Below are 52,148 nucleotides of genomic sequence, written 5' to 3'. Positions count from 1 at the left end.
GCCCAATGCGACGGAGGTTTCCGACCTTTCGTCGCTCCGATGGATATATGACTTTCTTTGGGCTCTCGTCGCATGCCATACTGTATATGGGTTGGGGGATGGGATACATGTATATGTGGGGAATGGGAAGGGAAACATGTTTCATTGCCACCTGGTCGGGGCGTTATCATCCCGGACGCGGGATGCCGGACGCGGGATTTATGGGCGAGCCAACGTATTTCGGCGCTATGTGGGTGAGCCGGCTTGTTCGGGCGCTATGATGCCACTATGACCAAACAAGCATGCATGGCATCCGCCCCCAGGGGCACTCATATGCACGGCCGTTTTACGTGATATGTTCCATATGTACGAGTCACACATGATATGTTCCGCGTGTACGATTAAACATGACCTTACGCATGATATGTCCTATATGTACAAAGTTACAGTTCTATATGTACAACTTACTCCCCTTACACATGATATGTCTTATATGTACGGATACTCCGGCTACATGATATGTTCTACACCTCATACCGTTATTACACATGATTATATCCCCTGCGAGTTGCTTTCCATACCTTACATACTCGGTACATTGCTACGTACGACGCCCCTTTTTGTGGGCGGCGTTTCATGCCGCGCGGTACACAGGTACGGTAGAAGCCAATACGGGAGACGTTCCCGGACTGGCGAGCTCCACTTCATTCCGGAGTGTTACCGAGTCGGAGTATCTACGGCTACAAAGCATACGGAATAAAGTTAGAGACTTTGCGAACAGTCGTGAGTGCGGGTGACGGTTTGAAAACGGCCCCACTAGCCGATGTGTTTTATTATACATTATGTTACGGGGTCCTTACGCTTACAGGATCGTGTTTAGTTTGAAAAACGACAAAAAGATTTTACAAATTTTACTATGTATTTTACTTTCATTTGATTTAAGTATCCAAAAAAGAGAATACGTGAGTAATACGAGACAGCGGGTTCGCTCGGCTCTGAGTAAGGGGTCGGGCGCCCATCACACCCAAGTGAGATCGGGGTGTGACAGTAAATATGTTGTGGGGAATGAAAATAGATGAAATTCATGTGATGGTAGTGTGTGTGTGTGTGGTGGTGGCCCCGCGGGGGGGCAAGCCGTGTGTGTGTATGTGTTGTGTGTGTCGTGTTGTGTTGTGTTGTGTTGTGTTGTGTGTTGGTTGTTGTTGTAAAGTATAGGAAATAAGGAAATTCATGAAAAATATACACGTAGGTGTGTTGGCTTAATGGTATAGGTCATGGTAGGGCATGGTGAATTAATTTTACTTAGCATTGTGATCGTTGTTATTGTAAGTTCTATGACGTAAAGCAAGGATTTAATGGCTAAGGAGTGAAGTGGTGTTGGTTGTAGATTATGAAGAGTTGATGTAATGTTAGTATGATCTTTGTGTTGTAGAGACAAGATTGCTAAGCGTATATGTTATTGTTGCTTCATTGAGCTAAAAAAAGGTTTTGGATAAGAAGTATGTTGCTTAAGTTGTTGAAGTATCATATGAACTTAATTGACTTGCGTTGAATTGAATTGCTTTGAAATGAATATAAATGGCCTATTGATTTTGTGGTCAAGATTTTGGGTATTGATGGTTGTTGATTTGGCCGAGTTTTATTCTCGGATTTGTGTTGATGGAATAAGCGAGTTGATTCTCGGGTGGTGTATTTACGGGGGAAGTGCGCCGAAATTTCGGTAGACAAGTATTGCCTTAAGATTCAACTTCTAAATGCTCTAATCAATGTTTGGTAAACATAACCAAATTGTAGATTTTAATGATTTACAACTTGGAGTTGGAGTCGCGTAAGAAGCGGAAAAGGTATGTAAGGATTCACTCTCTTTCCTTGGCATGTCTTAGACGTAATAGGTTTGGATATGGGCCTCGGGACGATCCTATCCCTAGAAATCTAAGATGGAATTTGACCTTTTTTTATTCAATAGAATTGAATTAAATGTTCTATGAATAGCCGGGAAAAGTTGCATAACCATCTAGAACTTGCACCAATAGAACCCGGCTACCTTAAAGCTCTCGTGAATGACGTCATGAAATGTAACGTACGTAAATTGTGTACGCCACCTCATTTGACTCGAGGTGGGCCCACTTTATTCCCGAATCTTTTTTATGGCTCCGTTTATCAAACGATAAGTGTTGTAACTATTCTAATGAGAGTTTTTCCATGAGGAAAATGATGATGATGATGTAAGGAAGAGAATAATGTCTAAGATAAGTATGACAAGAATGATTCTATGGCTAAGAGCCTTAAGTCACGAATCTAACGCGAGTATGAAAGTGTTAAACTAGTTCTTGATCCGTCATTCTATTCCTTGGTTATGACACTATTTTATGGGGTTTTCAAAGCATATGAATCAACGTTTATGATGTCCATGATTTCATTCCGTGTTCTCTTTTGATGTTATTTTACGTCGATAGTCTCGCCTCGTGAATATCGTTCCTCCGGTGAGACATGACGACCCTGGTTAATCCGTAATGTAGTCGGAGGCTATCGACCTTATGTCACTCCGATATAGACATGATTTTCATTGGGCTCTCATGCATCGTCTATAAGTTATAAGTATAAGTATAAGTATATATGTATACGGGGAAGTTGGGAAGGAGGGAAGGCGCTATAGACGCATAGCCACTGATCGGTTGGAGTATGATACATGATTTCGTCCGGACGCGGGATATATGGCTAAATGGATCGGAGCCGACGCCTCGGCAATATGATATGTTCTATTTTCTATATATATATATGAAAAGAGACGTTTTTCAAGAAAGTAAAGTATAATATGCACACATATGGATCGGGGCACGTTAAGCGGCAATATGTTATTGTACATGCACATATGGATCGGGGTCGCACGTTCCGCGGCGCTAAGCATGCATGGTATCCGCCGAAGGGCGCTTATATGCACGGGTTGTCCTTCTACCTCATGATATGTTCTATATTCTCTTTATGTCATTATCCATGTTCTATATTTCCCACATTTATTATTCGTACCTTACATACTCGGTACATTGTTCGTGCGCGTCCCTTCTTGTGGACGCTGCGCTTCATGCCACGCGAGTGAGCGAGCGGTATGCGAGCTCGGTCCCTAGGAGCTTTATTGGCGATATATTGGCGAGCGCTCCGGTTGTTCGGAGCCTCGGTTTCTCGGTACTACTTTTGTGTACACGAGTTGAGCACGACCTAGCCCACTTTGATGTTATATGTATTTTGATTAGAGGCTCGTAGACAGAGATATGTACGGTCGGATGTTTTGTAGTTTGTTGTCCCCGTTAATGTATATTAAATTAGTAAAGTTTATTAGTGCATGTTCATAATAATGACGGTGTAATTCATGTGGCCCACTTAGTAGTAAGAGTATGACAAGAGGTAAGGGGTGCTCGGTACAAGTATCGGGTACCGTCGCGGCCCCTAGTTAGGTCGTGACGGTGAGTATCGAGCTTCGTGGTCCTAGGGATTGTCCTACGAGCCGTGTCCGGTAGAGTCTGTTTATGGGTGTGTGCGCGCCACACTTATAGCGAGCTGCGGCATTTAGGAAATATGACCTTTTTGTACTTTCTAGATCGTGCGATAGAGCTATGTTACCAGTTTCCATGTTCTTTTCCTAATCTGTGTTATGGTTTCGGTAATGCCGGCAAAGAGGAAAGCTACGAGCGGCCCGAAGGGCAAGACGGCGGCTGGAAATAGAATTGAACGGGAGCCACGTCATACCCCAATTTCCGATAGGGTGTGATGGGCACCCGACCCTTACTTAGGGCCGAGCGAACCCTCTGACGGTCATAGTACTCGTAGTCATAATGGGCCCTTAGCCAGTTCATGAATGCATAATAAAAAATAAAAAATTCAAAAAACGAACATATTTTATATCTTTCAAATCAGCATAACTTGCGACCGTACAAAATCTGCAATATCATGTATAGCAATTCGACGGCTTATAGAGTCGCTCACAACGGACATCTTATATACATGACTGCATGCAAAGTCTCTAACATAATCGAGATACCATAGCACACGTATACAACGACTCGGCATCACTCGGAGAAAATGGAGCTCGCCAATCCCGGCCCCGGATCACCTTCTGCTAATGTCTTCGGCTCACACAGGTGTACACGCGGCATGAACGCGGCCCCCCGAAGAAGAGGGGTCAGTACGAGCAATGTACTGAGTATGTAAGGCATGAAAAACAATACAACAGGAACGTATGTATGAATACCCTGGGATCATAGAACGTGTGATGAGGTAAAAGGATAACCTGTACACGTGAATGCCTCTTTGGCTGGATACCATGCATGCTTGTCTTTCCTTTTTAGAAAAAAAACATTTCTTTTCCATATACATTGAAAGTAGACCTTGTATCATATCATGTTATATCATAGCATATCATATCATGTCGTATCATATCATAGCGTGTCATATCATATCACAGCGTATCATATCATAGCGTAGCGTATCATATCATATCATAGCGTATCATATCATAGCATAGCGTATCATGTCATAGCATAGCGTATCAGGTCATAGCATAGTGCGTCATATCATATCATAGCATATCGTGTCATATCATATCATATCATATCATATCATATCATATCATATCATATCATATCATATCATATCATATCATATCATATCATATCATATCATATCATATCATATCATATCATGTCATGTCATGTCATAGCACCGAACAACGTCGGCTCGCCCACATAGCGCCGAAATACCTCGGCTCGCCCATATATCCCGCGTCCGGGCATCCCGCGTCCGGGATGATAAGCCAGCACGACCGAGTGGCAATGAAACATGTTTCCCTTCCCATTTCCCCCATGTATCCCTTCCCCCATCCCGTGTGCATATACGTATCCTTGGCGTATTTGTCATAGACATTTTCTCATATACGGCATTATCCTTGTCATCATAGAATCATGTTCATCGTTTTAGTCATAAAAGCTTACAAAATCATCAAACTTGGTTTTTGGAGAAAAATGAGTATTTTGGAAAACATTTGCAAACTTTTTAAAAAATAAAATCATGCCTTAGAACCATTACTTCTAACATTTGAAAATGAGAACGTTATGGACGCTTTTAACACGTCTCACGTAAAAACATTCGTGGTAGAAACTTATCGTCGACATATTCGTCATAGGCATTTCTTCATATTTGACGTCATTGTTATCATTATAAGGCCATTTTCATCGTTTCAGGCATAAAGGCTTTCAACCTCTTAAGATTTGGTCTTTGTAACATATGGACATCCTGGAGGACATTTACGAATTTCTAGAAGGAATACTTGCCTTAGAATCCTAGGCTTAATAAAGTTACCTAGCAAGGTTTTGGGACATTCGGTGCCGTCGGTGGAAGTTGCATATATTCAAGCTACCTTTCCAATGAAACATAGAAAGTCTAATTCAATTCTATTGAATGAATAATGGTCAAATTCAAACTTAGGCTTCTAGAGACAGAGTAGTCCCCGAGGCTAGTCCCCGAGGCTCGTATCCAAACCTATTATGTCTAGGACATGCCAAAGAAGGAAGAGTAAAGCCTTACATACCTTTTCCGCCTTTTCCGCTACTCCAAACTCGAGCTCTAAATTCACCGGAATCTACAATTTGGTCACATTTACCAAACGGTAATTAGCATTATAGAAGTTGAGTTTGAAGTAACACTTGTGTACCGAAATTTCGGCGACACTTCCCCCATAAATACTCCATCCCACCAAGTTCAACTTGGCCAATTTCAATCAACAACCAAACCAACAATCATTCCAACAACATCGATAAATAATTTCAAACGCATTCTAACATTAGCAATTCTTCTTTACATAGTTCATCCACATCCCATTTATATTCCAAATAGACCGCATACAACCAAGCCAACTTCATTGATCATACGTTCAAGTATTAACCCGAAAATCATTCAAACACGATTTAAGAACATTCCAAGCAACTTATACAACATTATTTCCATAAATCCAAGAAACTATATTAAAATCATACAAATCATCCAAAACAGCCCGCAACACTACAACTTCAACATGAATCATTAAACCTTCATTTTACGTCATAGAATTTATAACGACGATGACCAAAATACTAGATAACATTAATTCCACATACCTACTCCAAATCAGCCCACTTTCAACCACCACAACAACATGCAAATTCCATGGTTTTCATCCATTTCTACATATTACAACAACACCCAACATGCTAAATACAATTAGTTCTTCAATCCTACACAACAACACACACACACGGCCACAATACAATTCACACGGCCAAGACTCAACATGCAACCCTTCATGAATTTCATTCCTTTCTACACCTTACAACATACATAAACCACCCACAACACACAAAAGAGATGAAACCTTACCTTTTTTTCTTCAATCTTTCCTCTCGGCTAGGACATGCTCCTTGCAAAACAAATGGTTTTCCTCTTCCAACAACCACTCCATATGATGAGGACCTTCCATTTAGTATGAAAACTTGAAGAAAATAATTTTCATGATCCATTTTATGGGGCTGGTTCGGACCCCTCTTGGTCGTGCCTTCTCCTTCTTGTTTTCTCTTCATCTTTCTTCATGTTTCTAGAGTAATAAAAGATGAATACTTGTCTTATTTTTTTCATCACATGCCCACATATATATATATATATATATAGAGAGAGAGAGGGAGAGGTGGCCGGTTATGCCCCTCTTTATTTTCTCCAATTTTCTTTAATTTTCTAGAAATTTCCTTATATAGTAAAAGATGAATACTTCTTGACTTGGTCAACCCTTGCCCACATGCATGTCTTGCAATACAAGATAAACACCTATCCCTTTTAATGGCTCAAATTAATTGGCCAACATGGACACCTTGGCCATTTCATGAAATTATTTTCCAACTTTTAGCCTCCAATTTCTCCTTATCCTAAATTTACCCTTAATGCTCCATTCCAATAAAACGATGAATACGCAACTCATACATTCTAACAAAATTGTAACCTTGTCCTTTTCTTCCCGCCATTAACTCGGAATATTCAAATGTACAAAATGCGAGGTGTAACAAGCCACCAGTGGAAGTAGAAGAAGGCGAGTCTCATTACACGAGACTCCTCCCCGGACTTCTCGTGCTCCCCGTGTCGGCGAACGAGAGAGAGGAGTGCCGGCTCCGGCCCCGGTGCCACCGGTTCCACCGCCGAGGCTGCCGGGCCGGCGGATAGCGGAGGCTATCCGATTCTTGACCCGGCTAGTTGCCGCACAAGCTCGGCGGCAAGGGAAGGTCGGGGAAGATAGGGCGGTGAGTGCGAGGGCCCGTGATTTTATCACCCCGAGACCTCACGAGTTCTATGGCTCGAAACTAGAGGAAGACCGCCGAATTTCATAGATGAGATGTTAAGGACACGAGAATAATACATGCTTGAGATACGAGTCGATGGAATTGGCATCGTACGGGTTGCGGGATGTGAAACGTAGTTTAACCGCTTGGATATCCTCAGGGAGCAAATGCCCCTCCCGATGCAACGCCCTGGAGTTTACGGAGGCATTTGCGACATTTCTTACGCCCCGGAAGGTTCGACGAGCTCGAAATGATATGTTTTTGAATCTTAAACGGGGAAATGAGTGTCCGAGAATATAGCCTTCGTTTAACTCGGGCCGGCACGCCTCGGCCATGATGGGCGATATGGGAGATCATGTGCCCGATTTGTGAGTGGGTTGGGGCCACGTATAATTAAGGAGTGCTTGACGGCTTCACTCCAGATGGGATGACTATTACTCGTATCCGGGACCACGCCCAAAACACTCGGAGGAGCGAGTATCAGTTACGGAGAGAGGACCGTTATTCAGATAGAGGTTCTAGAAAAAGGGGCAGATCTTCCGGGACTAGAAGCGAGTACAGAGGGGAACAGGCATAGGAGCAATCTAGGTATTCAGTGATCAGTGGCCAGTGCACCACCTCGATTTGCGGATAGGGGGTTTGACCGTTCTACTTATTCAGGCCCAGATCAGGGTGTTAGAGCTTCAGGGTCCCGGGAAGATGTGTAGACGATTCTAGCGCGATGATGCCACCCCCGCCACGGTGCCCTCGGTGTGGTAGGCCACACTTTGGCGAGTGTCGCGCAGGTACAGGTGCATGCTATACTTGTGGGCGGGTTGGCCATTTGATGCGTGATTGCCCACTGAAGAATGAGGCGGGATCAAACCCGATCCGCCGGGTCGGACCGGGTTCCTCGTCGACCGCGCGCCCTCGCAGACCGGAACCCGAGGGCTCCGCCGGGCCGCGGTCGAGGCAGAGGAGGAGCATCCAGTTCGGCCGGCCCTCCGCACCGTATATACGCATTGGCAGGACGGCAGGATCCTGAACCTTCCGCGGATGCGGCCACAGGTACACTTTTGGCATTTTTCTACGATATATGGGTGTTAAATTGAATTGGATTTTACTTTATCATGCACCGTTCTTTGTATTACTGAACCTATTAGGAATTCGGGGAATTGAGGACAAAAAGTAACTATATGAATACTAGGGATTGTGAAGGTTAGAATTGTACTTAAAAGAAAGGACGTGTTACGCGGACGTGTTGAAAACTGCTAAGACCCCAACTTGTCCCATATTACGTGATAAAGGTAGCGCGGGGGGAGTGGAGACAAAAATACTAGCATTAAGACACTGGAACATACCAAAGTTTCGAGGTTAAGCGTGCTAGGGTGAGAGCAATTTCAGGATGGGTGACCCCTGGGAAATAAGCTGAAAATTCCATAAATGTATATATGGGAGACGAATGTGAAACGGGGGCAATTTAAAGCGAAATTAAGATATGTGGAGCGGCTAGATACCTTATAAAGGTCACAGGGCAAGATCGATATTGAATCCACACTAGTTAAGGCTAGAGACTCCTGACACAGTAGTATACGGGAACATAGTTAGCGAGAGGATAGACGTAACGGACCCGCAACGAAGGAGCCGCCATTGTGAGAAGATTGCGGAAGGCAACGAAATTAAGTTGAGTGGCCCATAGCCTACGGGCAACCTGAGCTCCTAAAAACGAATATGTGAAATGGTCGTATGTGACAATTGTAAAGGAGACCTCCCCGAAGTATCATAATATACCGTAAGGCCAGTTCAACATTCGAGGACGAATGTTCTAAAGGGGGGGAGGATGTTATATCCCGCGTTTTGTGCGATCGGATAATTCAAGATAATTGCGGGAAAATAACAAGCAAGGCCTTATTTTTATTTTGTTTGGCATATGAGTTGCTTATGAAGAATTTAGAAGCGAAAATATTAAGAAAGGCTAGGGGCAAAAAGGTAAATTCGTAAGGCGACTCATAGAAATACGGGAAGGCTAAGGGTGAATTCGAATTTTGAGAAAAATAATTTTCATGAATTGGAAAAAATGTGTGGGCTTCACTAATTGGGCCAAAGTGGTCATCCATAATAGTTATGGGCCAAAGCCCACATGCAAGTTATAAAATGATCCAAAGGATGACTATTTAGTCATCTTGCCCATTTAATTCCCTAGAAGTTTCAAGAAGTTGGAGAGCAAGAGGAGAGGGAGAAAAACAAAGGAACCATTCGGCCCCTTGAAGGAAAAACCAAAAAAAAAAAAAAAAAGAAGAAGAGTTCCCAACTTGTTCTTCCTAGCCAAACAATTCCTTGAAGGGTTCTTAACATAGTGAAGTGTATTTGGAGCAAGGAAAACACAAGTCTTGGCAAGTCTTCAATTGCAAGCCAAGTGAAGGTTCAAAGTAAAAGGTAAGGTTTGAACTTTTCTTATATGTTGTGGATGTGTAAATATGTTGTGGGAATGAAAATAGATGAAATTCATGTGATGGTAGTGTGTGTGTGTGTGGCCGTGACCCACAAGGGCAAGCCGTGTGTGTGTATGTGTTGTGTGTGTCGTGTTGTGTTGTGTTGTGTTGTGTTGTGTTGTGTTGTGTGTTGGTTGTTGTTGTAAAGTATAGGAAATATGGAAATTCATGAAAAATATACACATGGGGTGTGTTGGCCGAATGGTATAGGTCATGGTAGGGCATGGTGAATTAATTTTACTTAGCATTGTGATCGTTGTTATGGTAAGTTCTATGACGTAAAGCAAGGATTTAATGGTTAAGGAGTGAAGTGGTGTTGGTTGTAGATTATGGGAAGAGTTGATGTAATGTTAGTATGATATTTGTGTTGTAGAGACAAGATTGCTAAGCGTATATGTTATTGTTGCTTCATTGGAGCTAAAAAAAAAAGGTTTTGGATAAGAAGTATGTTGCTTAAGTTGTTGAAGTATCATATGAACTTAATTGACTTGCATTGAATTGAATTGCTTTGAAATGAATATAAATGGCCTATTGATTTTGTGGTCAAGATTTTGGGTATTGATGGTTGTTGATTTGGCCGAGTTTTATTCTCGGATTTGTGTTGATGGAATAAGCCGAGTTGGATTCTCGGGGTGGTGTATTTACAGGGGAAGTGCTGCCGAAATTTCGGTAGACAAGTATTGCCTTAAGATTCAACTTCTAAATGCTCTAATCAATGTTTGGTAAACATGACCAAATTGTAGATTTTAGCGGATTTACAACTTGAAGTTGGAGTCGCGTAAGAAGCGGAAAAGGTATGTAAGGCTTCACTCTCTTTCCTTGGCATGTCTTAGACGTAATAGGTTTGGATATGGGCCTCGGGGACGATCCTATCCCTAGAAATCTAAGATGGAATTTGACCCTTTTTTTATTCAATAGAATTGAATTAAATGTTCTATGAATAGCTGGAAAAGTTGCATAACCATCTAGAACTTGCACCAATAGAACCCGGCTACCTTAAAGCTCTCATGAATGACGTCATGAAATGTAACGTACGTAAATTGTGTACGCCACCTCATTTGACTCGAGGTGGGCCCACTGTTCCCGAATCTTCTTTATGGCTCCGTTTATCAAACGATAAGTGTTGTAACTATTCTAATGAGAGTGTTTCCATGAGGAAAATGATGATGATGATGTAAGGAAGAGAATAATGTCTAAGATAAGTATGACAAGAATGATTCTATGGCTAAGAGCCTTAAGTCACGAATCTAACGCGAGTATGAAAGTGTTAAACTAGTTCTTGATCCGTCATTCTATTCCTTGGTTATGACACTATTTTATGGGGTTTTCAAAGCATATGAATCAACGTTTATGATGTCCATGATTTCATTCCGTGTTCTCTTTTGATGTTATTTTCTGTTGATAGTCTCGCCTCGTGAATATCGTTCCTCAAGTGAGACATGGCGACCCCGGTTAATCCGTAATGTAGTCGGAGGCTATCGACCTTATGTCACTCCGATATAGACATGATTTTCATTGGGCTCTCATGCATGCTGTCTATAAGTTATAAGTATAAGTATAAGTATATGTATACGGGGAAGTTGGGAAGGAGGGAAGGCGCTATAGACGCATAGCCACCTGATCAGTTGGAGTATGATACATGATTTCGTCCCGGACGCGGGATATATGGCTAAATGGATCGGAGCCGACGCCTCGGCAATATGATATGTTCTATTTTCTATATATATATGAAAAGAGACGTTTTTCAAGAAAGTAAAGTATAATATGCACACATATGGATCGGGCTGCACGTTCCGCAGCAATATGTTATTGTACATGCACATATGGATCGGGCTGCACGTTCGCGAGCGCTAAGCATGCATGGTATCCGCCGAAGGGCGCTTATATGCACAGGTTGTCCTTCTACCTCATGATATGTTCTATATTCTCTTTATGTCATTATCCATGTTCTATATTTCCCACATGTTATTATTCATGCCTTACATACTCGGTACATTGTTCGTACTGACGTCCCTTCTTGTGGACGCTGCGCTTCATGCCACGCAGGTGAGCAGACAGACAGGCTCGGTCCCTAGGAGCTTTATTGGCGATATATTGGCAGCGCTCCAGTTGTTCCGGAGCCTCAGTTTCTCGATACTACTTTTGTGTACACAGTTGGGCACAGCAGCACCTAGCCCACTTTGATGTTATATGTATTTTGATTAGAGGCTCGTAGACAGATATGTACAGTCAGATGTTTTGTAGTTTGTTGTCCCCGTTGATGTATATTAAATTAGTAAAGTTTATTAGTGCATGTTCATAATAATGACGGTGTAATTCATGTGGCCCACTTAGTAGTAAGAGTATGACAAAAGGTAAGGGGTGCTCGGTACAAGTATCGGGTACCCGTCGCGGCCCCTAGTTAGGTCGTGACAGAAGTAGAGACTTTTGTTTGCTTTGAAAGCATAAGTTGGGTATGATTTTATTGGCATGGAAATGTTAAGGAAACATTTGGGGTTAAATTCCATTTTTGGAAAGTATTCTATTTTTGGAAAGTGTTTTATTACTTGAAAAAAAAAAAAAAAAGAAATGGAGGACCATGTGGCCGGCCACCTAGGTGTGGGCCAAGGGCCACATGGAAGGTCATGTGATGAAATAAAATATGACTAACAAGTCATCTTCCTCACTTTCATTCTAGAGAAATCAAGAAAAATTTGGAAAGAAAAAGAGAAGCCATATACGGCCATCTCTCCCAAAAATTCAAGACCAATTTAAGCCATCAAAATTTTTTTTTCTTCAAGCAAACTTACAAATTGAAGGGTGCTTAGTAACGTGGAAGTGTTGTTAGGAGCGATAGATTACTCGTTTTCATCCTTGGCCAACTTTAGACAAGTTGAGAAGTTGAAGAAAAAAGGTGAGTTCTAATCTTGTTTATGTGTTATGAATGGTTTTATATGTGTTGTAGTATGCTAAAATGAAAGAAATTCATGATAGAAATTATGTTGAAGTTGAGGCCGTGTAGATGGTGTTGGCCGTGTGTGTGTGTGTTGTGTTGAAAGCCATGAATTAATTCTAACTAGCATGTTTTGATTGTTGTAGTGTGAAGAAAAGAATGAAAAACATCTATATGTGTGTGTTTGGTGTTGGCCGAATGGTCCTCCTTGTGTAGTTGAGAATGAACAAATTGAGTATTTTAGTTGTCGTCGTTATGGATTTTGTGATAAAAAATGCAAGTTTAATGACTCAAAGTGATGTTGTGTTGGTTATGGGTTGATTTGGAAGTTAATGTTTTATGTAATTTTTGTAGTTATGGAAGTGACATTGTTAAGAAAATTCATGAATTTGAGAAAAGGATGTGGATTATGTTGTTCTATGTTTGGGGAGGAATTCGGGTGAATTGGAGTGTGGTTTGTGTTTGGAAAATTGTGTGAATTGTTTAAAGCGCTCTTGAATATTGTTTGAATGGTTTTGGATTAGTGTGTATGAACGTTGATATTGGTTGGAATGAACAATATTGTCGTAGAAAAGAGTGTTTAATGTTAGAATGCGTTTTGAATTGATTATTAATGTCTAGTTTGGTTGTTGGAGTTGTTGATGAATTTGGCCGAGTTGAAAATGCAAGTTTAAATGACTAACGTTTAATATTTAATAACGTATTGTGTTTGGAAAGTCCACGACGTATGGGTTGATCACCCTTCTTTCTTGGAAGACGTTAATATCATACGCGAACTCCACTTTAAGATCCGTATATTTTTTCTTCGTAAAGTTAATTCTCCTAATGTAGACAATCCAAAGTTCTTATGTTTTGTGGAGTTTTAAATATTTTATAAAGGTGTCTTTAAAGGGTTGAACTGAACTCGTCCGTGGAGCCGGATCTTCATAGATGATTCCATAAGGCATAATATTCCCCAACTTTCATAGGCGGGCTCGGGCGGGGTTGATGCTCGTCCGTGGGCCCTCGAGACTTTCCTTGTACAGTTTTAACGTTCTTGTAAAGAACTTAACATGTTTGTTATCTTAACCCCCGAATATGATTACTTACGTACTTACCGAGTCTAAAATGAGGGTTGATACGCTTATGATTCCGATATGTAGTTATGATTTTCAAAGTTCGGTTTAATATGTACCCGAGTGACATTCGGAAGGAAATTTGATTGGACTATGACCCTAATTTGTAAATAATGGTTCGTTCTGGTTAAATTATTAAGTCTTTGCAAATACTTATGTTGCATATGGTTTATAAATGTTTTACATTGCATATGATTCCTACGATTCTGCTCGTGCACATTATTGTCAATTCCTTCGCCGAGTCCCGGGCCGGTATGTATCGTGCGCATTTATTATATTCCGAAGTATGATGAGTTCTGATATATGATATGATACGAAGTATGATGAGTTCTGAAATATGATATGATTCTGACTTATGATATGATACGGAGGATGTGTTCGGAGATGTGCAAAACTTCCGAAGTATGATCAGTTGTGGCGCCCAAGGCAGGAGGGGCGATCACGTTCCGTCCGCCGGGTCCCATTGGGGACCGCATATGCTATATGTGTTTTGACATGCATGATTTATGTTCAGAGAGTAAGCATTCTGACATTCTGATTATTATATCTGTTTTCTGTACTTCGTATATGACTTTCGATAATTGACACGCATATGATGACCTTATTTACCGAGTCCCTCACTAGAGGGTCGAGTACGGTATATATGTACGATGACATGTTGGCATGATTATGATATGTTTTGCTTACCGGCATATGTATATACATGATAAGTATTTCAAAGGCAAGTTATGGTTTTCCGGTTCCTATACTTGTTTCTGTAATCCTCATTCCGGTTATGATTCTGTTTAATGTATTTCCCGTTTTACATATTCAGTACATATTCCGTACTGACCCCCTTTCTTCGGGGGCTGCGTTTCATGCCGTGCAGGTATAGGTACTCGCTTGGGTAAGCCGTCAGCTTAGGACTCCTATTCAGCTATTTTGGAGTGCTCCTTTGAACGGAGCCCACATTTGGTACAGACTCTTCTGTTATGTATATATATTTGCGTATGCTTATTCTAGGTACGGCGGGGCCCTGTCCCGTCATATGATTCTGCTATTATTCTTAAAGGCTTGTAGACATGTACGTGGGTTGTGGGTAGCACTGTTCGGTTATGTTTGTGTTCTGTACGTACCCAGATTATATGTATGATATATATATTTATAGGTATGTAAATGCATCACCGTTTTTGTTTTATATACAGATATAAGTTCCCAATAAGTTGCTATGAGCGGTTTATGATTAGTAAAGGGTACGAGAGCCCATCTCGGGCACTAGTCACGACCTAGGGGTTGGGTCGTGACAGAAGTGGTATCAGAGCGGTTCGTCCTCGGAATGTCTACGGGTGTCGTGTCTAGAGAGTCCATTTATCGGTGTGTTGTGCACCACATCTATAAACAGGAGGCTACGAGACATTTAGGATATTATCCTTTCCTTCTGATCTTAGATCGTGCGATAGAGCTGTATTATCAGGATGACTCCTCCCTAACGAACTGTTATGTTTTCAGCGATGCCTCGGAGAAAGGCGACGAAGCCCGAAGGGCAAGTCTACGGCGGCCAGGGGAGACCAGTCAGGCCCAGAGAGTTACTAGGGCCCGTGCTCAGTTCGAGCCGGAGATTGTGCCCCAGTCGGCCAGTTCTGCCACCCCATCACCATCAGAGGGGCATAGAGCAGCAGCAGCTGCAGGACAGGAGGCGGCTCCACCGCCCGCCCCTGAGGTTCGAGTGCCCGAGCCTCCAGCTCCTCAGCCTGGGGTGGAGGACAGGGCTATGAGGGACGCCGTTCAGTTATTGACCAGACTGGTAGCAGGGCAGGTCCAGAGGCACGGAGCAGGGGATGATCATGCGGGCGGACGTGACAGTCAGAGGGCTCGCTATTTCTTGACCTGTAATCCGCCAGAGTTCTTCGGGTCAAAGCCCGAGGAGGACCCTCAGGAGTTCATCAGACAGATGCGGCGTACACTGCGGCTTGTCAGGGCTTCCGAGACTGAGTCGGTGGAGTTGGCGTCTGTTACATCTTGAAAATTTTTTCGTTAAGGTACAGTGAATAGGCTAATGAGAGATATGAGGTAGACGATGTTTTGATGAGTAAGACATAGCAATTGATGATTCCAAATGAGATTTGAAAGGCATTCGATGTTAGATAAGAAAGTTGCCAAGAGAAGGCCATGTATACGATAAGTTTCGGAAAGGATTTATGAGTAGTAAGTTGATGAAAACTTAATGATGTGTTGGGGAAGAGTTATAACGCCCCTTAGATTGCTAATGAAGTGATAAACAAGTGCTAAGAAGGTTTCATAAGGATTGGAGATCAAACGAAACGACGGGATCAAACTTGGTGGAACAAAGGAGTTCCACGGCTGGTTCCACGGCCAGCAGTGGGTTCCATGGATCGTGGATGGGTCCGTGGAACTGCCAGCAGAGAAGGCAGCTGGCTTCTCATGAACCACGACCAGCTCCACGGACAACACTGGGTTCCACGGACCGTGGAACAGTCCGTGGAACACCCGACGGACTGAAATGTTCCAAGTCTTTAAATGAGTTTCCAACTTCATTATTTCATTTCCAACATCTCTCTACTTCTCTCTAAGACTTCTAGGGCTTCATATACATTTCATGAACAAGAATCCAAAGGGAATCAAAGGTTATTATCATCAATACAAGTGAATCAAAGTAATAGAAACCATCAAAGTTCATCAAAAGCAAGAAAATCCAAGTGAAGGAAAATCTAGGGTTTGGCTCAAGTGAGGGATACACCATCAAGGTTCAATCCCACACCATCTAAGGTGAGTTTTATGATGTTTTCATGTTGTTTAAAGTATTTGGAAGATGAAACACTTGGATTATGAAAGAATATAAGTAATGGGTCATGTATGTGTGAATAGTAGCACTTTTGAGTAAACGTTTGGGACGAGTTATGATTCTTGATGCGTTATGAATATGATCATGTTATAAATGTTATTGAGAGTGTGGGAAACAACATTGTATGTGAATTAACGTATTGTCGAGCTATGGCTATGAATGTGGATAATTGAGGTAAGTGTGAGGTAAGGGTAATGTGGTTGATTAAAGGCTATTGGATGATATTACGAATGTTGTTATTGATGTTTGGGAGTTGATACGTAATATGAGGAAAGTCGTATAAATAAGGAGACGTTTAAATTCGCCAAAAATTGGCAAAGATTCTGCTTATATCCCTAGCCCGAAATCACAATACCAACAAAACAACAACAATAGTAATACCAATATCAACCACATCATCATCAATACCAAAATATTCTATAAAACATCCCACACGATGCTTTTCAACATACAACAACAATATACACTTCCTTTCTTTCCAATCAAGTAGCATAATCTCATCAACACACCAACAACATTAGATAACATCTCTATACATGTAAATCAGCCCAGTCACATGGCCACAACATGCTCAAAACAGTCCATAAACACAACAACTACAACACAACACTTTATGACCTTTCCTCCATAACTATTTTTACTTTTAAGACTTGCTAAACCTTCAAATCAACTCAACATAAGAGATAGGATGAAGAACATACCTTATAATTGAAGAAGTTCAGCCACACCAACTTTCTTCAAGACCAAACTTACCACAACATCAAGTAGAAGCAAGAACAATCACCTTTCATGGACTAGTTTGGTGTAATCTTGTTAAATTCCTGATTTAATGGGATATAAATGTTTGGGGGATGTGTTTGGAAGTTTCTAGGACTATTGAGAATGTAAAATACTGAAAAAAGTAGTTAATGGGGTATAAAATACCCCTCATAAGTCGATTCCACCGACCTTCTCAAGTGGGACCCCTGGAAGCCATTTGGCAGCTTTATCTTAAAATGGCCATAACTCCCTACTCCGATGTCGTTTTGACGAGCAGTTTGTTGCGTTGGAAACTAGACTCGACGAACTTTATTTTAGGCTCTTGAAAAACCTTAAAACTCCTAATATACCTAGAGATATACCCCTCCAAATTTGACCTAAAATTCTGCCCACTTTTTTCCAAACTTTCGACAAACTTATTTTCTTTGATTTGCTTAGTCCTGAAATCTTCTGAAATTCTCCATGCTTGATATTTATCATTTATCATACTTGATAATAGTCATGTTCTTTGGTTTCAAGGCTGTCCTTCCCGATTACGACTTACGAGATCGTAATTCATCCTTTACCTCATTGTTACGAACTTCCCATGGCTTGTACCTTCAAAAACTTCATGGGACGTCTCCGATACTCCATTAATACGGTGAAGTACGTGGCATGCTCATGCTCTGAAAATGCGAGGTGTAACACTAGGATAGGAGTATACTTAATTACCACAATCAATTACATACCATGCTCTTATTGCGTTCTTGATAAGTCAAGACTCAGAGAAATAGGAGGCGAATTATTCGAATCGGCGAGTAAGGGTTCTGAAGAATACTACGAGATTAATGATTCATTTAATTAGCAATTGTGATCAAAGTTACTAAGGTAGGATGCTTGAATGACTCAATAGGATTGATGAATCAACCACGACCCTGGAATATTTCTAAAATCTTGATAAAAGCAACTCTCAAAGACGTTCGTACCACAATTCTAGTTTACATTGTTAGTTATTTAGTTTTCAGTATTAAGTTACAAAGCAAACAAAGCTTTTATTCATTATTTGCATAATTAGTAGCAATAGTTTATTTTCGTGAAAGTATTGGTCATAAGTATCTGTGGGTTCAACATCCGATTTTATATAATCACTATATTACTTGTACGACCACGTACACTTGCGTGTGCATTTGGACGCAACAGTGGGGACACGTTATCGGGTTCGTACATGAGTGGCTGGATGTGACGTCGCGTGGTATTGTACGAGGTGTGTTACCATGGTAAAGATGCATGACTAACTTCACATTTCATCTATGACCTGAAGACTCTATTGAGTGGATCTATGATTCGGATTCTCTGGTTCAGCGATATCCCTAAGAAATGGGAGTGATAGTGCAAATGACTACATGACAACAAAGTTTCAGCGGTTAGTGACTCGAAAGACGAGGGAGTGCATTTATGGCATAGTAAGTGATGGGAAGACATTGCTGATTCTAAATGGTTGGTTAACGAAATAACCATGTGGTAAGAATTATGGCTTTGAAGATTACGTTCGAGGGGTTTCAGCATGACTTAAAGGTTTCTTGAGATATAGTTAGATGGGACATGTACAAATATTCTGGGAAACTCTAATGGAAACTATGATAGTAGATAGCGTGCTAAAGGATCGTTGAAGTGAGACTATTTGTCCACAACAAACTCTTGAAGAAGCACGAACTAAATATGACCCATTGATAAAGCATAAGAAGTAGGACTTAGCATTTGGGTGCGTGTGAAGAGTTTTGGCACTCGACGAACATGGATTGTTTATCTTCCATGTGAATGGATCATTCTCTGTTGTGGGCTACATTAGTGGATGTGCTCGTCGCAAAAGTTATTATGGATGATTGACTCTATGAGAATACAAAACACATATATTCTAAAAAGGGCACGTTTTAGTTGGTTCGTTGATATCCATGGGATATTAACAACAATACATTTTCTATGCTATAGTATTGTAATTTTATATATAGACACACATATTTATGAAATGTATCTAAAGGATGATGAGTTAATTGGTAAGTTTGACTGCATCGTAGGCTTCTGGGGGGGAAAGTGGTCAATTAATAGAAAGGAATCTAGCGATGGATGAGTGTGAATATTTAACTACTTAGAGAGTTATCAATTGTTGCTCCTAACTTAGAGAAAATGTGGATTCTATAATTGTGGCTTTGGCTCAACAAATTCTGCAATTAATGGTGGACATTAACTAATTCAAGTCGCGAAGTATATTCCAGAGGATTAAGTGCGGATTAGCAAAATCGGTTAAAACAAGAGCAGTGAATTTACCGAATGACTTTGGGTATCTGTAATGGGTTAGTAAACTGATGAACCAGGATGGAAGGACGATTCGTCTATTACGCGGACAAAAATTAAAGACCAACACAAAATAGGACGTTGGTAGAAATTTATGTCCAAACTGATTGAATGCCCTACAACATGGACCATTCCAATGGTGGTTTGAGGATAAAAAATTAAAGGTGATTAGTTGTTGGGATAACCAGGGTCCCGTGTTAGGTACCTTCTCGAGCCCTTTTACTATCACAAATGATATATGTGATGTTTTTGAATTAGTGGAACATTCAGTTTTAAGGTTCGAGTAAGGCAATGGAACTTTCAGACGTTAGATCGAGGCTTACTACGTGGCTCAGCTATTTTTCATGATCTATGATATTTCGATCCACCCCTAGTGGATATGAGTAATTTTCGGTTGATGATAATATAAATGATTTTGGATGGAATATAGAAACTGAAGACTTGAGATATAGGCATCTATCTTACTATAGGCTTCGAATGATTAAGGTTCATAAGACTTGAATGTGAAGCAAAAAAATGACTACTTCATTTTAATTAATGATTATGGTGGCATTGTGTTTTATCATTCAGGTTGGGTGTGAAAGTGATGAGTATGATTGAGGAATTCTGTGGACGATTTAACTTAGTGTGTGGCAATTTCCAACGAGACTTGGCGATTGAAGATTGATGAGGAGGTAGCTTATACAGTGTCAAGATGGGTAATTTCATGGCTTCCTTGAATGGACGAGCTAGAATTGATTGATAAGAAGAAATCTCCACAATTAGAAATTGGAGTTATAAGTTTGAGAGTTAGAATATTTTTCTTTCCCTCAACTTTCTCTTTCTTTACACATCAACCTCAAAATATAAACACAAATAATATTTCTCATCCACTCCTCATACACTTAGCACAAGGAAGAAAGCATCCTTTATATAGATGTAGGATTTCTTCCACAAGTAAATGTCAATAAACAGTGGATAGTAAATTGAGGTTTAGTGGGGTAACTAATAGGAAATAATGTTTTGGTGATTACAAGAATTACAAGAATAATGTCACAACTTTCTACACTAACATGTCATGGTATAATGCACTTTAATTTTTTAATCTTAATATTAAAATACATAAATCCTTATATTTCCTTTTAGTTGTCATATTTTCTTTTTTTGCTTGTTCTTTAACCGAGACGGTTCTGAGGTGAGCCAAGTGAAATCTTTGCTTCAAATATTAAAGACGCCCAAAATATGAAGTATTATATTATTATTTGTAAGATATATAATCTATTTAATTATTAATAAATCTCAAATTTTAACATTTTTTAATTTGATAGAGTTTGAACAATTGAGTGAGTAAATAACGATAAATCTTCTCTCATTAGATTATATATTAGATTTACATTCTCATCAATTTTATTTTTCCTTCCTTTTTATGTAGTCTTTTTTCCATGTTTGTGACAGTTTTACTTTCTAATGCAACTTTTTTTAAAATTAAATTTCGCCCATGTGGGCCTTTTATTTATCTAAAATTTAAAGGAGTCCAACAAAATAGCCGGCCCAAATCGGGTCCACCCCAAAAAATAAAAAAGAAAAAGAAAAAGCAACTTAACATAGTCCTAATTAAATCAAAATAGGAAAGTAAAATCCATCTGAAACTTGTTGCCCTAAATTCTCGTTGTCTCTCTCTTCTTCGCTATTGATGACCCTCTTCACTGTCGGTGTAAAAGTGATGACATAGCTGAATCTTGATGTGAAATTCAACTCCATGACATGCTTGATCTGATTTACACCTCGAATCATTGATCAATTTGAGTTTTTGCTGGTTCAAGAACTTGGTAAGCTTCATCTCTTGTGGTTGTATTATTCTTGCATATCTATCAATTTGGGCTTTCAAATGTATGACCCCTGCTCTGAATTTGTTCTTCATGTGTTGAATCTCTTCCGATTGTGCTTGTTTCATCTCACCTGTACTGATCTCTTGCATTTCTTCGTTTCTTTGTTGAATAACCCTCTGCAAATGATGATTTGGAGTCTCTACCCATGTTGATGTACTCTCCAGCTGCATCTCTCCTTGGTGCCTTAGTTTGGTGATCTTGCTCGGTAAGCTTCCATTCTCCACTTAGCTGCATATTCTTCGTTTCTAATGCAACTTAGTTTCTCGGAATTAGCTAATTTGGCCATATTTGATTGATCCATACAGCAGAAGCAAGTTCTTCTATTTCCATCTTTTCTAGCTAAGAAATCCCCAAGGTAAGTGTCGCAAAACTCGAAACTCAGTGGATAATTGGCTGACCCCTCTACCCTTTTCCACTTAAATATCATATTTTTCTATAGGAGAGAGTTTGATTATGAGGTGATGCATTGTGCTCTCTCCACTAAATCAAAGTCACATGAGTTTCTTTTGTGTCTCATTATTGTATGAATTTAATGAAATAAGTTTAAGGACCTTGTAATATATTTTGGCTTCAAGCCACCATATTTGTTGAGCCGCCCCCCTTTAAAATCATAAATAAAGTGTTTTTTTTTTTTTAAAACTATTAGAGCAAGCTTCATTCATTCTTGTAATAAAATAATTGAATATTTTTTCTTTCGTAAAGAATTGATATGATGCAGTAGTATTTTAGGTTTTTCTTAAAAAACGTAATAAATAGTTTTGAATGGCTTAATACATAGGTAACCCGTTTGAATTTGCAATGATATTCCATTTAGACGTTCGAACTACGTCATGTTTCAATTGAACACCTTAACTTCTAATAAAGTGCTTTAATAGATACCTTCATTTCAAATTTTGAAAAACTTTTTGCTGTGTCTCTTCATTCATCTATTAGGTAGTAGTTAAACACATAAAATATGTCATGATCTCTTTAATTATACAGATTCGCCTCAATAAGTTATAAAACCCTGTATATTTTCTACTTGAGGTTGATGCGTATAATTAAAGGAGGTAAGATATTTTATGTGATTAACTTAAATACATAATGGACGAAAAAAACACACAATTTTTTTAAAAAAAATTAAAACAAAACTTAATTTGAATGTCCTAAAGTTTAAGGGCTTACTATGTGTTAAAACTAAGCCCGTCAACCGGGCCGGTTTCACCGGTTCAAACCGGTAACCGGACCGGTAAAACCGGTAACCGGACCGGTAAAACCGGAAACGGTTGAACCGGTTAACCGTATTTTTTTTACCGGTCCGGTTTCGATTTTTTTGAAACCGGAACCGGTTAAACCGGAACCGGACCGGTTAAACCGTTGAAATTAATTTTTTTTATTTTTTATAGCCGTTGGGCTGGTGGACGTTAGTCATTAGTGGACCGTTGGCAATGGTCCATTTGCAAAAATGGCTGTTGCCAAACGGCCATTTACTCTTTTTTTGCCTCCCCCCCCCCCCCCCCCACCAACCCCCAAACTTTTTTTTTTAACACTTTAACCCATCCCCACCCCTATATAAACCCTTCTTCATTTTCATTTTAATTCATACCAATTCACTCTTCTCTTTCTCTCAAATCTCAATCTCTCAATTATAGTTACTTTGCAACAATTAGCCACTTTAAATTTCTCTCAAATAAATATTATAAAGTCTTATTATAGTTTCAATTATTAATTTTGCAATTATAATATTTTTGGTGGAGTTAGTGATTTTGCAACAATCCGAAGTACCTTTGGTGGATTTGCAATTCTAGCCACCTTCACTTTGTTGGAAATTAATCCGGCAATTTGGTACCTTCGTTCCAACTCTATCTTTATTTTTCGCAATTTAATTTACGCAATTTAATTTACGCAATTTAATTTGTTGCAATTTATTTTCTTGTGATTTATTTGAGTGTTATTTAAATTAATTCTATTTAATAATGGCAAAGAGATTTAGACGTAGTGCCAGTAGTAGTAGTGGTATTGTTAGGGGTGGGCTTAATGAGGAAACATTTGTGGAAGAAAAACCTAATTTAGGTATTGATGTTGGTGGAAATAATCCACTTTTAGGTCATGAGGCAATGCAACAACATTTTACCGACACTTTTAATGTAATTGATGATGATGAAACACAAGCCCCCGAAAATCCCATAGAAGATGCATGTCCTGCACAATCACATACACAAGACAAACCGCCTAGAACTCGAAAGCCAACCGCTAAAATTTGGAAATTTATGACTAAGGATAGGGAAAGCCAAACAGCTACATGTAGCCTATGTGGACAAGTATTTACTTTTAGGCAAGAAACTAGTAAAGATGGTGGAACGGGTACACTAAATAATCATATGAGACTTAAACATATGGATGTTTGGGGAGAGCAAACGGGTTCAAATGTAGGGGGTATTCAAATGACGATAGACCCACGAACCGGTAGAAATTTTAAGTATGACAAGAAAAAAGAGCATGTAGAAATAGCTAAAATGGTAGCTTATGATTGTTTACCATTTTCCTTTCCTTCGGGTTTGGGGTTTGTTACTTACATTCAACGTTGTTATAATCCGTTATTTGAGGGTATTCCTAGAAGTACTTGTAGAGCGGATGTTATAGATTTGTATAAAAAATATAGATTTTATTTGCACCATGTATTTAATTCTTTAAATTGTAATGTTTCTCTTACCGATTTAGGTCTTAGTCTTAACAAATTAGATTTTTTTGCTATTACATGTCATTGGGTTGATGACAATTGGATTATACAAAAAAGAATTATAGCTTTTTTATATGATGAAGGAAAAGGTCGTCACGATGGAAAATTTTTAGCGGATTCAATATCTACTATTATGAGATTTTTTAATATTTATAGAAAAACACTTTGTATTGCTTTAGATAATGCTTCTAATAATACAAAGGCGATTGGTCTTTTAAAAAGAGAATTAAACCCTCCGCTAAAAAATATTTTTCATGTGAGATGTAGTTGTCACATTTTAAATTTAATTGTTAAAGATGGTCTTGACTATTTTGATGATTCTGTTCAAAAAGTTAGAGATGCGGTTGCGTTTTTTTTTGTAATGATAATAGGGGAAGGCTTAGAGATTTTAAGAATGCTTATGTGGAAAATAACCTTAGACTTAGGAAAATTCAAGTAGAAATTGAGACTAGGTGGAACTACACTTACATTATGCTACAACAAGCATATGAGTATAGGACTCCCATACAACAAGTTCACAACAAATATAATATTAATAGTGATGATTGGTTAAATTTTACGCATTGGGAATGTTAAAGAATGTATTGAACTCTTAGAAATTTTTTATAATGCAACTCTTGCTTTTTCTAGACAATTCTATCCCACGGTAACCGAAATTTTAGCCTACTTAGCGAAAATAGTTAGAGTTTTACAAGAGTATAAATATAAACACGGTTATCAAGCGGCTATTTTTGTAATGATAATCAAATTTAAGAAGTATTTTTTTCCCATCCCAACTTTATTTATATTGGGTTCTTTCTTTAAATCCTTGTTTAAAAGTGTCTTATACTAAAGCATTGGTTGGTCAAATTTATACATTTTTAGAAATTGAAGCGGGAGTTCAACCATCTTTAGCTGAAGCCGAACTCGCTATTGATGATGAGTTTAGAATTTTTTTTACTCATTATTCTAATTTGGAAGAACGTGCTACACCCGTTGCTCCACGCCCGACTACTTCTCAAAGTAGCAAAAAGGGCTTGTCGGGTTTATCGCATTTAAAAGTTTTACATTCACAAAACCAACTCCTTCTTCTAGTGCAAACTTTGATGAATATAACTTTTATTTGATGCGACAAATGTGGATATCAAGGAATTGGATGAATTGGACGTCTTAGCATGGTGGAAGAAGTACAAGGCAAGTCATCCGATACTCTCAAGAATGGCTCGAGATATCCTTACGGTTCAAGTATCAACCGTGGCTTTGGAGAGCGCATTTAGCCAAGGAAGACAACAAATTGGAGACCATAGACACTCATTATCCGGCTTTAGCTTGCAAGTACTAGTGTGCATTCGCGATTGGATTAGATCGGAGCGACGCAACCAAAACTTAGAAGCGGAGGAAGGCGAAGAGGAAGAAATTGAAGATTTGATAGCAAACCGGACCAAATGGAAGACTTTGAAGATATCTCCATGGCCGAATATGATATGGGGGAAATTAACGAAATGATTCAGAATTGGTGATTTTATTATTCTACTATTTCTTTACAACTCATGTGTTATTTGCAAGTTAAAAAAAAAAACTACAACTTGCAAATAAATGTTATCCAATAATGAATAAAATATATGGCTCATTGAGCTTTCTTCTATTTACTTGTGTTCATATTTTTACTTATATTAAGTTAGGAATATACCTAAAATTTACTAAGAATATACTTATAATATACATCTACTTAAATTAAAAACTAGAAAGTTATATACTTGAAAAATATATATACTATATATTATAATATAAATATACTTATAACTTAAACATATATATATATATATATATATATACGTATATACTAATTTATAAACTTAGAAAAAAATTAAGCTATAAATATATATATATATATAAGTTATAAGTATACTATATATATATATATTTATTATATGTTATATTATATATTATATATATATATATATATATATATATATATATAGTAATATAGTATACATATAACTTAAACATATATATATTAATATATATATAACTTAAACATATAATATATATATATATAAGTTATATAACCTAAGTATATTGATATATATAATAAGTATATATATATATTTTAGGTATATAGTATAACTTAAGGCTTAAGCATATAACTAATATATATATAAAAAGACATATATATATATATATATATTAGAAACTGGCTAAAAACCTCCTCCTTATATAATTACTACTTTTCCGTATATATATATAAACATATATATATATATATATGTTATATAACCTAAGTATATTGATATATATAATAAGTATATTCTTACTATATATATATGTAGTATAACTTAAGGCTTAAGATATAACTATATATATATATATATATATATATATATATATATATATATATATATATATATACACGTATATGTTGTATTGCCGACTTAATTACCTCGTTAGTCAAAATATTTAAACTTTACTTATAAACTTATATAACATATGTAAATATACCTAAATATACTAATAAATACTATAATATATATATATACTATACAAAAAATTAAAAAAAAAAGGGGTTTTGGACGTATTTGAACCGGACTGGTTCGATTTTGATTTAAAACCAGAACCGGAATCGTTAGCGTGGCCGATTTTTTTTTAACCGAAACCTGCCGGTTCAGTAATCGGCACGGTCCGTTCCGCTTAACCGGTTGACGGGCTTAGTTAAAACTTGTAGAATTATGTATGTTGGTGGAGAACAGATTGCCGGATTCCACAAAACAAGGACAAGGGTCCCTTGTTGAATTAGCTGAGGCGCACCCCGCACATGTCTTGCGAGAAACGCGTTGAAGAATTAGACAAGTTTTTTGTTGGTCACTCACTTCTTTAGCGAACGCTTCAACGGCATTATTTCCCGGCTTAAAAAATATATTACTCTCTATACCATTCATTCATGCATTTCTCTCTCTCTCTAGTCTCTACATCTTTTGATCCCTTAATTTCTCTGTTAACCCATTTCTCCCTTTACATTTATCTTTGAGAATCCCATTTCTTGGAATTTTAGGGTTGGGGTTTCCTCCTTTGTTTCTTTCATTTGTGTGTGTGATTCTTCTTGGCTACAGAAATGTGTGATTGAGAGGAATTGGAGAAAGCCCATAATTCCATTTTCTTGATTAATAGAAGAAAAATCAGGTCTTCTTTGAAGATCTGAGAAAATGAGTGCATCTAGGTTCATAAAGTGTGTCACCGTTGGTGATGGTGCAGTTGGCAAAACTTGTCTCTTGATTTCCTACACCAGCAATACTTTCCCCACGGTTTGTCTTCTTCTTCTTTTAAGGAAATTGGATATAGTTGTTGTTATGTTGTTCTGTTCTTGCTAACGTTCATTTTGGTGATGCAATGCGGCAGTAATTTTATGACAAGAATTTTTTGGTTTGGGATGGAAAGAATCTTGCAATTGTTTTTAGTATTGATTCTTTGTCATGCCTGAATTCATGAATATATTGGTAAGCAACAACAACAACAACATACCCAGAGGCGAATTTAGGTATCAAATTTGGATCACGTGAACACATGGTCACTCGACTAAACTCGATATATTATGTGTATAATTCTGAAAATATATCTAATATTAATTAAAGAAACACATGGTGAAATCAGGCCAAGTAGATCACCGGTTAGGGGCTGTGTTTATTTCCTCAGGGTCTTGGGATTGAACCTGAGCTTCCCATAGGCGCTAAGCTGCGAACCAAAGGCAAAAGAAATAAAAAAGCCCCATAACTAATGGTGAACCCATCCTTTTGAAATCCTGAATTCGCCTCTGAACATACCTAGTTTAATCCCACAAGTGGGATCTCGAGAAGGTAATATGTATGCAGACTGTACCCTTACTTTTAAATGAAGACAACAGAATAGCAAGATACAGAACAAATGAAGCAACATATAGTAATTCACATTGAAGAAACAACTTCTCTACCTTTTAAACTAACTACCTTTTAAAATCATGTCTAAGTTAGCTACCTAGCTACCTTTTAAACTCCCTCCTTTCTAGACGAAATTGGGGTCTCTTGAATTCTGCACAGGCATGTGAATTGGTTTAGTATCTTGTCTTGCATTACCGTTCGTATCTTGTTTTCATTCTTTTCGAGGAAAAGTTTTTGTGGCATATGAACTCAATTTCGCATACTTTAAGGGTATATTTGGACAAACTATAAACGTAAGAGATTATGTGGCCTAAACTATTAATAAGGGGAATATATGCTCAATTTCAAATACTTTAAGGGCATATTTGGACCTTTCCCGTTATCTATATATGACTAATATCTTGTCATGCAGTACCAGTCCTGTCTTGTTTTTGATCTTTTCGAGGCAAAAATTTGTGGCATACCGTGTGTGTCCTCTTTCTTTATGTGGCCTCTTTCCCATCCAGTTATGATAATTCAAGGTGAAAATGACGAAATTGATTGCTTTTCGAGATAAACTTGGTGACATTCGTATCAGATATTATGGCTTTCGCTCTTTGCTACTTTACATTGTTGCAACTTAATTACGGTGTTATCACATAAGGCATCACTTGCAGTGTATCTTTTTTTTTTTGAAATTCGATCACATGATCAAATTTTTTCTTTATACTGTACTATGTGCTGAGAAGTTTTGCTATCCCGCTTTCTTAAATTTGACATCAATTTTTTGTCTCGTCTATTGCAATGTTTGACAGGATTATGTGCCAACTGTGTTTGACAATTTCAGTGCAAATGTGGTTGTCAATGGGGCAACTGTCAACTTAGGGTTGTGGGATACTGCTGGTAACTATTTACTGTACTCCTTTATTTTATATTTTTGCAGAAAGCTTCTAATTTCTATTTATTTATGGATGTATTCTTATCCACATATTGCTACTACCAATATACTTGCAATCCATATTTATATGATGTCTATACATATTACAGGACAGGAGGATTACAATAGGCTAAGACCTCTGAGTTATCGTGGAGCTGATGTTTTCATTTTGGCATTCTCTCTCATCAGTAAAGCCAGTTATGAAAATGTTTCCAAGAAGGTGGTGTAACATTTCCTTTTTCCTCTTTGTTTTGTTTTGTTTTTCCTCTTTGTTGTTGGTTCTTAGAAATTTATTTTGCTTTGTTGATTATTTTCCAGTGGATTCCTGAGTTAAAGCATTATGCCCCTGGTGTCCCTATAGTGCTTGTTGGAACAAAACTCGGTAAAGTTCTATTCATACGATTTGATCTTGGGTTTATTTGTAAATCTTCATGAGGTTATGGTCAATGGTCTCTGTGATATTTCCATTTTACTTTTAAAATGATTTTTCAGAAGGAGCTGATCATCTCTGTATAAAACAAGAAAATATATTATAGTGGAGCAATCGTCATCTTATGTTGTAATGCTGGCTTATATCACCTAAAAAATAATGACCTATTTCATCTATACAAGGACACATTAGTATAGTTGGAAATAAGTTATCCTTGCCAAAGAAAAAATAGAAAACGAAATACAAGGGGTTTTCCTTGAAGTGTAACATCTCTTATCTTTTACTGCTAGTTTGTATGCCTATTCCGGTTGTAGGTTGTAATACAACAGCATGTTTTGTTTATGCTTCAAACTGCCATTTTTCTCTTTTAAGAATTAGTATATATCCTATGTGCCAAGTGTACTCATGTTCTAATGTTTTGTTTTCAAACTTTTTATGTCTTTTTTTTTTCTAGTTCTGCTATACCCTTTCTTATTCGTTCTGAGAGGATTATTCATATACATATTTTGTCCTACTTTTCACCTGTATTGAACTTAGATCTTCGGGATGATAAGCAATTCTTCATTGACCATCCTGGTGCTGTGCCAATTACTACTGCTCAGGTAATGGTCACTGCAACTTTCCTCCCTTTGAGTTGCTTTAGTGGAGTATGCTGTGTATCTTGCTTGTCATTTTAGTATTTAATTTACTTCTTATTCTAACGTAAAGGGTGAGGAGCTGAGGAAGACAATTAATGCACCTTCCTACATTGAATGTAGTTCAAAAACACAGGAGGTGTGTTTCCTTTAGAGCTTCTTGTTTCTTGTGTTCAACATCTTTTCGGTGCATTTTATTAAGGGATAATTACCTTTAGGGGCCCCTCTATAGCCGGCAAATGTATATGTAATGTATATTAAGTAAAAATATACATATCATATACATAATCAGTGTATATGTTCTGTTTATTTTGGCTAGCGCCCGTAATTAATTTTGGCCGATGGGCCAAAAATGAAAAAAGCTCTTTTTTTTTTAAAGTACATGATCTGAAATGTTGTTGCTGCAGAATGTAAAAGGAGTCTTTGATGCTGCCATTAAAGTTGTGCTCCAGCCACCCAAGGCGAAGAAAAAGAAAGGAAAGTCTCAAAGGGCCTGTTCAATTTTGTGATCAACAGTAGGTCTGAGGATATTCCTGGTCATAGTTCACGCTGTAATCTGCCCCCCTCACATCTGTTTCTGTTTCCCTTTTCTTGGAGGAAGCTATTGGTGATCTCTTGAAGTGTCAGATGGCTCGATTTCTTGTACTGCTGTGATCTCTGATTACTGAGTCTCATAGCACGCTCTAGGCCGCTCTATTCTGTCCTCGCTGTTTTGATTTGTTTTATGTATTACCGACTCAAAGATCAATTTAGGAAAACAAATTCTCTCAGCAATGTTGTTTAGCATTCTTACTTTCTTATTTCGATTTTAAAACCTTTGGAATGTTTAGTTGTAGCTGTTCAATTTTGCCGAATCTTTTTCCCAAAGATCAAATCTAGAATCTTCTGCCTTGCATCTTCATTTTCTGCTTATTGCAAATTCTTCTTTTAAAGTACTTTGTGCTCTGGAAAGCTCATATTTTACTTGAATTCAAATTTACAATAGTTGCTCTTTTGGGGTAAAACTCTGTTTCCACATTGATGAAACAGCAAATCTAAACTAGGCCGTATTATGACACTATTATATTTCTTTGTTGGAATCCATAAATGGCCATTTCTCCTTTTCCTTATATTTTCTTGAAGGAAAAATGAATGAAGTTTGTGAAGTTTTAAAGCTAAAAGGATATAATTCATGAGAGGTGACCCACTCCGAAGATCTTATTCTTTTTTTTGTAGTGCCCCTCCAAAAAAATATTAGTTTTTCTTAAAAAAAATGTTTTAAAAACTTTTTTTGTTTGGCTTTTACACCACGCACCCTCACGACACCCCCTCGTCGACACTCCCCACCTAACAACAACAAAGAAGATTACTCAGCTGTAATCCCAGCTACGCTGAAGGCCAGAGCTTAGGATCGTATGGTAGAGCTTACTCCTACCTTGGGAGGTAGGGAGACTGCTTCCAATAAATCTTTTCGCCTAGAGAAGGTGCCAAGACAACAATAATAATAGACAGTAATAGCAACGTATAATAAGATAAAAGACATTAAAGAAAGAAACAAGCTAGCTATATGAGAGATCTAAAAAATAAGCGAGTGAACAAAGATAATAATACTCCTAATACGGACAAGAAATCCTCGCGGCCCCCTACTAGTCCTCTACCCTGATACTCGACCTCCACTCCCCAACACTCGCTCTAAAAAAATTATTTTTCTCTAAAAGAAGTTTTGGATTTTGGTTTTCTTACGACATCCTTCCCCCCCCCCCCCCCCCCCCCCCCGCTCCCCCTTTTTTTTCGTTCTCTATGAACCACCCCGCCGCCGCTCCCCAACACCCTATCCATCTTTTTTTTTTTGGTTTTCTAAGACACCCCCACCCCCTCCAAAAAAATTACTCCCACATACCGACCCTCCCTCCCCAAAACACCCCCGAATTTTCTACTTCATATTTAATTTTACCCTTATAAAAAATTTATAAATATGAAAAGTTTGCTTGGCTAAATTTGGTGTGGGGTGGGTGGTGGTGAGGGATAGTGGGTTCCCACTTTTTATAAAGGTTAAATAAAATATTATGAAATAGAAAATTTGGGAGGGGGTAGGTCATGGAGGGTTGGGCAGAGTGAAAGGTTAGTGGTGGCGAAGATGATGGTTGGAGGGTGGTGGTTGGCGGGGGTGCGATTGGCAGTGACGTGGTGTGGGGGGGCGGGTGGGGGGGGATTTGGTCGGGGAGTGGAGGGGCGGGGGCAAGGAGAAGGCAGTGCTGGGTGTTGGTGTAGTAATGGGGCGTGGGGTTAGTGGAGCACGGGTGGTATTTTTCGAAACATGTTTCTATCAACCAATCGAACATCAGAAATTAAGAAAAAAATTCACTTATTTTTCACTACCCAACCGAACATGAGAAAATACATAGAATTCACTTATTTTTTCAAGAACACATTTTTCAGAAAAACATTTTTCTCCATACCGAACACACCCTTATGTGTTTTTAATAGAGTTAAATGTATCTTTACAAATGACTGGTTTTAACCTGCTTTCTCCACGTCCCGTAGACTGAGAGTCATGTTTGTTGATAAAAAATAAGAAATGATGGTTTTAACATTACATAAGTCCTTATGAAGTTCCTGCAAAAGGCACGTTAGTAAGGAAATTAGAATGTCATTATTGGAGTACTTGTTTGGTTATTTGAAATTGACAAAACTGAAAAGATAGAGGAGGAGGTAATTCATATAATACCCCTTGTTCAAAATGTTTACTTATTAGACATGTATATTACGAGTCAAAAATAACAAACGCATGGTAAATACAAGGGTTGAATCCTTTTGATTTGAAAAGGTAACTTGATATAACCTATTTTTTAAAAAGTTGAATTCCTTTAATGAAGTTTATGGCTCCACCACTGATTGACATCGTAAATAATTGCATTATCGTGTATAATTACTGTAAATTATTCACTCTATTTTTAGTGTCACCACATTATATTTGATATAAATAACTACATGTTGCAAGTCAAGTCAACTCAATGGTATAAGAAAATTATACATTGTCATGCACAAAGTTTATAATTGGTTAAAGACTTGTAGCAGTAGCCGAGGCTATCATATTTAGTATTTGCCACTCTTTTTCTCGGTGATTCACTATTGAAACTGTATAGGGTAAAAAACTTCTGTATTTACACGTGACTTGAGGTGACGTGGACATGTGGATAATGACGAAATTGGAAGTAGTTCGCTGTGAGATATAACCGAAGGAACAAGACATCATTTAAATATCGGAGCAATCGATTCATAGCAATTGATACGGAGGGGTTCGCACGTTATGAATCCGGACCAATTGCTTATCCGAGTGTAACGTCTTTGCAATAAATGACACTAATTACCCATAACTATTCATTATGTGGTGATTAATTGACAGATGAATGGTTGATGATATGTATCTATAAAAGGATCATAATCTCACGATTGAAGGACGACTCTCACTAATTAAACACCATTTGTATAATTTTTGTATAATTTCTATAAGCATTTTATAAGCTTTTCTCTACTATTCTTTGTACCGGATACTTAAGCTCATTGAAGCTAAATTGTTCATCTGGAGTCAATATATTGAAGGATTCCTTACAAGCTCATTCGGCTCAAGCTAAATCGCTTTATATTTACCTTATATTTATTTAGTTCGATTGTCAATTCCTTGATTTTATGTCACGATCCAACCCGCCATGACTGGCACCCAACTAAATCCTAGTGGGTGAACCAACACACAAGACATCTATCCATTCAAATCCCATTTTATATTAACCAAACTAATCAGTTATTACTCATTCAAACATCAAATGAACAAAATAAGTCATGCCATAAAATACTGAAATAAGTGCGGAAGTTCTAACTATTATAAAATCCCCAAAATCCAAATTTAAAAAGCACTTACCTAAGTTTCAAATTTGGCAAAATAGGAGGGTAGTCATCGTACAAGACTCTAATCTAAAACATATCTAAGGAATGAAATCTGACTAATAAATTCATAATGTCCAGAATGAGAAAAAACATCATAAGAGAAGATCTTCGGGCAGCCTGGCATGGAAGAAGCTCCCCCTAAATCTATCGGCAAACGTCCTCCAAGCTAGATATGAGGGCGGGTAGCAGTCTCCGTATCACAATCTGCACTCAAAGAATGCAGCCAGGTAGTATCAGTACAAACACTATGTACTGGTAGATATCATAGGCCGAGTAAGATTAGTATCATGCATAATTCATAAAATCAATAGAATAAACAAGCCAGTCAACAAACATGAATATCAAAAACCACGGCAAGTCAACCAAGGGTAATCACAATCAAATCACCAAGAATGTCAAGAATCACAATCACGTAAGCCACAACGGAAATAAGCTACCACAATGACCACACTCACTATACACACATGCTAACTGATGTCATTGGTTAGTAGTCATGACCTGCAGGGGACCCATGGTGTCCATGTACCACCCGTTTAGGAACACTTCTAGGACCCGAGCATAACCCTCCGCTCCGGAACAAACCTCGGACGCGGGACATATCAACGTACCTCTCATTTCCGGAACTAACCTCGGACCACGAACCTAAAATCTAGGTCACATATGTGCCTTTCCATACCTCTTTCAAAACAGTGTTTCTTACCTTCTCAATATCAATACTCAAATCATTATTCCATATCACAGTACCCTCGAGAAGATCATATTAGCTTCTCATCACAATACATTCACTGCAGAATCAACACACAGGAATAGTGGCATGAAGCCTACACAATCACTCAATCATAATCACATAGGAATTTAGACACAAAAAATCATGCATGAAAACTAGACATGCTTTCTTCTAGATAATTGACAAACATACAATCAACTAACCAAAGTCTAACTCAAGTAGACCGTAACCTACCTCAATGTAGAGCTGGGATAACGCAAGTCACTCCGCTACAGCCTTTCCTTTCCTTAAAGCCTCAGAACGCTCAAAGTCTAGAAATAGAAGGCTCAATGAGTCACAATTACTCAAACACAAGCATCAATGCAAGAATACCCTTCCCTTTACCCCATTCTAAAGGGTGGACGATTTTCTAGGTGTTAAGCAACCTATCAAGGGCCTTAGTAATTATTAACCATCAATCTAAAACAACATTCTATCAATATTCCCACTACAAGCAGTTTTTATGGTCAAGACGCCATTTTTATAGAACCCTAGGTCTCCAATCACTTAGTTTATGACTCTAAATGTTCAATTTATGATCAAGAGCAACTAACCAAGGCATTTAGATGATAACTAGGTGATAATAACCATAACCCATCAAGTGTAGAAGTTTTATTAACATTCTAGGACTTCTATTTCAATTTCACCATTAAAGACCCATGAAGGGGATAACAATAAGGAAGGAGGATGGAATGATAGAATGGAATTAATGGAACTTACCTCTCCAAAGTATCTTTCCCTAGCTTAAAAATTCATCCTAGGTGCTTGTTGGGAAGTGTGTTGGTGTTTTGTGAAAAGAGAATATGAGACTAAGTATATAAAATTCGGGCTACTTTTTTATGTCGATCGCTGCAGCTGTCATAATGCCGCTACAGCGGTCCCGCTATAGCGGTCAAGTGACCGCTATAGCGGACCAAGGGAAATCCGCTTGACCGCTATGGCGGTCTGTCCACTGCTATAGCAGTGTCGCCATAGCAGTCCACCGCCCGCCACAACTACCACCGAGAATATGGATGGCCCCTGGAAGCGGCCAAGGTGCGGCTATAGCGGTATCGCTATCGCCGCAGCGGTCCATTTTGGGCAGTGAGCTCGACTTTTTGTCCAGTTTTTCCTCCTATCACCCAACATTTCATCCAAGGTCTCAAAAACACAAAATAAACATGTGCATAAACATAAAGACGCCCTACGAATCCACCCATGGCCTCAAAATTTCCAACGGAGTTCTATTTTTCTATGTCACCCCCCGACGGACTCAATACAATAAAATAACAATCACAAGTCAAATTTCAGAAGCTTACAAAATCGAGTTCTTACCGACTCGTTCTACCCTTGGAAAGGTTCTATTTGGTGGGGTGATCCTATATTTCCCATAACGACCGGAAGGGTTGTTACACGAAAGACCAAGTAAAACACCGTTCGTCCCCGAATGGACAAAGATGAGAAATCTAGGGAGGAGTTACCTGTCTCGGTGAAAAGCTGAGGGTACTTGCTACGCATATCAGATTCTGTTTCCCAAGTAGCTTCTTCCATCGGACGATTCACAGAAGCTATTTCCTTGGACCTCAACTTGCGAACATCCCTGTCTAAGATAGTAACGAGCTCTTCCTCATACGACAAATTCTCATCTAGCAAAATCGAATCCTAACGGATTATGTAGGAACCATCACCATGGTACCTTTTCAACATCGACACATAGAGCACCGGATGAATGCCTGATAGACCCGGAGGAAAAGCCAACTTGTAAGACACTTCTCCCACACGTTTGAGGATCTTAAACGGACCAATGTACCTTGGGGTAAGCTTGCCCTTCTTCCCAAACCTCATCACACCCTTCATGGGTGAGACCTTCAACAACACTTGCTCTCCTTCCTCAAACTCAAGATCTCGAACTTTGCGGTTCGCATACTCCTTCTGCCTACTCTGCGCTGCCAGAAGCATGGCTTGAATCACCTTCACCTTCTCTAGGGACTCTCTCAGAAGATCTGTACCCCACGACCTCACCTCGAACGCATCAAACCATCCAATAGGAGACCTACACCTCCTTCCATACAACGCCTCAAATGAGGCCATATCAATACTCGAGTGATAGCTATTATTGTAGGCAAACTCGACCAAAGGCAAGAACTGATCCCAATGCCCACCAAAATCAATCACGCACGCTCGAAGCATATCTTCAAGAACCTAAATAGTCCACTCAGACTGCCCGCCAGTCTGAGGGTGGAAGGTTGTGCTAAGATATAACTTCGTACCTAACTCCTCATGCAAACACTCCCAAAACCTGGATGTGAACGTGGTGCCCCTGTCGGACACGATGGAGATAGGAACCCCGTGAAGTCTAAGCACCTCACGAATGTACACTTTAGCCAATTTCTCCACATCATAAGTTATCTTCACCGAAATAAAGTGGGCAGACTTAGTCAATCTGTCAACAATAACCCAAATGGAATCAAACTTCCCCAACGTCTTTGGAAGACCCACCATAAAATCCATGGCTATTCTTTCCCACTTCCACTCAGGAATGGGCATCCTCTGAAGTGTACCCCCAGGTTTCTGATGTTCATATTCCACCATAACACCCTCTTTCGAAATAACATGCCCCAAGAAAGCCACATAAGACTACCAGAATTCACACTTGGAGAATTTGGCATATAGCTTATTCTCTCGCAACACCCCAAGAGCAATTTTCAAATATTTCTCATGCTCTTCCTTACTCCAAGAGTACACCAGAATATCATCAATGAACTCTATTACGAATGAGTCTAGATAGGGCTTAAACACACGATTCATCAAATCCATGAACGCAGCTGGGGCATTCGCAAAAGGCATAACCAAAAACTCATAGTTCCCATACCTGGTCCCAAAAGCGATTTTAGGAACATCCTCTGCCCGAATCTTTAACTGATGATACCCTGACCTTAAGTCAATTTTCGAGAACAGAGCAGCTCCCTGTAACTGATTAAACAAGTCATCAATACGGCGAATGGGATACTTTTTTTAGACGGTTACCTTATTCAGTTGACGGTAATCAATACACATGCGCATAGACCCATCCTTCTTCTTAATAAACAACACAGGATCACCCCACGTGGAAGCAGTCGGGCGAATAAATCCCTTACTCAAAAGATCTTGCAACTGCTCTTTCAATTCCCTGAGTTCTGCTGGCGCCATCCTATAAGGTGGGATAGAGATAGGACGAGTCCCTGGGTCTAAGTCAATCCTGAAGTCAATGTCACGATCCGATGGCATACCGTAAGTCAGCATGCAGAGACCTATCCGAAACTCGCGTACCACCGGAACCGAATCGGATGGGATATCTACACTGGTGTCACGGATATGTGCCAGATAAGCTAGACAACCCTTCTCTACGAGCTTCCTAGCACGAACAAAGGATATTACTTTCTTAGGGAGGGGACTAAGGTTACCCTTCCACTTGAGTCTAGGTACGCAAAAAATTGGTGACACGAGATGGCCAAAACTATTTGATCAGACCCAATCTAAGGGACCCAACTTTAATCTGTGATTACTACGGGACTCATGGGCATTGGACCGCCGACTGTCGTCACTTTCATGATGAAGTAGCACAGCTATTAAAGAATGGTCATTTGAGAGAATTTTTAAGTGACCGGGCTAAGGAGAACTACGGCAGAAGTCAGGATGTTGGGAAGTAAGCAGAACAAGTTGAACCTCGTCATGTGAAACATGATCATTGGTAGGGATGGCACTAGCGTACCTTACGCAACAAAAGGACTAAGTTTACGATATCTCTAGAAAAGAGGGTTGAAGACTCTGCACAAGACAGCGCTATAACATTTACCGATGACGATGTTGCAGGCATTACATTGCCACATAGTGGCGTGTTGGTAATTTTTGTTATGATTAATGATTGTAAAGTTAAGCGTATTTTAATTGATCTAGGTAGATTGGCTAATATCATTCGATGGAAGGACATAGAGCAATTATAAATGTTGGATGGAGTAGTCCCGTCTGCCAGGATCCTTAATGGATTCAACATGTCAAGCGAACCAACAAGGGGCGAAATCATTTTGCCAATCCATGCAGATGGCATCATCAAACAAACCAAATTCTTTATCATAGATGGAGATATGAGATATAATGCTATCTTTGGGAGGCCCTGGATTCACGATATGAAAGCTGTGCCTTCGATATTGCATTTGATGCTCAAATTCCCTACCCCAGATGGGATGGTGAACAACTCACAACAAAGAAGTTGTTTGCATAGAATTACCAAAGGAAGAGCTACCTTAGGAGGTAAAACTAGTTAAGGAAAAGGAAAAGGATTTTGTGGTTAAATGGAAATTAAAGGAAATCGGTCCAGTAGAGGCATTAGCCACCGACCCTAATGAAGTTAAAGCCTCAAGTCCGATGAAAGAGGATGTCAAAGAAGATGATTATCACGGGGTTCCAAGGTCATTTGTAGCTCCGGATGATCTGGATGCCACAAAATATACTGTAGAAGAAATTGAGAAAATTATCCTCTTTGAATATGTGCTCGAAAAGAAGGTATACCTGGGCACCAGGTTAACACCGAAGGTTAGGCTTAATTTAATTCATTTTCTTAATGCTAACGTTGATTGTTTTGCTTGGTCACATGAAGATATAACAGGTATACCACAGGAGATCACAACTCACAAGCTGCTCTTAGATCCAAGATTTACTCCAATAAAGCAAAAGAGAAGGCCAATCATTGAATATAAAAACAAGTTTGTTAAAGAGAAGGTAAACGAACTATCGAACATAGGTTCAATACGGGAGGTAAAGTACCCTGACTGGTTAGCTAACATAGTTGTAGTACCTAAAAAAGGAAATAAGTTGAGTGTGCATAGATTTTAAAGATTTGAATAAGGCATGCCCTAAGGATTTGTTCCCTTTGCCACACATTGATTGAAGGATTGATGCTACGGCTGTGCATGAAATGATAAGTTTTCTTGGTGCTTATTCTTGGTATAATCAAATTAGAATGAACCCTGAGTCTTAAGAAAAAACATCTTTTATAACTAAATATGGGACCTACTGTTATAATGTTATGCCATTTGGATTAAAAAATGCCGGAGCAACTTATCAGTGTTTAGTAAATTGTATGTTTGAGCAACAAATAGGTAAAACTAAGGAAGTTTATATTGACGATATGCTGGTCAAGTCTCTATATTTGGAGGGCCATTTGAAGCATTGACAGGAGACCTTTAAGATTCTAAGAAAGTATAACATGAAGTTGAACCTGGAAAAATGTGCCTTTGGGGTGGGCTCCGGTAAGTTTCTAGGATTTCGGTATCAAGTAGAGGAATTGAAGTCAATCCAGATAAAATTAAAGCCATATAATATATTCCGGAAGTATTGGAAGATGTAAAAGCTGTGCAAAGGTTTAATGGGAGATTGGCAGCGTTGAGTCAGTTTATTTCCCGATCATCAGAAAAGAGCCATAGATTCTTTTCTCTTATGAAAAAGAAGAACGATTTCGAATGGAATCCAGAATGCCAATAAGCTTTGAAGGACCTAAAGAAGTACTTATCAAGTCCACCTTTGTTGGCGAAATCAAAGTCGGATGAGCAGTTGATAGTACTTGGCTGTGTCCGAGGTAGCAGTAAGCGCGGTATTAGTTCGAGAGGAAAAAGGTACGCAATTTCCCATTTATTATGTTAGTATAACATTAGTAAGTGTGGAGAATAGCTATCCTCACTTGGAAAAATTGGCTTTAACATTAATAACTGCTGCTAGAAAATTGCGGCCTTATTTTCAATGTCATCCAATTTGTGTAGTGACTATTTATCTATTAATAAATACATTCCACAAGTTTGAGCTCTGGAAGACCCAGCCAAATGGCCAAGAGAAATTAACGAAGCATACACAAATAGAGACCTCAAACGGCCATAAAGTCCCAAGTTTTGGCTAATTTCGTTGTGGAATTTAGCCCAAGGATGTTGCCCGAAGTAGAGAAAGAATTTATAATTTCATTCGGATCATACCCGGAGTCTGGACCTTATTCACTGATGGGGCTGCCAATGTGAAAGGGTCCGGATTAGGAGTTGTGTTAAAAAATCCATCTAGAGATATAACTAGACAATCGATAAGAATTATATAGCTGATTAATAATGAAGCTGAGTATTAGGCTATAATTGTAGGTTTAGAATTGATTCAAAGCTTGGAAATGGAAATCATAGAAGCTAAGAGTGATTCGCTCTTAGTGGTTAATCAAGTGAACGGAGTCTTCAAAGTAAATGATGAAAGGATGCAAAGGTACTTGGACAAGGTTCATGCATTGTTGCGTCGGTCTAGGGAATGGACATTGGAGTATATTTCTCGGGAGCAAAATATGGAAGCTGATGCTTTGACAAACTTAGGCTCTTCAACTGATGCCAATAGTTATAGCACCCAAAAAGTGGTGCAATTGTTAAATTCAGCACTAGATACTTTTCATCTTGAGGTCAATTCCACCACTTTGACATGGGATTGGAGGAAAAACTACATAGACTATCTCAGAGATGGAAAACTACCTGAGGACAAAAAGGAGTCGAGAGCTTTACGAATGAAAGCTACTAGGTATAGCTTTTATGATGAACAATTGTACAAAAGGTCATTTTATGGGCCGATGGCAAGATGCATAGGACCTGGAGAAACAGATTATGTAATGAGGGACGTTCACGAAGGAATTTGAGAGAACCATTTCGAAGCAGATCTGCTTGTACAAAAATTGTTCAGGGCAGGTTTTTACTGGTCCAAATGGAAGAAGATGCCAAGACATTTGCTAAAAAATGCTACAAATATCAGAAAGCATGAATTACTTCATCCAGTGATCTCCCCGTCGCCGTTTATGAAATGGGGGATGAACATTGTCAGACTATTTCCAGCGACGACAGGACAGTCAAAATTTTTGTTAATAATGACTGAATATGATTCTAAAAAGGCGGAAGTAGGAGCTTATAAAAAGATACGTTAAAAAGAAGTTAAGGACTTCATTTACAACTGTATAATTTGTCGATTTGTAATCCTAAGGGAGATTGCTTGTGATAATGGTCCGTAATTCGAGGGAAGGAACATCACTGAATTTTTCAAAAAAATTAAAATTCAAATAATCACATCTACGTCGTATCACCCGAGTGAAAATGGTCAAGCGGATTCAACTAATAAAACGATTGTTCAAAATTAGAGGAAAAGATTAGAATCAACAAAAGGCAAATGGAGAGAAGTGCTATAGGCATACTGTATGACATCAAAATTAAGCACTAGGGAAACTCCTTTTTCACTGATATATGGAGTTGAGGCTTTGATAACGGTAGACGTGGGGGAGCCTAACTTACGATACAAGCATGCAAATGAAGAAGGAAATAACAATGCAATGCTGGTTGGCTTGGATTTAGCCAAAGAGCATAGAGAAATGGTATTGCTCCGAATTGTAGCACAAAATTAACGAATGGGAAAATACTACAATCGCCGGACCAACTTCTGACACTTTTAAATAGGGGGCTTGGTCCTATGGAAGGTAACCTTCAATACCAGGGATGTAAATGCTGGAAAACTAGGTCCGAACTAGGAATAGCCTTACCGAATAGTAAGTATAGCAAGACATACCAACTCGAGAAGGAAGATGGAACTAAGGTTTCTAATAATTGGAATGTTAGTCATATAAAGCAATATTATTGTTGACAGGTATGTTTACCAACCTTCTTTAAATTGGTTTATATGTTATGCGCTAATACTTTTTGCAGAAGTTGTGAAACGAGGAATTATACCAAAAGGATACTGAAAGGCAAGAAGATCCATGAAGTATGCTTAAGGGAAAGAAGATTCATGAAGAACGAGTACTTGAAGACCGTTCACGATTCAATGAAATCACGTGCTGCACTCTTTTTCCCTTAGACCGGGTTTTATCCTAAAAAAGAGTTTTTTCGATAAAGTTTTTAATGAGGCAGCAACATAAACTATGGCTTCTTCAAGAGTGAATGGCTGGAAGTTTCAACTGGAGAAAAATTATTCCGAGTAAGTTACGCAAAAAACTGGGGACTGGCATTACAAGGACTTAATCAACTGTTCGAGCCTTCATTCTTCAAGCTCCAATATCCGGGGGGGGGGGGGGGGGGGGGGAGGGGGATATACCCTCATTGATAAAAGATTATGAAATGTCGCCAAAAGTGGAACGGACCAAAATGGATTTATTTCGGGATATTCAAAAAATTTGTTTCGGATATTCAAATGGAAATTTGTAAATTCAGTGATGTATTCACCATTGTAGTACAAATTCTATGTCAATAAAGGAAGAAATTTTCTCCAATTATACATTTTCTCAATATGACATGTGTTTCTCAAATTAATAACGGAAGAATTTCCTCCGAGTTACTCATTTCGCCTTAAAATAAAAGAGACATATGTTTGATTGTTCAGCTATGAGCTTCGCCAAAGTTTATTGTTGAGAATATGCATTGATTCCAACTAAAAATGCCAAAAATGAATCGGAGATGTCCCATTCAATTAGCCTAAATATAAGACCCATTTTTAGCAATTTGTTTCGGATGAATCATACAATAACATACTGTGAACCGGTTCAGATAACTATTCGAAAGAATTTTTCCCGAATAAAGTAAGGATTAGTTCATTTAGTTTTAACACCCATATATAAAGGTTACTCGACCAAAAGTGCAAAACCTATTCATGATTAAAAATCATATGAACTGCTAAGGTAGAAAAATGAACATAGCTTCAAAGTGAATAATGGATCAAAGACTCCGAACGCTAAAGTAAGCTAGAATCTTACTTTGAAGCATCAAGGTAAGAATGACTTAAGTTTTCCCAAATCTTGAAACAATTTATATAAGGTGTTCAACTTTTATATGGACTTTAAAACTTTTAAGTTCAAGTAAGTTTGGTTATTCTATAGGAAAAATGCTTAGAGTAAGATTTTGTAAGTCTTGAAGACTGCGAATAATGGTTGTAAAGCAACTTCAAAACTCTTCATGTGAAAAGCATATATTACTCATTATAGAAGCATATAAGATAAGTAGATTGCTTTAAAAAAGAAAATCAAGTTACGAATAGCAACAGATTGGTTGTTATTAGCAAAATGGACCAAAACGTTAGCCCGAAAAGGAAAAATTACAAACCCTGTGAAAGGAACCGGCATATCCGATTCTATGGTCCGCTAAAGGCTAGAAAGAGCTTAGTTTCTTTGGGCTAAATTATCCCCGATAGGATCAATGTTTTACAAATCAACAGGGGAAGGAGACAAATTCGGGCTAAAAAATCCTTCTTCATCATCGACACTGATGTCTTCTTCACCCCCTGAACCTTACTTGGAGTCAGCACAGGTTAGCATCATCTTGTTGAGGGGATAGGGGTAACACACTGAAGGCATCGATCTCAAATTTCCTAGCTTGTTCAATTTTCCCGAGAAGATGTTCAATACCATCATGAGCTTGTTCGAGAGTAAACCTCCGAACATTCCATTTGGTATACTCGGCATGAAGAATCACCCGAGATTCCTCGACCTTGAGATTTGCCCGAGCTTCATCTCTTTGAACATAAGCCTCATCCTGTTGAACTTAAGAGCTTGGTTTTTTGCAGTTAATGTCCCTAAACCAGTTTCCAGCCTACCAATTTCATAAGACTTTTCATAGTCTTGCTCTTTCCAAATCAAGAGATGGTGGTTCTAGTCATGCTCTGCGACTGCACAGCATGACTGGACATTCTTCATCAATTACTGAAAGTTCGGAGTAAAGCCTTCTAAATTCCGAATCAAGGGTAGATGGTTAGCGTGCTGACAAAAAGCTTCTTTAACCCCATTGGACAGTTCAAGGTCTTGATTGGCTTTCTTAAGGTCATTTTTAACCTTTTCAAGTTCAACTTTTAGGGCTATGGAATTTCTGGTCAACTGGGATTCCCTTCGGCTTAATTCAGCCTGCAAGAACTCAAGTTCCCAATCACGATCACTTAATTGAGCCATTAATGAATCAATAGCCTAAAGACCAAGTTTAAGACCGTCAGCAGCAAGTATTCCGGCCTGAGCAAATATCAAATGAGTAACTTTGATGACAACCGAAAGCAATATAGATTTATATAAAAGAGAAAAAAACACTTACTCGCGCAGAAGCGTGCATGCCTTCATTGAGAAGACACATCCAGGAAACTCCGCTTATCTTCTCCGTATCAGACTTCGATATTAATAGTTCAATTAATTGGCAATGCCAATGGGCCTGGATACGTAGTTGGTATCTTCGGGGAGTGATATTATAACAATCCATAGGTGATTTGGATTTACCCTCGGAGCCATAGAAACATTCACCAATCTAGCCCAGGAGGAGGCATGATCTCTTGGAGCTCTTGCAGCTGATCCGAGAAAAGAAAGCCTCATGAATACTTGGAGCAGTTTCAGAGGTCCTGACTGCAAACTGTGGGATTTCAAAGTTTCCAATTTTATTATCGATGAATAACTGCTCAAGAGGTTCGATGGAAGTTTGACTCAATTAAGGATTTTGGGGAAGAGTATCCAGAGCCAATTTGCTTCTGATCTTTCTGACCACAAGATCATCATCGGTATCCTCATCATTTTCAACGATGACGATGTCATGGGGCTGAAGGTTTTGATTTGAAGCACCTTCAACTTAATTCTCATTATTTATTCCGGAGGAATTGTCTTTTCTGAAATGCCTCTTTCTTTTGAGAGGTCTTGATGCGGCAGGAATGGTGGCAGGTGCCATTGGTATTTTCGAAGAAGAACAAGTTGGTCGCTTTTTCTTCAACTTCTTGGTCTCTTGATTGATCCAGTTGGCAGAGGCTTCTAGATCAAGGACCGGGTCATCCATTATCACCCTTGGGCAAATGACACATTTGGGCAAGCCTGGTAAAAATGAATAAAAATTTAGAAGAATAGAGAAAAAAGGAAAAAAAGGTGAAATGAAAAAAAATAAGTACTTGGACTTGCTATGGTTCTTTACTTTCCACCGACCGGCGAAAATTCGCTTCCATGTTTGAAAATCATGATTGGAAACATTCAAAAGCTCTTGAACCCAATCAGGGAAGTGTATGTTAGTAGGAGGGGTATATCGAGTAGCTGAAAAAAGAAAGGATTTTTTTTAGAAGGAGAAGTTCATCAATATACTAACAAAAAAATATACAAAATTTTGCACTTATGATAGAGGTTCGATGCGTCCGAAAAAGACATATCCTTAGCCTCGATGATCTCCACAGTAAGGTCGATGAAAAATCTTTCCATCCATCCTCTGTCATGATCTTCATCGATACTGGTGATGAAAGAAGACTTGCTCCTCTTCGAGATGGTAATAATTCCACCACAAAACAGTCTAGGAGTATGAAGCCGGATGAAGTCGCCCAATGTAAAAGGTAATTTAGCCTTCTCGGCCAAGAAATGAATACAGGCAACAACCCTCCATATGGAGGGGCCGACTTGAGCAAGACAAACGTTGCAACATTTGCATAAGTCTATTTTTACTCGATCAATTGTTGTTCTTAAACCCAACGTGAACGGATATGTGTATGCGTTGGACATATCCGGTCTTGGAGTGGTGATGCATCATCCGGGCCAAGGATAGTAATGAGAGAGATTATTCCCAAGTTACTGTCATCACAGAAGTCGATTGAAAGGAAGTAGCGGTGATAGAAGAAGGGTAAATTTTTACTCCCCACGATTTGCTTTGATATTTGCCTTCATGACGGCAAAGTCATGTGAGAAATTAAATGTTCCCGGACTAAATGGAAAAGCTGTTTTTACAACAGGGTTAACAAATTCACTGGTACCAGCTCTAGCCATAGCTTGATAAAGGGGTTGTTAATAAGAAGTTGAGGAGGAAGAAGGATGAAAGCTGTGAGATAAATGAAGATTTTCATAAAGAAAATTTTGCAAGATTGAAGAGTGCAAAAGAAAAAATTATGAAAAAGGTTTGGGGTTTTTATATTAGGATTTGTCATCATTACGGAGACGGTTCGGTAATCGTACCACCCACAACATCCACTTAAGCAAGGATACGTGTCCAGGGCGGAGTTATTGAAAGTATGCACATCAAATCAAAGGAAGATAAGAACGTTACGCTTTCCCACCTAAAAATCAGTCATCAGCCTTGGTCATTTTGAATTTGGGATAAGACCTTATCCATTCCCCGGACACATATGTTCGATATCTCCGAGAAGTGGGGAGGACTATTGTTTACCCGAAAAATGGTTCAGTTGAATTTAATCAAGGACACATGGATCAAAGTGACCAGTAAAGCTATAAAATATGTAGTAAAGTAGATATAAACGAAATGTAAATAAAGCAAAAGTTGAAGATAGCTTGAGTCTCGGTGGAGTTTGAGCTAGTGATTCCGGCTAAGCTACCAATCAGATCCTTGATGACTCCAAAATAAAGTAATAAGAAATTAAAACAAGACAAGTGTGGAATATTGTTGTGTATTTCTCTTTTGGATTTCATGTCCTTTATAATGGAAAGATAAGTCTTATTTATACTAGGAACTAGGAGTACATATTCCATGAATTGTGGCCTATTAATATTATAAATTAAGGCCATAACAATAATGAGAAATAAAGAGAGCAATAATTCCCATTAATATCCCATGGAAGGTGCAAAGCCTTTCTGTAACGGGCGCAATTGTTATTCAACCGGTACCAAGCGTTCATACGGATCACTAAGTACATGAACTATATCACGTCCCTGGTGCAATTGAACTACCTTCAGAGCCACAACATGTTGACTTGGAACTAAGTCACTGTTAATGACACGTGTCATCATAATATTCATACAGCTGTGCTTATATGAATTTATCCCAATACAGATAACCCTCCACTTTTCGGTAACTTGAATAGTTATGATCAGGTAGTGGAAGAGGTTCACACTTGATCCTTTCATGTGGGAATCGAAAACATCCAATCACACCAATCGAGGTGACGGTTACCAAATCTGTCCCTGCTCATGGAAGGCGGTTACAATTGATGCTTCATGATGACTAGCGACTCCTCGTTTTACAAAAATCCAAAGATCTTCCTTCCCTATATAAGTTCAAAATCCTCCCCAAATATTTTCCATTCATGCAACTTATTTCTTTCCTTCATGCACTTGCTTCTTTTTACAAAATCTAGAAAGTTCTCCATAGAGATATGCTACCCGATTTCCATCATGGCACTATCACTGCTTAGCCCTATGTGTTCGCTTTCTTCTTCCTCTTAATCCTCTGAGGGTTCTCTTTCCCAATGGAAAGGGAAAGCCCCTAAAGCTTCCATTACCTGAGAACTTGATCCCCCACATCTATTGTCATTGAAATCTTGCCTCTTGATTGTGCGTACCTCAAAAAAATTTTGTATCAACACCCCCCGTAAATCAGTGGGCGAGATCAGTTCGTTAATAACCAGTGACAACCTCTCTCAGGTATATGCAAATTGTAACTGGGGCCCCGAAGTCATAGCCCTCCCAGTTGATGTGGGGGCAAGATGATGCACCATGTTGTGGGCAACTCCATGGTTCATACATACCCTTTCACCACCGGGTTTATGCTTTCGGTCCTTAGATTGGTTGAAAACATCTACCGCCGGTACCAGGTCTGTCTTGGCCAACTTTCCCTAATTATGGAGTACTATTTACTGTATACAACACCTTGCCCACTGTTCCAGACTCGCCTTTACCATCGACAACTTAATGCAGCTTTACTCCATCGTCTGTTTCGAGGTGAAATGGTTCATCTGTTCCGCTAGGGCACCCGTGGGCTGATATCCAGTGCTAAAGATGACTTCGATCGGGGTTGGTGTGATTGCTTCATTATGATTCGAACTGACTTTCTCCATTGAGCTTCCCCAAAAGCTTTCCCAGAGACACGAAGAACACTCATAAGTTTGAGCTCATACTATTTTTTCGCTCAATCTTCTTGTATACATAACTGTTTAAACTGCCACTATTTTACAGCCACCCTCGTAGTGCCTGAGTTTGTGCAAGGGATGTTTGATTTGGTGCTGCACTTGTTGCGCGCTTCTCCAAACATCGTTAGGACCTAAAAATGCCTGACTTCCAAATGGTGGAAACGTAAGAGCCACAGTGAGATAATGAATCTCGCTTCATAGATACTTTGTGTGTTCCTTTACAACCTTCCGTATTACTCCTCTTTTATTTTTTTTCCTTTTTTTTCCATACAAACATCCCCACAACACAGTCGCTTGCTCGAAAAATTCTTTCAAGCGAAGCCGCTTTGTCCAATATCATTAATGCCAACCCTTAAACCACAAGAGACCGAAACCGTAGGGCCCGCAGACCCTCACAACCTATCGGGACATCAACTGAAGGAATAGGCTTCCGGATGAGGACTCAATGACGCCTTCTTGAGGCATGAAGGGAGGTTCAAGTCAACCGTGGCGTGTTCGATGTTGATAACGATGAAGAGAATCGCCCAGCTTCAGGGGATGCTACGTCCTCAGAGTTAGTCGGGGTGGAGCAGACTACCCCGAGCCCCTAGCAAGACAACATGACTCTATCAAACTCGGAGAAAAGTTTGCTCAGCTCGTCTCTGTTGGCTAAAAATTAAAAGTGTTGCTGACCAAACTTGCTGACCGAATCCTTATGAGTCATGCAACCACAACTGCTGTAATAGACAAGGTGGGGAAGTATCACCGTTTCCCGCGAAAGGCTTGCTGACTGTAGAGAACCGCCACCTGCCCCATGAAATAGAGATGCTTCGGTCGAGGTCAGAGAGTCTGAGTCCTTAAAGCACTCCCTGCATCTGAGATATGATGAGGTAAACAAAGTCTGGAGGAGAAAGAAGAAAGTCTTCGGACCAAGAACTCTGACCATCAGAACCTTTAAGCGAGAGGCCGTCATCTGAAAGGCGACCTGGAGTCCGCTTGGGGGGAACTGAGGTGCTCAGGCGCTTCCTAACCTCAGGTCCAGTCCCGATGGTAAGGGTTACAATGGCGCCGCATTATTCAGGAGCATAAGGCAAGCTTATTACATGACCTTCGTGAAGTCGCGTAGGGACGCATTGCAAGAAGCTCTGGACAAGAAACTGGACCTGCTGGATGTTGATGTAGACTCTGTGGCTGCTGAATCTGCAATGGAAAACTTTCGATCTTCAGAGGATAGCATCTCGGACAACAAGGGACCAGGGGCCCTTCCTACTGTCGGGGGTGATCCTTCCTCCTCTTGAGTTTTAGACTTTTGAGTTTTTCGGTCATGTGTACCCATGTTTTTGTCGTTCTCTTTGAATAATTACTTTAAATGTTTTGTTTTGTGAGAGCCTTCATCTAATCATGGAATCGATTTTATCGGTCCCTTTCGCAGGCTTATGCCCCTATTGCCTCCGGGTCCCTATCAACCCGGAGATTTTTTATAATGAAGAATCACCTTTTTGCTTTCAATGATCCGTTCTTTAAGTTGCTCATATATGTTTTACTTCTTTTGTCAAGACTAACTGTCTTTTTCTTTAAACGATATGGAGAAAGAACTTGTGATTCTAAAGCCTTAAGGTTTTAGTCTGAAGGGTTTAATTTTATCCTACCAGAGAAGTCAGTCATTCGGTTTCATTTTTTTCTTTACAAACTTGAAGGAACCTGCATGGTTTCTTGCATAACAGATCTTGTTACTATACAGATAAAGTTTTGTTTGACTGACTGCTAAGATAGCCAGACTTAAATTTCTTTTTAGCAAGGTTTTATCTTTATTTATATAATATAGGACCCTTATTATTACGGTGCTTTAGAAAAGTACGTCTCCCATTCATTTTGGCGCAAGTTTTCAGTATGTCATAGATAGCATCCATTTTATATCTTTGCTTTTCACGACAAGAATTTTTTCAAAAGAAGGAAAGTTTAGTTGATTTCTCTGACTTACAAATGCAATGCAAATGTGAAAAATAATCCGACTACCGTCTAGTGTGGTCAGTCCAGTTACATCAAGCTCTCTTGTTCGGGTAGTCCCCAGTGTCAGAATGCTTTTAGACTTGACTTATGGCCTATAGCTTAGTCTTAGCCCCTGATCTGCATGAGTTTATATAGCCCCCCGGTGTTTAGGGGTAGAGGATGAATTCCCAAGCACTGGATAATGCCCCCCGGGAAAAAGTCTAGGAAACCATATGGAACTTCCTCGTTAAACCTTGCCGGAAAAACCCAATTGGGAAAGAAACCGGTCAAAGGACAAAAGAGTGTTGTATCGCTGGCCACGGTCTCCCTGGTTAAGCGTAATATCATTTAAGGAAACTAACGTTCCAATTGCTGGGAAGTTGATATCCATCTTCATCTTCCAGTTGGTATTATCCTTTATCACCTATATTGATAGCTTCAAAAGGACCTTCCCAATTCGATCCCAGTTTTCCTGCACTTACATCTCTGGTGTTATGCGTTACCTTTCATAGTTCCAAGTCCCCGATTTTAAAAAGCCAGAGGTGGGTACGAGGATTGTAATAATGCTCCATCCACAGCCTCTGTGCGACCATTCAGACGTATGCAAAATCTCTACGTTCTTTAAGTAAATCCAGTTATACGAAGATTGTGTCCGCATTGGACTGAGCTGTCACACCCCAACCTTGGTGAGGCGTGATTGGCACCCGGCACCTTACGAAAACTGAGCGAACCAACTGATAACCCGCATCCTCTATGTCACAAACGGAAAAATAAGGCCAACTATGAATATAAAATCATGCATGCGTATATATGTAATGGGCCACGCGTCCACATATCCCGTAACAAGACATAGCGAGGGTGTGCGCGGGAATGCGTACGCAGAGCCTCTATGAACATGGTAGAGTACACAAGTTGGGACGGGGCCGCCGGCAGCCTGCCTGTCTTGTCCTGAAAAAAAACATATAGAACTCAGACTAGGCGATGCTCCAGGAAGAGATAGAGCCCACTAATCAAAACTGGTACCTAAAAGCAGCCTACTGCGGAAGATCCTTGTCTCGTCTACTAGCACCTGTGGGCATGAACGCAGTGTCCACAAGAAGGGACGTCAGTACGAACAATGTACTGAGTATGTAAGGCATGAATAGTAACATGATATAATAATGAAGATAACATAAGATAAAGTGAGCAATTATACCTCGTACACTTCACAGGATTCTGTCACGTAAATTAACTTGTCTACAGGAAAAACATTTCATACACATCCATACACAATACACACACTTGCATTCATATACATTTACTATACATACTTTTGTCATATCCGTACCCGGCCCTGTCAGGACTCGGTGTCATCCGTACCCGGCCCTTTTGGGACTCGGTGTCATCCG

General features: G+C 39.1%; 1 protein-coding gene across 2 annotated transcripts; it reads left to right on the top strand.

Annotated features, from left to right (window-relative positions):
• The first annotated feature begins 21,709 nt into the window (after positions 1–21,709).
• LOC132034828 (rac-like GTP-binding protein ARAC1) lies at positions 21,710–30,984 on the top strand. Of its 2 annotated transcripts, XM_059425178.1 has the most exons (8): positions 21,743–21,854; positions 27,070–27,646; positions 29,050–29,137; positions 29,282–29,391; positions 29,490–29,553; positions 30,139–30,203; positions 30,310–30,375; positions 30,644–30,984. In XM_059425178.1, exons 2-8 carry the CDS (start codon positions 27,548–27,550, stop codon positions 30,743–30,745), a joined length of 594 nt encoding a protein of 197 aa, XP_059281161.1. In that variant the 5' UTR covers positions 21,743–21,854; positions 27,070–27,547; the 3' UTR covers positions 30,746–30,984. The 2 variants fall into 2 exon arrangements, with proteins under 2 accessions (XP_059281165.1, XP_059281161.1); XM_059425182.1 differs by lacking the exon at positions 30,310–30,375 and having other exon boundaries at positions 21,710–21,854.
• The last annotated feature ends 21,164 nt before the right edge of the window (positions 30,985–52,148 follow it).

This window comes from Lycium ferocissimum, chromosome 2 (genome assembly GCF_029784015.1).
Source record: "Lycium ferocissimum isolate CSIRO_LF1 chromosome 2, AGI_CSIRO_Lferr_CH_V1, whole genome shotgun sequence".
In the NCBI taxonomy this organism is placed as follows: domain Eukaryota; kingdom Viridiplantae; phylum Streptophyta; class Magnoliopsida; order Solanales; family Solanaceae; genus Lycium; species Lycium ferocissimum.
This window is presented reverse-complemented; position numbering and strand designations above follow the sequence as displayed.

Bases quoted from the DNA above. Each gene is read 5' to 3' on its own strand.
- LOC132034828 (XM_059425178.1), top strand. From the start codon at position 27,548: ATGAGTGCATCTAGGTTCATAAAGTGTGTCACCGTTGGTGATGGTGCA. The intron at 29,138-29,281 runs GTAACTATTTAC...TACATATTACAG, and splicing joins AGGGTTGTGGGATACTGCTG to GACAGGAGGATTACAATAGG. The intron at 30,204-30,309 runs GTAATGGTCACT...TCTAACGTAAAG, and splicing joins TGCCAATTACTACTGCTCAG to GGTGAGGAGCTGAGGAAGAC.